Source organism: Pygocentrus nattereri, chromosome 16, assembly GCF_015220715.1.
Source record: "Pygocentrus nattereri isolate fPygNat1 chromosome 16, fPygNat1.pri, whole genome shotgun sequence".
NCBI classification, from domain to species: Eukaryota; Metazoa; Chordata; class Actinopteri; order Characiformes; family Serrasalmidae; genus Pygocentrus; species Pygocentrus nattereri.
The window spans coordinates 40,885,603-40,948,468 of record NC_051226.1 but is presented as its reverse complement, the minus strand read 5'-3'; the positions used below and the strand labels follow the sequence as shown (position 1 = coordinate 40,948,468).

General features: G+C 44.2%; 1 protein-coding gene across 1 annotated transcript; it reads right to left on the bottom strand.

The window, feature by feature from the left end:
• Positions 1 to 42,753: 42,753 nt before the first annotated feature.
• On the bottom strand, positions 42,754 to 62,242 carry LOC108416410 (NACHT, LRR and PYD domains-containing protein 3-like). Its single transcript, XM_037546157.1, has 15 exons — positions 62,034 to 62,242; positions 60,011 to 60,073; positions 56,630 to 56,731; positions 55,728 to 55,802; positions 54,687 to 54,777; positions 54,092 to 54,287; positions 50,591 to 52,292; positions 48,982 to 49,155; positions 46,586 to 46,759; positions 45,889 to 46,059; positions 45,564 to 45,737; positions 45,199 to 45,375; positions 44,248 to 44,421; positions 43,976 to 44,137; positions 42,754 to 43,671 (listed from the first exon to the last, which is right to left on the bottom strand). Exons 1-15 carry the CDS (start codon positions 62,054 to 62,056, stop codon positions 43,584 to 43,586), a joined length of 3,546 nt encoding a protein of 1,181 aa, XP_037402054.1. The 5' UTR covers positions 62,057 to 62,242; the 3' UTR covers positions 42,754 to 43,583.
• Between the last annotated feature and the right edge of the window lie 624 nt (positions 62,243 to 62,866).

Below are 62,866 nucleotides of genomic sequence, written 5' to 3'. Positions count from 1 at the left end.
TGGTGTTCTGGGTGGCTCCTGCCTGTAGCTGGAAGGCTGGACCCCCATACCCCACCCCATAGCTGTGGTAGGACTGAGACGGCATGGCGGTGGGAATTGTTGAAGCTTTGTCACAGGAACAGAGGGTGAGGAAGTGAGTTTATAGGCTGTAAGTTCAATTTATATAGCGCCATTTTCTCAAACCCAAGGACCCTTTATAAAAACACTAAACATTAAAATGCCGTACTGAGGTGTGCTCTCTGTAGAGGATGAGTTCTCATTATCACTGAGAAAACCAACAAAACATCATCTGATCTTCACACTTTAGAACACCATTGTATAACACAAGGGAGTTATAGTCACATGTGCGTGAGAGTGAGAAACGGGGGAGATTGGGGTGTCTGCTGTCAGGAGTGATCTTTATTTGGTGCATATAAAGCCACTGGAATAGCAGGCAAGTCACTCCTAGCCATACACTTCTGTTTTATAGGTAAGAACACACACACACACACACACACACACACACACACACACACACACACAGTGTAAGCAGTGTAGTTTTGTTTATCGTGGTTCTAGAGCCCCTTCTGAACAGGACAGCAAGCAGCAGCTGCCACAGAGCCCCTCAAAGCTCAGCCATCCCCCCGATACAACAGAGCCAAGTCCCTGGAGCGCGAAGCACCCAGCCTGCACAAGCTCCTCTGATAAGGCTGTGAGCTGTATTTAAAGTAGCCACACACTTTCTCACCTCAGCCAGACAAACTGACCAAAGTCCAGCAGTCCTGAGCCGAGAGTTTACGGGGAAATGAATGAACCCGTCTGTCAAACTGAGACAGTAATAAAAACTGTTCCACTTTCTGAATCACCTCTTTCCCTCCAGCCTGGAGTTCATGTTACACAGAATGTGTCACTTTCACAGGTTTAGGGGGAAACATCAGAATAAAATAATTCAGGTCTAATCCAGGAAAGGTAAGACTACCTTTCACTCCTCCTTTCCTCTTTCTCTGATAAACGCACCTCCACATCATGGAGAAACCGATGCTTCTGTGTGCAGATCTCTGCTATGACACTTCATACAAGGGTTATGAACAAGCATAACACAATTATGGTGCCGTTCCAGTGAAAGGCTGACACTGCACTACATGGACTTCACTGCCACCTACTGGCCATCAGTGGATCTTGCCAATTGTTTAAGGAACTGGCACTTTTTAAAATATGTCCATCTTTGCTGTGACCAGATAAATAAAGTAAGTTTAAAAAACAACTTTAAAAAAACTAAAGTGAGCCCACACGATGATGCAGATGTAGGGGTAATAAATCACTTTCACATATTTACAGGACGGCTGTGACTGAAATGGATCTCTGCCATTTCTGGCGCCCCGTCCTGCCTACTAACTCCAACTCCCACAATGCCCGGACTCCTGCGTCACCAATCACACTCACCACATCTCAGTCACCTGAGTTCTAGATTACCTGCACCTGTTTTCTCCAGCGTATGTACTTGATGTGTCTCCAGTCTTTCCTTGCTGAGTGTTGCGGATCATCCCTTCATTATAAGGCGTTCCCTTTTGCCGTGTATGGCGTTCTTGCCCGTTTCTGATTTTTGCCTTGCCTCCTGTGTCGGTCTGCTGTGCCTCGACCCTGGACTGTCTTGCCTCTCTGGTGTGTTTTGCGTTTGGTTCATTGGGTTGAGGTTACGGCTCTGGGCTGTTTTTGACTACCCTATTGGATCTGGCCCTTTTAATAAAGCCTCAGCTGCCTATCCGCCCTCGAGTCCTCCCTGCCCGGTCGTGACACTTGTGTTTTAGGGATTATTGAGGACGTCTGCCAATTTTCTCTTAGTGTTTGAGTCATGTAATGGAATTCCAGAATTCCAGAGTGATTCCAGAATCTCCCACAATGTAATTTCTAGTGAACAATATGGATCACTATCAGCTGAATGTGCAGACTGCACATTCATTTCTCTGGGCTTGAATGCTGGATGTGCCAATGCACCAGTTCACAGGCTCTATTAGGTTTAATTTCTCTGCTCAAACATCAAAACAACTGAGAATAATGTGAAAATTAGACCTGCAGCTCTTGTGATTTGAACATCGTGTGTTTTGTTTCCTGCTGCTCAGTACAGTAGACAGTTCTCCCTGCAGGGGCTGGGCGAATACAAGCTTTCCAAATGATGAAACATTGTTGGATGTGATTCTCGGCTTACTGTCCTGTTATTTACGCTCTGTGTACAGACGACCACAGAGGCCTCTGAGTAACGGGTTTCACAGCGTTTACTGGTGAACTTTAATGGGAACATTATATAATCTTACTGCAGCTATAGGAAAACCCCTTTTACACGCTGCCCTGAAGCATTCTGGGTTCAGTACCATAGAGATTAACATCCAACCCTTGTGTGGCACTGCGTCCAAGCAGCCATAGAAGCATCTCTGACATACATCAGAGCTACAAATGCAAACATTACAATTACTTAAACTGTGCCATTCATTCAACACGTTCCAGAGAAGTTGGGACAGGGGCGTGTTTCCCACTGTGTTACATCACCTTTCCTTTAACACTCAATAAGCGTTTGGGAACTGAGGACACTGATTGTTGAAGCTTTGTAGGTGGAATTCTTTCCCATTCCTGCTTGATGTCCAGCTTCAGCTGCTCAGCAGTCCGGGGTCTCCGCTGTCGTATTTTGAGCTTCATAATGCGCCACACATTTTCAGTGGGAGACGGTCTGGACTGCAGGCAGGCCAGTCTAGTACCCGCACTCTTTTACTACGAAGCCACGCTGTTGTAACACGTGCAGAATGTGGCTTGGCATCGTCTTGCTGAAATAAGCAGGACGTCCCTGAAAAAGACGCTGCTTGGATGGCAGCAGATGTTGCTCCAAAACCTGTATGTACCTTTCAGCATTAATGGGGCCTTCACAGATGTGCAGGTTACCCCTGCCATGGGCACTAACACCCCCCCACACCATCAGAGATGCTGGCTTTTGAACTTTGAGCTGAAAACAATCCGGACAGTCCTTTTCCTCTTTGGCCCGGAGGACTCGACGTCCATGATTTCCAGAAACAGTGTGAAATGTGGACGCGTCAGACCACAGGAAACTTTTCCACTCTGCGTCAGTCCATCTCAGATGAGCTCGGCCCAGAGAAGCCGGCGGCGTTTCTGGGTGGTGTTGATATGTGGCTTCGCTTTGCATGGCAGAGTTTTAACTTGCACTTGTAGACGGAGCGACGAACTGAGTTCACTGCCAGTGGTTTTCCGAAGTGTTCCTGAGCCCATGTGGGAATATCCGTTACAGAATGATGTGGGTTTTTAATGCAGCACCGCCTGAGGGGTCGAAGGTCACGGGCATTCAGTGTTGGTTTTCTGCCTTGCCGCTTACCTGCAGAGATTTCTCCAGATTCACTGAATCTTTTGATGATATTATGGACTGTAGATGATGAATCCCTAAATTCCCTGCAGTTGCACGTTGAGAAACGTTGTTCTTAAACTGTTGGACTATTTGCTCACGCAGTTGTTCTCAAAGTGGTGAACCTCGAAACAGGTCATTTTTGAGCATTCCTCAACTTTCCCAGTCTTTTGTTGCCCCTGTCCCAACTTCTTTGGAACGTGTTTCAGGCATCAAATTCAAAATGAGTGAATATTTGCAAAAAACAATAAAATCTGTTTGAACATTTAATTAAATCTGGTTTTCACCCTGCCTGTAGCCATCCACTCACCTAGGAGAGTTAGGCATCTTCGTCCCAGGCCTGAAGAAACTCCTGGGAGTGAATGAAGACCGGTGGCAGTGGTGGCAGCTGCAGCGGTGCTCCTCTCCACTTTCTCTTTAAGGTGGGCACAGTAGCAGCACTCCTTACCAGCTTATGGATGGTGGGACAGGGCATCAGCAACATTCCGGATCAGGTCCAGCCTGTGATGTCAGCAGATAGCTGTATTCAAGGGAATATAGTTGCATCTATAGCAGATAGTTGTATCCAAGCACAGGAAGAAGCACGAGAGGAACAAAAACCCAATAGACAAACTTCCTGACAGCATGAGAATGAACCACAGAAAGGGACCAGGACTATAAACAATCCACTCTGGATCTGGGTGAAATGTGACTTAACTGAGGGGATTAACTGAGATCATCTGAGGTTTTGGGCCGGACTCACAGTGACTGTAATGGACATCTTTAGGATGTCTTATTAGGATCATTGCTGACGAACTGAACCGATGACTGCCTGCCTTAACACGAACATTGATGTTTATTATGTTTATTAACAAAAACAAATCATAATAGCTTTTGTTCTGAAATGAAGAATAACGTGTAATTTGAACTTCTTTCTTGGTCTCCTCTTTGCACCGTTTCAGAATTAAAGAGATTATAAATTTTCACAGATTCTTAAATTTAATCTTAGTCATTCTCCTTTAAAATACAGTCTAAATTAATTACAAGACTGAAGATATGTTAACGAGTAAATTCCTCCATTTGTTTATGAAATGTCCCTGAGACAAAAACTGATATTTCAAATAAAATCCTTGCTGGAAATCAGTCTAACAGTCTAATGTCTAAGCATATTAATGCATCGGAAAATGAAATTATGAAGAGCAGTGAAGTGGAAGAACTACCGTTCCTGAGGGGCTGACCCCCCTGTGAAGTTTAGAGTTTCTGACATTGACCGATCACTCTTCAAGGGCCCACAGCTGGACACAGGGGAGCCTGATCTGTCCTCAGTTCCACTAAAATCAGAGAAAGCCAGGTTAACAGTTAATCTAATGAAATGGTGTTTTTCTATTGCACGATAATTTCTGAATCTACTCCACTGTCCATCTTTACTATTATACTTATTATACATTGCATACAATAATTATTAGTTTATAAATGTATGAGATTGGAGAATCTAATGCAATACACAATCTTTAATTAAGCATTAAAAATGAAGTAAAAAGCTATATTAAAAATCCATCCATCCATCCATCCATCCATCCATCATCTTCCGCTTGTCTGGGGTTCGGGTCGCGGGGGCAGCATCCTAAGCAATGAAGCCCAGACCTCCCTTTCCCCAGCCACTTCCACCAGCTCTCCAAGGGGGATTCCGAGGCGCTCCCAGGCCAGCTGGGCGATATAGTCGCGCCAGCGTGTTCTGGGTCTTCCCCGGGGTCTCCTCCCAGGTGGACTCGCCTGTGACACCTCCCGAGGGAGGCGTCCAGGAGGCATCCTAACCAGATGCCCGAACCACCTCAGCTGGCTCCTCTCGACGTGAAGAAGCAGCGGCTCTACTCCGAGTCCCTCCCGGATGACTGAACTTCTCACCCTATCTCTAAGGGAGAGTCCAGACACCCTGCGGAGGAAACTCATTTCGGCCGCTTGTATTCGCGATCTTATTCTTTCGGTCATTACCCAAAGCACATGACCATAGGTGAGGGTGGGAACGTAGATCGACCGGTAAATCGAGAGCCTTGCCTTATGGCTCAGCTCTTTCTTTACCACAACAGACCGGTAAAGAGCCCGCATCACTGCTGACCCAGCACCAATCCGCCTGTCAATCTCCCGCTCGCTTGTACCATCACTCGTGAACAAGACCCCGAGATACTTGAACTCCTCCACTTGAGGCAAGAGCCTATCCCCGACCCAGAGAGGGCTCTCCACCCTTTTCCGCCTGAGAACCATGGTCTCGGATTTAGAGGTACTGATTCTCATCCCAGCCGCTTCACACTCGGCTGCAAACCGATCCAGCGAAAGCTGAAGTTCGCGGCCTGATGTCCCCAATAGGACCACATCATCTGCAAACAGCAGTGATGTGACCCTGAGGTCACCAAACCGGACACCCTCCATCCCTTGACTGCGCCTAGAAATGCTATCCATAAAAATTATGAATAGAATCGGTGACAAAGGGCACCCCTGACGGAGTCCAACTCTCACTGGGAACGAGTCTGACTTACTGCCTGCTATGCGAACCAAACTCCAGCTTTGTTTGTACAGGGCCTGAATGGCTCGTAGCGAAGAGCCATGTACCCCGTACTCCCGAAGCAACTCCCACAGAATACCCCAGGGAACACAGTCGAATGCCTTCTCCAGATCCACAAAGCACATGTGGACTGGTTGGGCAAACTCCCATGAACCCTCCAGAATCCTGGAGAGGGTGAAGAGTTGGGCCAGTGTTCCACGACCAGGGCGGAACCCGCACTGTTCCTCCTGGATCCGAGGTTCGACTATAAGCCGGACTCTCTTCTCCAGTACCCCTGCATAGACCTTGCCAGGGAGGCTGAGGAGTGTGATTCCCCTGTAGTTGGAACACACCCTCCGGTCCCCTTTTTTAAAAAGAGGCACCACCACCCCAGTCTGCCAATCCAGTGGCACCGCCCCCGATGTCCACGCAATGTTGAAAAGGCGTGTCAGCCAAGACAGCCCCACAACATCCAGAGCCTTGAGGAACTCAGGGCGGATCTCATCCACCCCTGGAGCCTTGCCACCAAGGAGCTTCTTAACTACCTTAGTGACTTCGGCCTCAGTAATGGGCAAGCCTATTCCCATGTCCCCAGACTCAGCCTCCTCACTGGAGAACGTGTCGGTGGGATTGAGAAGGTCCTCAAAGTATTCCTTCCACCGCCCAATGACGTCTTCAGTCGAAGTCAGCAGCACACCATCTCCACTATATACAGTGCTAGTGGCACACTGCTTTCCCCTTATGAGTCGCCTGACGGTTTGCCAGAATCTTTTCGGAGTCGACTTAAAGTCAGTTTCCAAGGCCTCACCAAACTCCTCCCATACACGGGTTTTTGCCTTGGCAACAACTGAAGCCGCAGATCGCTTGGCCTGTCGATACCTGCCAGCTGCCTCTGGTGTCCCACAGGCCAACCATGCCCGGTAGGACTCCTTCTTCAGCTTGACGGCATCTCTCATGTGGGGTGTCCACCACTGGGTTCGAGGATTACCGCCCCGACAGGCACCAACTACCTTACGGCCACAGCTACAGTCAGCCGCTTCAGCAATGGAGGAACGGAACATGGCCCATTCTGAGTCAATGTCCCCCACCTCCCCCGATATCTGGTCAAAGTTCTGACGGAGGTGTGAGTTGAAGATCAATCTGACAGGTTCTTCTGCTAGACGTTCCCAGCAAACACTCACTATGCGTTTGGGCTTGCCTGGTCTGACCGGCATCTTCCCCCACCACCTGATCCAACTCACCACCAGGTGGTGATCAGTTGACAGCTCAGCTCCTCTCTTTACCCGAGTGTCCAAAACACATGGCCGCAAGTCCGATGACACGACTACAAAGTCAATCATTGAACTGCGGCCTAGGGTGTCCTGGTGCCATGTGCACTTATGGACATCCTTGTGTTCAAACATGGTGTTCGTGATGGACAAACTGTGGTTTGCGCAGAAGTCCAAAAACTGAACACCACTCGGGCTCAGATCAGAGAGGCCATTCCTCCCAATCACACCCCTCCAGGTCTCACTGTCATTGCCCACGTGAGCGTTGAAGTCCCCCAGTAGGACAATAGAGTCTCCAGGAGGAGCACTTTCAAGTACCCTTCCCACGGACTCTAAGAAGGCTGGGTACTCTGAACTGCTGTTCGGTGCATAAGCACAGACAACAGTCAGGACCCGTTCCCCAACCCGAAGGCGTAGGGAAGCTACCCTCTTGTCCACCGGAGAAAACCCCAACATACAGGCACCGAGTCGAGGGGCTATGAGAAAGCCCACACCTGCCCGCCGCCTCTCACCATGGGCAACTCCAGAAAAGAATAAAGTCCAGCCCCTCTCAAGGAGATTGGACCCAGAGCCCAAGCTGTGTGTTGAGGTGAGCCTGACTATATCTAGCCGGTATCTCTCAACCTCCAGGGTGGGGCCCCGGTAACCCTGTTCCGGGCAGGGTACACAAGTCCTGTTTTTGTGTCTTCATAGGGGTTATTATGGATCACACTTGGTCTGACCTGTCACCTAGGACCAGTTTGCCATGGGAGACCCTACCAGGAGCTTTTGCTCCAGACAACATAGCTCCTAAGATCATTCAAGCACGCAAACCCCTCCACCACGATAAGGTGGTGATCCAAGGAGAGGTATATTAAAAATGCAGATTAAATTAGATAATGATGTTGTAACACAGCTAAAAGTAATACTGGCCGTCTTCACTGTCCTGTTTCTGACTTGAGTTAAAAATCGTTTTCTAACATTCAAATCAAATTTCAACCCTCCTGAGGAAAAGGATTGCTATTAAAGGATAAATGGACCCACTTTATATTAGTGTTTCTAATAACTGTGTAGTTACATGTGAACAACATGGAACAACAATGTAACGTCTAATGATATAGTCACTGTTACAGACGGATTACAGAAGTACATCTCATGTAATTACACATGTGTATCTCAATAGTTATAATGGCCTACTCCGTCTGTTGTAATTACACAAGGGTTATAACATACACATCATTACATAGTGTCGGGGCTCAGAGCGCCTCGCCCTCCGACCCCGAGTCCCAGATGATGTGGATGAAAAGCGTTCATTTAATCATTTAATCAGTTAATTCTAAGTTAAGTTGTAGTGCTACTTTATCCTCCTCTCTAATGCACAAAAGGATAATTAAAATCAAAGGATTCTTGCAAAATATTAAAAAGATAATACAGTCAAAAAGATTGAAAAGCATTCTCGCAGAAGATTCAAGAAAAATGAAAAACCAAATGTCAGCCGATGTTCTGCTGAGGAAAGAGAAGGCCCTCTTCATTTATTAAGTAAGACGAGTCTTCTCCTGGATCACCAAAATGCGAAGATTCAACACACTACATCAGTATTTATAATGTTTTTTCAATATGCTCATTGCCCCTCCCTGGGTCTTGGTTGGTTGGTGTAGTGGGTAACACCTCTGCCTTCTACCCTGTAGACTGGGGTTCAATCCCCACCTTGGCAAAGACCCTACACTACACCAATAAGGGTCCTTGGGCAAGACTCCTAACACCACCTTGGCCTCCCTGTGTAAAATGATCAAACTGTAAGTTGCTCTGGATAAGAGCGTCAGCCAAATGCTGTAAATGAAAATGTCTTCACTCCTCCTCTCTGACCATCCTAAGGTTCCCATTGGCTATCATTATATTCACTATGTTAAATTTACTTTTTGATGCCTTGATCTTCGTTTGACAAGGATCATTTTTATGACTTCTCCATAATGGCTTTCTCAACTCTGAGCTGGGCATCTTCGTAACTCCTTAAGAGTTACGCCCCCTTCCTGCTCGCTGCTTATCTGCTTCCTCACTAAAAGCTGGCTTGCTTTTAATAGAAAGGCCGTATTTCTTACAGCTCATATCTGCTCATCTCTCAAGGCTTTCTAGCGCTGCGAGAATGCCTGGTACAGACATCCTCTTGCCTAGAAGCTTGAGGCCTGTTTTCCTACCTAAGACAGCCTGGGCCTTAGTTACAATGACTCTATACTCTATTTTAATAGTTTCTAAACGAATGCAAACCTTTTATTAATGATGACTGAAGGACATATTTTATCAAAGTTTCCTCAATAGTGAAGTTTATGAACCAACTGAACCATGAGCCCTTCGAGCTTCGAGTACAGCTCAGCTTGACCTGCCATCCTTCAAAGCGCGTGGAAGACCAGCGTGGAGAATGTTCTCCGTACTGGAGCCCAGGTGGGGGAATGAACTCCCACTGGCTGTCCGAACAGCAGAGTCTCTCACGGTCTTCAAACGCAGACTGAAGACCGTCTCTTTACACAGCTCTGAGTAAAGTATTGATTGTAGCGTAATTTATTGTGTTGTATTGTACTCAAGTGCATTGTAATGCATTGTACTCTAGTGTATTGATTGTAATGTGTTGTATTGGACGTTTGTGTATTGGATTGTATTGTAATGTATTGTATTGTATTGTACTCTGGTGTATTGTAATGTATTGTGTTGTAGTGTACTCTAGTGTATTGTAATGTGTTGTATTGGACGTTCGTGTATTGGATTGTATGGATTGGTATTGTCAATGACCCTCCCTGCCACAGTAATGACAGTTCCCTGGTTTTCTATCAGGGGCTGGCCTGTCCGGCCTGCGGTTAGATCTGACCTGACCTGAACCTGGATTTCCCTGATATTGCAACAGAACTGTGTTAGGGGCCATATCAAACAACCCATCTGATTCCATCATACGAAGCTTCCTCCCTACATCCTGTATTCTCAAGTTACTCCGATCAGTTAGCTGCATTTTCAGCATCTGCTGACAATCAGCACGACAGTGCCGGCGGCGCTTGTGCCCGCCCAATTGTTGACATCTAACTAGTTTGATGAGAGTAGACACCCATCGGACAGGTTCAACGTTAATGTCCGGCAGCAATTTCACAATATTGGTTAAGGTTGTAACATCAGGCGGTTTCACCTCGACCCCTTCCGGTCCGGACTGCCAAGCCATGGCAACAGCCAGGGAACTCCGTTCCGATCCCGGGGTCCACGGACCCGGTGGGGGATCGGGGCGTGTTCCAGGGTCTCTTTCCCCATCCAAGTCCGAATCATCATCATCATCATCATCGGGCTTGGGGACTTTAACTACAGCCAGAGACAGGGACGGGTCTGAGGTGTTCGGTCTGGCCTTGGGCTTTGCAGCAGAATCAGAAGCTTTAAGATCAGCTTTAAGAGCAGTAAGATCTGGGCATAACCCCGGAGCGGCAGGCGGCGGAGGCTGATAAGGGGGTGGCAAGACGGGATTATTTGTTACCAGAGGAGCCATTGGGCTAGTAGGGGATACGGTGTTCATACTACAACATGATGCCTGGTTTGAGGGCAGGGACAATTTAGGGCCTTGCCTTTTGGCCTTAACAGGCTTCGGAATTGTTTTCAGCACGCTTTTTGGAGTAAAAATCTTTTTAAAACCATCCCACACCTGTTTCATGTCATACCACGACGTATAACCCTCTTTCATGTAGGGGAGGTCCCATTGCGGATCCCCAATACCTTCATAAATCATTCTATGAGCAGAACTCAAATACCCTGCGTCAAAAGTCCCATTCCTAGGGTATGGCGGAATCTGAGGATTACTCTCAGTCCATCCTGCTAGGTTAGAGAGAAACGGGTCAACATAGTAGGCCAGATTACATCGCCTCATCCAATCAGCAGGTTTCTCATCCGGCTCTGGTTTGGGAAACGACGTACCCATATCAACAAACACAATACAAATACAAACAACACAAATCTTGGGAGTCAGAGGGATTGTGAGCATAAAACCACTAGGCGCCTAGGTTTGTACCCTCGTTACAGGGGCAAAAATCCTGCTTCATCTCATACTCCCGCCCACCAGACAGGGCTGGGTAGGTTAGCTGAGCCAAAAAGGAGCGCGATATCGTCAACCAGGCAGAGGTCCAAAGGAAGGAAACGGACTTACCAGGTGAGGATATCACGTCGGGTCACCAAGACTGTTAGGAAGGGTCTCCTAGAACAGTGCTCTCCCTCAGAAACCAGAGAATGAAGCGATAAACCTGCTCGGCAATCCTACTAAGTCCCAAGACAGAGAGAGCTCTCGATGCAATAATGAACAACACTCTCGTAGAGAGATGAGAGTTTTATTCATAAAGCACACAGAAGAAGGGGCAGTCCCCTCTTTATAAACACAGAGAGCCCGTCCCACGTGCACGCAGGCAGCCAGGAAGGGCCCGACCACATTCTAACATATGTCGTAACCTGCTGGTCCATACATGGAGTTGTTTTTCTCCATCTCTGGATGTGCTCAGTTCAACATCAAAATCCAGTAAGTCAAACGTGCAAGTGGTTTGCAGAATAAAAGAGGAACAATAGTTATTAACAGCCTGTAAGTATGCACAAAGGGCAGACACCCTTGCACCCTCAGCAGTGTCTGATTTTATTAATACATGTTAGTCACCGGGGAAGAGACAGGCCAAAGGAAAGTTAACCCTTTCAGTATTGTAATGTATTGTATTGTATTGTACTCTGGTGTATTGTAATGTATTGTGTTGTATTGTACTCTAGTGTATTGTAGTGTATTGTACTGTACTCCAGTGTATTGATTGTAATGTGTTGTAGTGTACTCTAGTGTATTGTAATGTGTTGTACTGGACGTTCGTGTATTGGATTGCATTGTACTCTAGTGTATTGTAATGTAATGTATTGTATTGTATTGTAATGTATTGTACTCTAGTGGATTGTATTGTATTGTAGTGTAGTTTATTGTATTGTACTCTAGTGTATTGATTGTAATGTGTTGTATTGTACTCTAGTGTATTGTAGTGTAGTGTATTGTGTTGTATTGTACTCTAGTGTATTGTGTTGTTCTCTAGTGTATTGATTGTAATATGTTGTAGTGCACTCTAGTGTATTTTATTGTATTGTATTGTACTTTAGTGTATTGTAGTGTATTGTACTCTAGTGTATTGATTGTAATGTGTTGTAGTGTACTCTAGTGTATTGTACTCTAGTATATTGTATTGTATTGTACTCTAGTGTATTTTATTGTATTCTAGTGTATTGTATTGTACTCTAGTGTATTTTATTGTATTGTAGTGTATTGTATTGTACTCTAGTGTATTGTATTGTACTCTAGTGTATGGATTGTATTGTATTGTACTCTAGTGTATTGTAATGTGTTGTACTCTAGTGGATTGTAATGTGCTGTAGTGTATTGTATTGTAGTGTATTGTACTGTACTCCAGTGTATTGATTGTATTGTGTTGTATTGTACTCTAGTGTATTGTAATGTGCTGTAGTGTACTGCACTGTATTTAACTCCTTTCCAGATAGATGCTGCCATCGCGGCAGTTGGACAGAAAATTCTGTTTGATCATCTTGTTTCTGGCAGTGGCTACACACTAAGGCTTGTTAGGAAAAAGATAAAACACTCTCTGTTTATCAGTCATCACCAGTCTTATTCACAAAAAGCTACGTTTTCATTCCAATTAGGCAGAAGAACACATGATTCTACTTCTTTAATCACTTGGCTTCAGGTGTTAAACCTCTGGAGGTCCTCCTGCTTGGTTAGGTTGCAAGTGCCCAAAGATTTTATTCCACCAAAGGTATTTTTCTGACTTTCCACCCCAGTTTACAAGCCCAAATCTTAAGGATTATTGTTCAGTAAGTGCTAGAAAGAAAGAAAATCTTAGTGTTTTTTTTTGTAAAAGCATCTTCAAATTAGGATAGAATGTAAGAAGAAGTCCATGTAGTTTTGCTGCTCAATGCCAAAACCTCATTCTGCAGATGAATATATACTTTCATCATCCTAAGAATCAGCCATTTTATTTGACTCATGATTCGTGATGAATCAAATCTGATGAATTCTTTATTTAGACCATTTTAGCTAAATTCTCTTTACATCTTCATAGTGATGATTAAAATGCTCTGAGGAAAAACATCTCTGTGACTGATCTGGTCTCTGAAACTAAAAATTCATCTAGTGTAACAAACCAATCAGGAGGACTTGGTCTATAAGGACTTGGTCCTCCCTGCCTGTCAATCACTTTCCAAGTACAGGAGCAGCCCACAGAAGAAGTGCAGAGGAATCAAAACGCTGGACTCATTCACCAGATTCAGAGGCAGGTTTGGATTAAACTGTAAGTGCTGTATTTTAGAAGCAGAATTACTGATATTTGACCAGGATTCCAGCTCAGTGCGGGATAAAGAAAAGCCCAGAAATAAGCAATGGGACTGACCAGGGCAGGAAAGAAACGTGAACATCGGTGTGTTTTTCAGAGCTGGCGATGTGCTTCTACAACACCAGGCTATATTACTGAATAAAAAACTCCAAACAGGCAGAAACATTCTGCTGTAGTGTTTGCAGAGAGATGGTTCTCAGGAACCAACAGCGCTGGGACACATTTCCTACCTGCTTGGCTTTGGTTCAGCAGGAACAATTACACAAACTTTGTTTGGCTTGTAGGTGAGCCTGATTGATTAACAGAGCTGCAGTAGCACATTCTGTTGTACACTGCTTGTGCTGTAAGGGAACGAGTGTAGTTCTGTATTTAAAGTCAATGCCCCAGTCAGAAGTTGGCACAATGGGGCCTCAGTACAGCCCGTTTTTCCCTGTATTTCAAAAGACATCTGTACATGAACAGTTAATGGGAATATTGACTGGAAATTGGTGGAGCACTTCTCCTCTTTGTTAGAAGCTTGTCCTTTTTTCTTAATTTAAAAACAATTCTTAATATTCTGTAAACAGTTATGAGGATTATTGAATTAGCTGCAAACTATGTGTACAGATATATACTGTAATGCTGTCTGGAGTTTGCTATGTAAGCGTTCAGGAATGTGCATCTTCTTAAAGTCTTATGCGGCTGAGCTGCTTCAGGAGACCTGATAAGAAATACATAGATTCATGAATAACTTGCACCTTCTACATTATTTGTGGTTTGTATTAATTAGCAGGACAGCAGTAATATTACAAAAACACCAGTTTTATTGAAATACACAATGAGAATGTGTAACATTGGGGAGTGAGAGGCAGTAGCCTTACTTTGGCTCTTCCATGAAACATAGTCAACACAAGCAGGAAAGCTCAGCTAGTCAAGTTAAAGACTAGAGGCCAATTCACAAATCAAAATGCAGACAACTGCATGACTGGTGAACTGGTGAATCTCAGTCACATGCCCAGAATCCAAGATTAACACATTTGGCTTCAATCCAGTTGGGAAACGGTGGGTTTGACGTGGCTTCAGTCAGTCAGTCCAACACAGACAAATATTGAAAGAGTAGCACTGTGCTAAGTATTAATAATAGCTGTTTCATCGGCTCCGGTCACTAAAAGAGCAGTAGCTTTGGCTGAATTCACCCTGAATCTCCAACAGCCCAGGACTTTTAAAAATCATCTCTCTGTAAATCATCTCTAACGTTTACTCGCTGAGGGATTGGACTGAAGTTGTTCTGAAACAGTTGTGGTTATCCGGTAACACTTTATTTTAAGGAACACACATTGGTGGCTTATTAAGGTCTTATTATTTGTTCAATAAAGCCTGAATTAGGCACTTCTAAATAGTTTATTCACTATGTATTAATCTTTATTCATTATGATCTGTATTAGCACATAATTAGAGATCTGTTACATGAAAATCATAAATAATTGCCTTATTAGTCATTATAACTCACAATAAGCACTTTCTTCATGCCTTGTTATGCTGAATTACTGAGCATGAATTATCACCTATATTATCATCTTATTAGTGTACAATTGGCAGAATGTGATTTCTACAGGTTCTGGATAGCATCAATGCATCATTGGAGTTTATTGCTTCTTTAGAGCTAATAAGAGTTTAATAAGTCACTAATGCTTCAGGATGTGTTCCATATTCTAAAGTGGAGTTATGATCAGCTCTAATGAAAGGCTAAAAAGTGCTCAATAGAGTTTCAATAAGTCAATTTGTGTACAATACATAAAGTGAAGATAATTTCATGACTTTCTAGTAGCCAAAAAATCTGAATACTTTACCTGTGTTCCATTCACAGATCTTAAATGGATGTTATGTTGTAAAAATGCATGTTGTCATTTCTCAGGGTGATATAATGAAAAAAACAATCTTACAGATATTAGAATACCCTCCCCATGTCCCGCTCACACACACACAAACAAACGCACACACATACGCACACACGCACACAGACACGCACACACACACATACGCACACACACATGCACGCACACACGCGCACACACACGCACACACACACACACGCACGCACACACATGCACACAGAACAAAACAATTATTATGCAGAGGTCAGCGACTTTCTGCAGAGTCAATCACTACAGACCTCCAAACTTCATGTGGCCTTCAGATCAGCTCAAGAACAGCGTACAGAGCTTCATGGAATGGGTTTCCATGGCCGAGCAGCTGCATCCAAGCCTTACATCACCAAGCGCAATGCAAAGCGTGGAATGCAGTGGAGTAAAGCGCCGCCACTGGACTCTAGAGCAGTGGAGACGAGTTCTCTGGGGTGACCAAGGAACACCTTTGGGATGAATTAGAGTGAGCCAGGCCTTCTCGTCCAACATCAGTGTCTGACCTCGCAAATGCTCTTCTGGAAGAACGGTCACAAATTCCCATAAACACTCCTATGAATGAACCAGCCTGTCACCACTGCGGGAGGTAGATGGATTTATATGGTAAGATAATTTAGCCCTATGTAAAAACAGGACTTGGGTGGAGCTGGAAAGTTATGGTGCTCGTATTAATACAGTCTTTTCTTTTAAGGATGTGTCGAAGGAAAACTCACCACAACATTACACTGTCCAATCGGGCTGGATCTCTGTTCAGTAAATCCAGGGTACCTTTGTGCAAGTGGATGGAGTACATTTACAGGTATCTAAAGTTTTCTACCAATCAGCTAAACTTACAAACTGTATATAAACACCACAAATAAACAAACAGTAGTATCATTAAAATAAAACGCTGTTGATGCTTTTGACCCCTTAACATCCCAGTCTTATTACACATTACGGCTTATTATTCAGTATCTACACAGACTACAGTGCAAACTGGCTGAGCTGTCCTAACATTATAGAAATGTGTAGTAAGACTAATTAAAGTGTTTAGCCCATGTTAAACACAGAAGGATGTTATGTGGTTAGACTTCCACTAATGTTGCTGACTTTTCATAAGGTCTTCTTGAGGACTTCAGCTGAGACAGATAGATTTCAGTGAAGATGGAGTTGCCCAGAGCTCAACGACATTATCCCAAATGAGTGCACTGCTCAGAAAGGAATGACATGGCAAAAATGATTGACAGTACATGCTACATGACGCGCTCATGATGTTTTCATGAACAGTAGAGTAACGCATCAAAGCTTTTGGTTAACTTACTATCAAAGTTAACTTCCTGTTCTTCTCATTCTTATTCTTAGGTGAAAAATGTGTAATATTTCTCCGGGCGCAGTTTTTCTTTGCTCGTTGTTCGTTTAATGAATGAACATAAAATTACAATACAGCACTTCTGATGTAGTTAATGTAAAGTTATAGACGTAGAATACAGTCATTAACACTTGATTCCACTGAACCTAGCCTTCAGCCTTCAGCCTTCAGCCTTCACTAAGCCTTCAGCCTTCAGCCTTCACTAAACCTTCAGCCTTCAGCCTTCACTAAGCCTTCAGCCTTCACTAAGCCTTCAGCCTTCAGCCTTCACTAAACCTTCAGCCTTCAGCCTTCACTAAGCCTTCAGCCTTCAGCCTTCACTAAGCCTTCAGCCTTCAGCCTTCACTAAGCCTTCAGCCCTCACTAAGCCTTCAGCATTCAGCCTTCAGCCTTCACTAAGCCTTCAGCCTTCAGCCTTCACTAAGCCTTCAGCCTTCAGCCTTCACTAAGCCTTCAGCCTTCACTAAGCCTTCAGCCTTCAGCCTTCACTAAGCCTTCAGCCTTCACTAAGCCTTCAGCCTTCAGCCTTCACTAAGCCTTCAGCCTTCAGCCTTCACTAAGCCTTCAGCCTTCAGCCTCACTAACCTTCAGCCTTCAGCCTTCACTAAACCTTCAGCCTTCAGCCTTCACTAAGCCTTCAGCCTTCACTAAGCATTCAGCATTCAGCCTTCAGCCTTCACTAAGCCTTCAGCCTTCAGCCTTCACTAAGCCTTCAGCCTTCACTAAGCCTTCAGCCTTCAGCCTTCACTAAGCCTTCAGCCTTCACTAAGCCTTCAGCCTTGAGCCTTCACTAAGCCTTCAGCCTTGAGCCTTCACTAAGCTTTCAGCCTTCAGCCTTCAATAAGCCTTCAGCCTTCAGCCTTCACTAAGCCTTCAGCCTTCAGCCTTCACTAAGCCTTCAGCCTTCAGCCTTCACTAAGCCTTCAGCCTTCAGCCTTCACTAAGCCTTCAGCCTTCACTAAGCCTTCAGCCTTCAGCCTTCACTAAGCCTTCAGCCTTCAGCCTTCACTAAGCCTTCAGCCTTCACTAAGCCTTCAGCCTTCAGCCTTCACTAAGCCTTCAGCCTTCAGCCTTCACTAAGCCTTCAGCCTTCACTAAACCTTCAGCCTTCAGCCTTCACTAAACCTTCAGCCTTCAGCCTTCACTAAGCCTTCAGCCTTCAGCCTTCACTAAGCCTTCAGCCTTCACTAAGCATTCAGCATTCAGCCTTCAGCCTTCACTAAGCCTTCAGCCTTCAGCCTTCACTAAGCCTTCAGCCTTCAGCCTTCACTCAGCCTTCAGTAAGCCTTCAGCCTTCAGCCTTCACTAAGCCTTCAGCCTTCAGCCTTCACTAAGCCTTCAGCCTTCACTAAGCCTTCAGCCTTCACTAAGCCTTCAGCCTTCAGCCTTCACTAAGCCTTCAGCCTTCACTAAGCCTTCAGCCTTGAGCCTTCACTAAGCCTTCAGCCTTGAGCCTTCACTAAGCCTTCAGCCTTCAGCCTTCACTAAGCCTTCAGCCTTCACTAAGCCTTCAGCCTTCAGCCTTCACTAAGCCTTCAGCCTTCACTAAGCCTTCAGCCTTGAGCCTTCACTAAGCCTTCAGCCTTCAGCCTTCACTAAGCCTTCAGCCTTCACTAAGCCTTCAGCCTTCAGCCTTCACTAAGCCTTCAGCCTTCACTAAACCTTCAGCCTTCAGCCTTCACTAAGCCTTCAGCCTTCACTAAACCTTCAGCCTTCAGCCTTCACTAAGCCTTCAGCCTTCAGCCTTCACTAAGCCTTCAGCCTTCACTAAGCCTTCAGCATTCAGCCTTCACTAAGCCTTCAGCCTTCACTAAGCCTTCAGCCTTCACTAAGCCTTCAGCATTCAGCCTTCACTAAGCCTTCAGCCTTCACTAAGCCTTCAGCCTTCACTAAGCCTTCAGCATTCAGCCTTCAGCCTTCACTAAGCCTTCAGCCTTCAGCCTTCACTAAGCCTTCAGCCTTCAGCCTTCACTAAGCCTTCAGCCTTCACTAAGCCTTCAGCCTTGAGCCTTCACTAAGCCTTCAGCCTTCACTAAGCCTTCAGCCTTCAGCCTTCACTAAGCCTTCAGCCTTCAGCCTTCACTAAGCCTTCAGCCTTCAGCCTTCACTAAGTCTTCAGCCTTCACTAAGCCTTCAGCCTTGAGCCTTCACTAAGCCTTCAGCCTTCAGCCTTCACTAAGCCTTCAGCATTCAGCCTTCAGCCTTCACTAAGCCTTCAGCCTTCACTAAGCCTTCAGCCTTCAGCCTTCACTAAGCCTTCAGCCTTCAGCCTTCACTAAGCCTTCAGCCTTCACTAAGCCTTCAGCCTTCAGCCTTCACTAAGCCTTCAGCCTTCACTAAGCCTTCAGCCTTGAGCCTTCACTAAGCCTTCAGCCCTTGAGCCTTCACTAAGCCTTCAGCCTTCACTAAGCCTTCAGCCTTCAGCCTCACTAAGCCTTCAGCCTTCACTAAGCCTTCAGCCTTCAGCCTTCAGCCTTCACTAAGCCTTCAGCCTTCAGCCTTCACTAAGCCTTCAGCCTTCAGCCTTCACTAAGCCTTCAGCCTTCAGCCTTCACCTTAAGCCTTCAGCCTTCACTAAGCCTTCAGCCTCAGCCTTCAAGCCTAAGCCTTCAGCCTTCACTAAGCCTTCAGCCTTCACTAAGCCTTCAGCCTTCAAGCCTTCAGCCTTCAGCCTCACTAAGCCTTCAGCCTTCACTAACCTCAGCCTTCAGCCTTCACTAAGCCTTCAGCCTTCACTAAGCCTTCAGCCTTCACTAAGCCTTCAGCCTTCAGCCTTCACTAAGCCTTCAGCCTTCACTAAGCCTTCAGCATTCAGCCTTCAGCCTTCACTAAGCCTTCAGCCTTCAGCCTTCACTAAGCCTTCAGCATTCAGCCTTCAGCCTTCACTAAGCCTTCAGCCTTCACTAAGCTTTCAGCCTTCACTAAGCCTTCAGCATTCAGCCTTCAGCCTTCACTAAGCCTTCAGCCTTCAGCCTTCACTAAGCCTTCAGCCTTCACTAAGCCTTCAGCCTTCAGCATTCACTAAGCCTTCAGCCTTCAGCCTTCACTAAGCCTTCAACCTTCACTAAGCCTTCAGCCTTCAGCCTTCACTAAGCCTTCAGCCTTCACTAAGCCTTCAGCCTTGAGCCTTCACTAAGCCTTCAGCCTTGAGCCTTCACTAAGCCTTCAGCCTTGAGCCTTCACTAAGCCTTCAGCCTTGAGCCTTCACTAAGCCTTCAGCCTTCAGCCTTCACTAAGCCTTCAGCCTTCACTAAGCCTTCAGCCTTCACTAAGCCTTCAGCCTTCAGCCTTCACTAAGCCTTCAGCATTCAGCCTTCAGCCTTCACTAAGCCTTCAGCCTTCACTAAGTCTTCAGCCTTCACTAAGCCTTCAGCATTCAGCCTTCAGCCTTCACTAAGCCTTCAGCCTTCAGCCCTCACTAAGCCTTGAGCCTTCACTAAGCCTTCAGCCTTGAGCCTTTACTAAGCCTTCAGCCTTCAGCCTTCACTAAGCCTTCAGCCTTCAGCCTTCACTAAGCCTTCAGCCTTCACTAAGCCTTCAGCCTTGAGCCTTCACTAAGCCTTCAGCCTTCAGCCTTCACTAAGCCTTCAGCATTCAGCCTTCAGCTTTCACTAAGCCTTCAGCCTTCACTAAGCCTTCAGCCTTCAGCCTTCACTAAGCCTTCAGCCTTCAGCCTTCACTAAGCCTTCAGCCTTCACTAAGCCTTCAGCCTTCAGCCTTCACTAAGCCTTCAGCCTTCACTAAGCCTTCAGCCTTGAGCCTTCACTAAGCCTTCAGCCTTGAGCCTTCACTAAGCCTTCAGCCTTCAGCCTTCACTAAGCCTTCAGCCTTCACTAAGCCTTCAGCCTTCAGCCTTCACTAAGCCTTCAGCCTTCAGCCTTCACTAAGCCTTCAGCCTTCACTAAGCCTTCAGCCTTCAGCCTTCACTAAGCCTTCAGCCTTCACTAAGCCTTCAGCCTTGAGCCTTCACTAAGCCTTCAGCCTTCAGCCTTCACTAAGCCTTCAGCCTTCACTAAGCCTTCAGCCTTCAGCCTTCACTAAGCCTTCAGCCTTCACTAAACCTTCAGCCTTCAGCCTTCACTAAGCCTTCAGCCTTCACTAAACCTTCAGCCTTCAGCCTTCACTAAGCCTTCAGCCTTCAGCCTTCACTAAGCCTTCAGCCTTCACTAAGCCTTCAGCATTCAGCCTTCAGCCTTCACTAAGCCTTCAGCCTTCAGCCTTCACTAAGCCTTCAGCATTCAGCCTTCAGCCTTCACTAAGCCTTCAGCCTTCAGCCTTCACTAAGCCTTCAGCCTTCACTAAGCCTTCAGCATTCAGCCTTCAGCCTTCACTAAGCCTTCAGCCTTCAGCCTTCACTAAGCCTTCAGCCTTCACTAAGCCTTCAGCCTTCAGCCTTCACTAAGCCTTCAGCCTTCAGCCTTCACTAAGCCTTCAGCCTTCAGCCTTCACTAAGCCTTCAGCCTTGAGCCTTCACTAAGCCTTCAGCCTTCAGCCTTCACTAAGCCTTCAGCCTTCACTAAGCCTTCAGCCTTCACTAAGCCTTCAGCCTTCAGCCTTCACTAAGCCTTCAGCATTCAGCCTTCAGCCTTCACTAAGCCTTCAGCCTTCACTAAGTTTTCAGCCTTCACTAAGCCTTCAGCATTCAGCCTTCAGCCTTCACTAAGCCTTCAGCCTTCACTAAGCCTTCAGCCTTCACTAAGCCTTCAGCCTTCAGCATTCACTAAGCCTTCAGCCTTCAGCCTTCACTAAGCCTTCAACCTTCACTAAGCCTTCAGCCTTCAGCCTTCACTAAGCCTTCAGCCTTCACTAAGCCTTCAGCCTTGAGCCTTCACTAAGCCTTCAGCCTTGAGCCTTCACTAAGCCTTCAGCCTTGAGCCTTCACTAAGCCTTCAGCCTTCAGCCTTCACTAAGCCTTCAGCCTTCACTAAGCCTTCAGCCTTCACTAAGCCTTCAGCCTTCAGCCTTCACTAAGCCTTCAGCATTCAGCCTTCAGCCTTCACTAAGCCTTCAGCCTTCAGCCTTCACTAAGCCTTCAGCCTTCACTAAGCCTTCAGCATTCAGCCTTCAGCCTTCACTAAGCCTTCAGCCTTCAGCCTTCACTAAGCCTTGAGCCTTCACTAAGCCTTCAGCCTTGAGCCTTCACTAAGCCTTCAGCCTTCAGCCTTCACTAAGCCTTCAGCCTTCAGCCTTCACTAAGCCTTCAGCCTTCACTAAGCCTTCAGCCTTGAGCCTTCACTAAGCCTTCAGCCTTCAGCCTTCACTAAGCCTTCAGCATTCAGCCTTCAGCCTTCACTAAGCCTTCAGCCTTCACTAAGCCTTCAGCCTTCAGCCTTCACTAAGCCTTCAGCCTTCACTAAGCCTTCAGCCTTCACTAAGCCTTCAGCCTTCAGCCTTCACTAAGCCTTCAGCCTTCAGCCTTCAGCCTTCACTAAGCCTTCAGCCTTCAGCCTTCACTAAGCCTTCAGCCTTCACTAAGCCTTCAGCATTCAGCCTTCAGCCTTCACTAAGCCTTCAGCCTTCAGCCTTCACTAAGCCTTGAGCCTTCACTAAGCCTTCAGCCTTGAGCCTTTACTAAGCCTTCAGCCTTGAGCCTTCACTAAGCCTTCAGCCTTCAGCCTTCACTAAGCCTTCAGCCTTCAGCCTTCACTAAGCCTTCAGCCTTCAGCCTTCACTAAGCCTTCAGCATTCAGCCTTCAGCCTTCACTAAGCCTTCAGCCTTCACTAAGCCTTCAGCCTTCAGCCTTCACTAAGCCTTCAGCCTTCAGCCTTCACTAAGCCTTCAGCCTTCACTAAGCCTTCAGCCTTCAGCCTTCACTAAGCCTTCAGCCTTCACTAAGCCTTCAGCCTTGAGCCTTCACTAAGCCTTCAGCCTTGAGCCTTCACTAAGCCTTCAGCCTTCAGCCTTCACTAAGCCTTCAGCCTTCACTAAGCCTTCAGCCTTCAGCCTTCACTAAGCCTTCAGCCTTCAGCCTTCACTAAGCCTTCAGCCTTCACTAAGCCTTCAGCCTTCAGCCTTCACTAAGCCTTCAGCCTTCACTAAGCCTTCAGCCTTGAGCCTTCACTAAGCCTTCAGCCTTCAGCCTTCACTAAGCCTTCAGCCTTCACTAAGCCTTCAGCCTTCAGCCTTCACTAAGCCTTCAGCCTTCACTAAACCTTCAGCCTTCAGCCTTCACTAAGCCTTCAGCCTTCACTAAACCTTCAGCCTTCAGCCTTCACTAAGCCTTCAGCCTTCAGCCTTCACTAAGCCTTCAGCCTTCACTAAGCCTTCAGCATTCAGCCTTCAGCCTTCACTAAGCCTTCAGCCTTCAGCCTTCACTAAGCCTTCAGCATTCAGCCTTCAGCCTTCACTAAGCCTTCAGCCTTCAGCCTTCACTAAGCCTTCAGCCTTCACTAAGCCTTCAGCATTCAGCCTTCAGCCTTCACTAAGCCTTCAGCCTTCAGCCTTCACTAAGCCTTCAGCCTTCACTAAGCCTTCAGCCTTCAGCCTTCACTAAGCCTTCAGCCTTCAGCCTTCACTAAGCCTTCAGCCTTCACTAAGCCTTCAGCCTTCAGCCTTCACTAAGCCTTCAGCCTTCACTAAGCCTTCAGCCTTGAGCCTTCACTAAGCCTTCAGCCTTGAGCCTTCACTAAGCCTTCAGCCTTCAGCCTTCACTAAGCCTTCACTAAGCCTTCAGCCTTCAGCCTTCACTAAGCCTTCAGCCTTCACTAAGCCTTCAGCCTTCACTAAGCCTTCAGCCTTCAGCCTTCACTAAGCCTTCAGCATTCAGCCTTCAGCCTTCACTAAGCCTTCAGCCTTCAGCCTTCACTAAGCCTTCAGCCTTCACTAAGCCTTCAGCATTCAGCCTTCAGCCTTCACTAAGCCTTCAGCCTTCAGCCTTCACTAAGCCTTCAGCCTTCACTAAGCCTTCAGCCTTGAGCCTTCACTAAGCCTTCAGCCTTGAGCCTTCACTAAGCCTTCAGCCTTGAGCCTTCACTAAGCCTTCAGCCTCAGCCTTCACTAAGCCTTCAGCATTCAGCCTTCAGCCTTCACTAAGCCTTCAGCATTCAGCCTTCACTAAGCCTTAAGCCTTCACTAAGCCTTCAGCCTTCAGCCTTCACTAAGCCTTCAGCCTTCACTAAGCCTTCAGCCTTGAGCCTTCACTAGCCTTCAGCCTTCAGCCTTCACTAAGCCTCAGCCTTCACTAAGCCTTCAGCCTTCAGCCTTCACTAAGCCTCAGCCTTCAGCCTTCACTAAGCTAGCCTCACTAAGCCTTCAGCCTTAGCCTCACTAAGCCTTCAGCCTTCAGCCTTCACTAAGCCTTCAGCCTTCAGCCTTCACTAAGCCTTCAGCCTTGAGCCTTCACTAAGCCTTCAGCCTTCACTAAGCCTTCAGCATTCAGCCTTCAGCCTTCACTAAGCCTTCAGCCTTCAGCCTTCACTAAGCCTTCAGCATTCAGCCTTCAGCCTTCACTAAGCCTTCAGCCTTCAGCCTTCACTAAGCCTTCAGCCTTCACTAAGCCTTCAGCATTCAGCCTTCAGCCTTCACTAAGCCTTCAGCCTTCAGCCTTCACTAAGCCTTCAGCCTTCACTAAGCCTTCAGCCTTCAGCCTTCACTAAGCCTTCAGCCTTCAGCCTTCACTAAGCCTTCAGCCTTGAGCCTTCACTAAGCCTTCAGCCTTCAGCCTTCACTAAGCCTTCAGCCTTCACTAAGCCTTCAGCCTTCACTAAGCCTTCAGCCTTCAGCCTTCACTAAGCCTTCAGCATTCAGCCTTCAGCCTTCACTAAGCCTTCAGCCTTCACTAAGCTTTCAGCCTTCACTAAGCCTTCAGCATTCAGCCTTCAGCCTTCACTAAGCCTTCAGCCTTCACTAAGCCTTCAGCCTTCACTAAGCCTTCAGCCTTCAGCATTCACTAAGCCTTCAGCCTTCAGCCTTCACTAAGCCTTCAACCTTCACTAAGCCTTCAGCCTTCAGCCTTCACTAAGCCTTCAGCCTTCACTAAGCCTTCAGCCTTGAGCCTTCACTAAGCCTTCAGCCTTGAGCCTTCACTAAGCCTTCAGCCTTGAGCCTTCACTAAGCCTTCAGCCTTCAGCCTTCACTAAGCCTTCAGCCTTCACTAAGCCTTCAGCCTTCACTAAGCCTTCAGCCTTCAGCCTTCACTAAGCCTTCAGCATTCAGCCTTCAGCCTTCACTAAGCCTTCAGCCTTCAGCCTTCACTAAGCCTTCAGCCTTCACTAAGCCTTCAGCATTCAGCCTTCAGCCTTCACTAAGCCTTCAGCCTTCAGCCTTCACTAAGCCTTGAGCCTTCACTAAGCCTTCAGCCTTGAGCCTTTACTAAGCCTTCAGCCTTCAGCCTTCACTAAGCCTTCAGCCTTCAGCCTTCACTAAGCCTTCAGCCTTCACTAAGCCTTCAGCCTTGAGCCTTCACTAAGCCTTCAGCCTTCAGCCTTCACTAAGCCTTCAGCATTCAGCCTTCAGCCTTCACTAAGCCTTCAGCCTTCACTAAGCCTTCAGCCTTCAGCCTTCACTAAGCCTTCAGCCTTCACTAAGCCTTCAGCCTTCACTAAGCCTTCAGCCTTCAGCCTTCACTAAGCCTTCAGCATTCAGCCTTCAGCCTTCACTAAGCCTTCAGCCTTCAGCCTTCACTAAGCCTTCAGCCTTCACTAAGCCTTCAGCATTCAGCCTTCAGCCTTCACTAAGCCTTCAGCCTTCAGCCTTCACTAAGCCTTGAGCCTTCACTAAGCCTTCAGCCTTGAGCCTTTACTAAGCCTTCAGCCTTCAGCCTTCACTAAGCCTTCAGCCTTCAGCCTTCACTAAGCCTTCAGCCTTGAGCCTTCACTAAGCCTTCAGCCTTCAGCCTTCACTAAGCCTTCAGCATTCAGCCTTCAGCCTTCACTAAGCCTTCAGCCTTCACTAAGCCTTCAGCCTTCAGCCTTCACTAAGCCTTCAGCCTTCAGCCTTCACTAAGCCTTCAGCCTTCACTAAGCCTTCAGCCTTCAGCCTTCACTAAGCCTTCAGCCTTCACTAAGCCTTCAGCCTTGAGCCTTCACTAAGCCTTCAGCCTTGAGCCTTCACTAAGCCTTCAGCCTTCAGCCTTCACTAAGCCTTCAGCCTTCACTAAGCCTTCAGCCTTCAGCCTTCACTAAGCCTTCAGCCTTCAGCCTTCACTAAGCCTTCAGCCTTCACTAAGCCTTCAGCCTTCAGCCTTCACTAAGCCTTCAGCCTTCACTAAGCCTTCAGCCTTGAGCCTTCACTAAGCCTTCAGCCTTCAGCCTTCACTAAGCCTTCAGCCTTCACTAAGCCTTCAGCCTTCAGCCTTCACTAAGCCTTCAGCCTTCACTAAACCTTCAGCCTTCAGCCTTCACTAAGCCTTCAGCCTTCACTAAACCTTCAGCCTTCAGCCTTCACTAAGCCTTCAGCCTTCAGCCTTCACTAAGCCTTCAGCCTTCACTAAGCCTTCAGCATTCAGCCTTCAGCCTTCACTAAGCCTTCAGCCTTCAGCCTTCACTAAGCCTTCAGCATTCAGCCTTCAGCCTTCACTAAGCCTTCAGCCTTCAGCCTTCACTAAGCCTTCAGCCTTCACTAAGCCTTCAGCATTCAGCCTTCAGCCTTCACTAAGCCTTCAGCCTTCAGCCTTCACTAAGCCTTCAGCCTTCACTAAGCCTTCAGCCTTCAGCCTTCACTAAGCCTTCAGCCTTCAGCCTTCACTAAGCCTTCAACCTTCACTAAGCCTTCAGCCTTCACTAAGCCTTCAGCCTTCACTAAGCCTTCAGCCTTGAGCCTTCACTAAGCCTTCAGCCTTGAGCCTTCACTAAGCCTTCAGCCTTCAGCCTTCACTAAGCCTTCAGCCTTCACTAAGCCTTCAGCCTTCACTAAGCCTTCAGCCTTCAGCCTTCACTAAGCCTTCAGCATTCAGCCTTCAGCCTTCACTAAGCCTTCAGCCTTCAGCCTTCACTAAGCCTTCAGCCTTCACTAAGCCTTCAGCATTCAGCCTTCAGCCTTCACTAAGCCTTCAGCCTTCAGCCTTCACTAAGCCTTGAGCCTTCACTAAGCCTTCAGCCTTGAGCCTTTACTAAGCCTTCAGCCTTGAGCCTTCACTAAGCCTTCAGCCTTGAGCCTTCACTAAGCCTTCAGCCTTGAGCCTTCACTAAGCCTTCAGCCTTGAGCCTTCACTAAGCCTTCAGCCTTGAGCCTTCACTAAGCCTTCAGCCTTCAGCCTTCACTAAGCCTTCAGCCTTCAGCCTTCACTAAGCCTTCAGCCTTCACTAAGCCTTCAGCCTTCAGCCTTCAGCCTTCACTAAGCCTTCAGCCTTCACTAAACCTTCAGCCTTCACTAAGCCTTCAGCCTTCAGCCTTCACTAAGCCTTCAGCCTTCACTAAGCCTTCAGCCTTCAGCCTTCACTAAGCCTTCAGCCTTCACTAAACCTTCAGCCTTCACTAAGCCTTCAGCCTTCAGCCTTCACTAAGCCTTCAGCCTTCACTAAGCCTTCAGCCTTCAGCCTTCACTAAGCCTTCAGCCTTCACTAAGCCTTCAGCCTTCACTAAGCCTTCAGCCTTCAGCCTTCACTAAGCCTTCAGCCTTCACTAAGCCTTCAGCCTTCACTAAACCTTCAGCCTTCAGCCTTCACTAAGCCTTCAGCCTTCACTAAACCTTCAGCCTTCACTAAACCTTCAGCCTTCAGCCCTCACTAAGCCTTCAGCATTCAGCCTTCAGCCTTCACTAAGCCTTCAGCCTTCAGCCTTCACTAAGCCTTCAGCCTTCACTAAGCCTTCAGCCTTCACTAAGCCTTCACTAAGCCTTCAGCCTTCAGCCTTCACTAAGCCTTCAGCCTTCAGCCTTCACTAAGCCTTCAGCCTTCAGCCTTCACTAAGCCTTCAGCCTTCACTAAGCCTTCAGCATTCAGCCTTCAGCCTTCACTAAGCCTTCAGCCTTCAGCCTTCACTAAGCCTTCAGCCTTCACTAAGCCTTCAGCCTTCAGCCTTCACTAAGCCTTCAGCCTTCACTAAGCCTTCAGCCTTGAGCCTTCACTAAGCCTTCAGCCTTGAGCCTTCACTAAGCCTTCAGCCTTCAGCCTTCACTAAGCCTTCAGCCTTCACTAAGCCTTCAGCCTTCACTAAGCCTTCAGCCTTCAGCCTTCACTAAGCCTTCAGCCTTCAGCCTTCACTAAACCTTCAGCCTTCAGCCTTCACTAAGCCTTCAGCCTTCACTAAACCTTCAGCCTTCAGCCTTCACTAAGCCTTCAGCCTTCAGCCTTCACTAAGCCTTCAGCCTTCAGCCTTCACTAAGCCTTCAGCCTTGAGCCTTCACTAAGCCTTCAGCCTTGAGCCTTCACTAAGCCTTCAGCCTTGAGCCTTCACTAAGCCTTCAGCCTTGAGCCTTCACTAAGCCTTCAGCCTTGAGCCTTCACTAAGCCTTCAGCCTTCAGCCTTCACTAAGCCTTCAGCCTTCACTAAACCTTCAGCCTTTAGCCTTCACTAAGCCTTCAGCCTTCAGCCTTCACTAAGCCTTCAGCCTTCACTAAGCCTTCAGCCTTCACTAATCCTTCAGCCTTCACTAAGCCTTCAGCCTTCACTAAGCCTTCAGCCTTCAGCCTTCACTAAGCCTTCAGCCTTCACTAAGCCTTCAGCCTTCACTAAGCCTTCAGCCTTCAGCCTTCACTAAGCCTTCAGCCTTCAGCCTTCACTAAGCCTTCAGCCTTGAGCCTTCACTAAGCCTTCAGCCTTGAGCCTTCACTAAGCCTTCAGCCTTCAGCCTTCACTAAACCTTCAGCCTTCAGCCTTCAGCCTTCACTAAGCCTTCAGTAAAACACTGTTACCACAGGAATGCAATAGACTAAAGAGCTCTTATGACCACATTTACAAACACTTTAAATAACAAGGGATTTAATTTGGATCTCTACAGTACACTTACTGTGTGCTTAATATCATATGCTATTTATGCCCTGTATAACATTTAATTTATGAACACATAATTGATTGTGTAAGTACCAGTAAATGTATATTTAATCCATTGTGTATGATAATGTACTTGTAATGAAGTAGACGACACTTTACATGAAGGCTTTCTGCATAGCATAAAATTCATACAATGTTTACAGATCTCACAATATGTCACGATTGGCCCCTCCCAGTCTTGTACGTGTTTGTGCTTTGATGTTCCATGTGTGTTTGTTTTGATATCCGTAGTCCTGCCCCTTGTTTTGTAGCTCCGCCCATTATTGTTTTCACCTGTCCCTCGTTATCTCTGTGTATTTCAGCCCTGTGTTTGCACGTTGTGTTTGCTGGTCTTTGCTGGTCTTTGTTGGATGTCTTGGTCTTTGTAAATAAATAAGAATTTATTTATAAAGCACTCTAAACACAACCTGAGTTGACCAAAGTGCTGTACATAAAACAAATCAGGACACTCTGGGTTAGGAACAATAAAACAAATAAAATACATAACGAAAGTAACAAATAAAAAGAGCTTAGAAAAGGAGAGAAAGAAAAACTAGCAGCACCTCACATCACTACAATCTCCTGCTATTCAAATGCAAGTGTGTAAAAGTGTGTTTTTAGACCTGATTTAAACACGGAGATAGAAGTGGCTTGGCGAATATCGGGCCGGAAGACTGTTCCAAAGTCTCGGAGCAGAAACCGCAAATGCGCGATCCCCTTTAAATTTCAGCCGAGTCAGCAAGTTCAGAGAAGATGATCTAAGAGAACGTTGACAGGTTGAGGGTGTTGGCAGGTCTGTAATATGAGAGGGAGCAAAGCTTATTTAGTGCCTTAAAAACAAATAACAGCACTTTAAACTGTATTCTGTGCTGGACAGGTAGCCAATGTAGAGAAGTGAGAACTGGAGTAATGTGGTCTCTTTTCTTAGTGCTAGTCAGTAGCCTGGCAGCAGAATTCTGGACTAGTTGCAGCCGTTGCAATAGAGACTGATTAATCCCTGTATATAACGAATTACAATAATCAAGTCGGGAAGAAATGAAGGCATGAATAACTTTCTCCAGGTCAGAGAAACAGAGAAAAGGTTTAAGCTTTGCGATGCTTCTGAGCTGGAAGAAACTACTCCTTACCACAGAGTTGATGTGTTTATCAAATCTGAGATCTGAGTCAAAAACAACACCAAGATTTCTCACAGAGGACTTGACACATGTCGACAGACGACCCAGGTTATTAGAGACATTGGTAATGAAATGGGGAGCACCAAAAACAATGACCTCTGTCTTGCTTACATTCAGCTGAAGGAAATTGACAGCCATCCATCTCTTAATGTTCTCAAGACAATTTGTGAGGGACATTTGTGAGCCATGGTCATTAGGTTTAATCAGAAGATATAACTGTATATTATCCGCATAACAGTGAAAGCTAACATTGTGCTTCCTAATACTTTGGCCCAATGGTAGCATGTACAATGAAAAGAGGATGGGCCCTAATATGGACCCTTGAGGAACACCCCAAGACATGTCTGCAGAGGAGGAGATATAGTTGCCCATGTTCACAGAAAATGTTCTATGTTCCAGGTAAGACCTAAACCAACTCAGGACCACTCCATGTATCCCCACCCACTCGTCTAAGCGCCCAATAAGTATGTTATGGTCAACTGTGTTGAAAGCAGAACATAGGTCCAAAACTATAAGGATGGCACAATTTCCTGAATCAGCAATAAGCAAGCGGTCATTTGTCACTTTAAGGAGGGCAGATTCCGTGCTGTGCATAGCCTTAAAACCCGACTGAAAAATCTCAAAACTGTGGTTATTACTTAAAAATGGTAAAAGCTGATGATACACCACCTTTTCCAGTAATTTAGCTAAAAAGGCAATTTAGAAATCGGTCGATAGTTACTGACCATTGTGACATCAAGGTTCTGCTTTTTAAGCAGAGGAGTAACTACAGCTTGTTTGAACAAGGCAGGAACCGTACCAGTACTTAAGGAAGTATTGATGATGTTCTGGATAGATGGTCCCAAAACACCCAATGACTCCTTAATCAACCGAGGTGGCATGATATCAAGAGGGGTAGTTGCAGGCTTAGTGTTCATCACTAAGTCTGGAAGTTCCATCATTGACACAGTATCAAATTCTCTAAAAACAGCGAGATGTCTGCATGTCTGAGGAAGAGGAACATGTGGTCCCAAAAATGTAATATGAGATTGAATATTCTCAGCCTTCCCAATAAAAAAGTTTAAAAAGTCTTCACATAAGCCAGGGGACGGATTTAGCCCAAATCCAGGTACAGGTTTAAGTAAAGTGTTAATTGTCCTGAACAAAATATTAGGTCTGTTACAATTTTTAGCAATAATACTGGAAAAATAAGCTTCCCTTCCCTTCCACAGCTAGCTGATAGTCAACTAAGCAACTTTTGAATATGTCAAAGTTTATTTGTATTCTATGTTTTTTCCATTTCCTCTCTGTTTTCCTACAACCAGGGTTGCTTTCTAGGTTTTATGCGTTTAAATCTCATGGGGGCCACAATATTATATATGACAATAATCGTCAACATTAGGGTGGGCCAACTCATGAGCAGGCAGCATTAAAGTGTCTAAGAAGGCTCTTGAGAAATCACTAGCTGTGGAAGAGCTGACATATCTCTATATCAACTCCTCCCCCTCCACCCGTATTCCGGGGTACACTGAAGAAACCGCAGTCTATTGGAGAAAGTTCCAGGAAGGAGGCGGAGTCACATGCAGCAGTAACCCATGTCTCAGTTAAAAACAACATGTCCCGGCCATGAGAACAGAAGAAATCATTTCAAAATAAACGTCTTATTATGAACAGAGCGAGCGTTGGCCAATGCCATATAAATGGACACAGACTGAGACTGCAGTAACGGTGTGTGTTCCAGCGCTCTGAGATTACGAGGGTTCATTCCTCTGTTTTTGGCACGGACTCTCAGAAGAGGTTGAAGGTGTGCAGTGGGCTGCTCCGAAAACTCAGGTATCAGCCACTTGTAGACCGGTACGAGGGGACGAGGGTACGAGGGGACACTGCTCGAGAAGAAGCGTGTTGGGTAAAATCCGAGCAGCTCCTTATTCTCACTAGGACCCCTCCTCGTTTCCCCCTTTTCCTACAGCGCTTCCCTCCATGGATAAAGCAGGGATAGCGGCAAACCTCCCTGGGCCAGGGGGGCAGACACCGGGAGTGAAGGCTACTCTGACCCTCCGGATTCCGGTTCCCGAAATCCTCCATATAGGTATGAATGTTGAGAAGCGTTTGACGATCATAAACAACTGATATTGGAGCACCAAGAGCGCAATCACACAGCAGTGAGACACACAAAACAACAAAACACAAAGTAGAAAGAGAGCCGACAAACACACTGGCGCCATTTTTGAGACTCAGTAGGTTGAACTACACCAGGAGAAAGAGAGAGAGCGAGGGAGGGAGAGAGGGAGAGACATAGAAAGAGAGAGAGGAGAGAGAGACAGAGAGAGAGAGAGAGACAGAGAGAGAGAGAGAAAGAGGAGAGAGAGACTGAGAGAGAGAGAGAGAGAAAGACAGAGAGACGGAGAGAGAGAGAGATAGAGAGAAGAGAGAGAGAGGGAGAGAGAGAGAGACAGAGGGAGACAGAGAGACAGAGTGACAGAGAGAGAGACAGAAAGAGAGAGGGAGAGAGAGAGAGAGGGAGAGAGACAGAGAGAGAGAGAGAGGGAGAGAGAGAGAGAGAGAGAGAGAGAGACAGTTTGACTGTGCATTAGTAGAGGCAGATCAGGATTATGTACAACACATGACTCCGTGAGTAGATGAACAGCTGATGGAGATGTTGTAGTGCTTTGGCTGGGAGATTAAAGATCACATGCAGAGCAGAAACGTCTCATCACTGCCTACAGAACGAGATCAGTATCCATACATTACTGTTCACACCATTGATCATCCTAGTGATCTAAATATGATGAAGTCTGTAAGTAAATCACTGAAAAGCCTAAAACCCAGACCATAACTCAAGATTTGACCTCCACACTGCAGAGAAATGATCTTCTCCAGGTCCAGAACTGGGACCCCATGAACGTAAAATATCGAAATTTAGCACCTCTCAGCAAGGCATCTTCAACTCCTCAAGGTTATGAGGGTCCCTCTGATGGACTCACAGTTTCAAAATCCTCCTTAAATTTTCAAAGGGGGTTAGCAGTTTGGCTCGGCCATTCAAGCACATTCACCTCCTTTAGAAACCAGTCTTCAGTTATCTTGGCTGTATGTTTGGGGTTGTTGCCATGGAAACATCCATCTCCCCCTAGTTTCCCCCTCTCTACTAGTTTCTTGGCAGATGAGAAGGTCTCCATTAGTATCTCACAGTACATCACTCGATTTATTCATGTGCAGCTCCACATCATGACACTCACAACTTCATGCTCCACTGTTGAAGTGCTACACTGTTAGGGTCCAACCTGCAATGCCATCTGACAGCAAAGGACGATGGCAGCAAAGTGCGCCACCTGCTGCCAGCAGAGGGCAATGGCGGCATGGGGCCATAAATTCAGAGAACTCCAATTCCCAGAAGCCCTCTGGCTGGTTAGGTTCAACTCAACACACCAGTGGACTGCTCTACTTAAGGCTGTGGCAAACAGTGGCATTTGCCACACCTTTGTAGAGGGGTGACCTATACGGTACGCAGCCCAGGGGGGCATTTGAACAAAAAGAACAGAGGGCTGAAAAAAGAAACTGCCCCAAAACTACAGAAAGAAGAAAAATAGGGCTAAAAGGAAGAAACTGCCCCAAAACTGCAGAACGAAAGGGTGTAGACATATAACAAGAATAAATAAACCAGTTCCTCTACAGGCAGATATACAAATAGAACAAAATACCACAGTCTGTGATAATATCTATAACCTGAGATATGAGATGCAGTACATTAATGACTGTACAAGAATTTACAGATGACGGCGTATAAAGACCACAGAATGAAAAAATAAATATGTGCATGTATTATACCCAATAAAGTGTCTAATGTCCAGATGTGCAAGATGCACAATGAGCTACGCAGAAAGTGCAATATGCGCAGCTCACCGTCTAAACGTGCAGCTCACCGTCTATACGTGCAGCTCACCGTCTATACGTGCAGCTCGCCGTCTATACATGCAGCATGCTGTCTATACGTGCAGCTCGTCGTCTATATGTGCAGCTCGCCGTCTATACGTGCAGTGTGCTGTCTATACACGCAGATGAATAGATAAACACAGGATAAGTATGAGATTCAGATTCAGCCCCCCCCCCCCCCCCCCCCCCCCCCTTCTCTGCTGGTCCCCCTGGGAAGAGTTGAAGAGCCTGATGGCTCTGGGGACAAAGGATCTCCTGAATCTGTGGGTTGAGCAGCTCTGTGACAGCAACCTGCCACTAAACCTGCTATAGCGGTGCTGCAGATGTGTGAAGAGGGGGTAGAGGGGGTCATAATGTCTGTGTCGTCACCATCTGGGAGGGTGGCAATGTATGCATCCTTCACATTGGCGTAAAGGAGATCAATTGTCCTGTTCTTCCTGGTGGGACAGTCTACATACTGGTAAAAGATGTGAGCATTGAGTCCAATGTAATGTGGTTGGAATCACCAGAGATGGCGATGAAAGCCTCAGGGTGCTGGGTTTGTAGTCTCGCAATGGTAGCATGTATGACGTCACATGCCATCTCAGCGTCCGCATGAGGGGGAATGTAAACACAAACAGCAATGGCATGTGACGGCTCCCTGGGCACATAATAGGGACGAAGACTCACTGCCATCAGTTCAATATCCCGACTGCAGATTATCTCCTTCACTGTCACATGTCCTGGGTTACACCATCTGATGTTAACAAAAAGCATGAGTCCTCCACCTTCACTCAGTTTAGCGCCCCTGTCCGCTCTCACGGTGGTGAAGCCGGGAATGTCTACGTTAGCATCGGGAATGTTGCCAGTTGCCACGTTTCCGTGAGGCATAGAACACTACATTCCCGGTATAAACGCTGGCTACGAACCAGTGCCGCTAGTTCATCTGTCTTGTTGGCCAGAGAGTTCAAATTCCCCATCACCACCGAAGGAATAGATGGTTTGTACCTCCAGCGTTTCTCCATGCGCTTTACCTTTAGCTTGGCGCCGCCTCTGCACCACTGATAAGTCCTCCACAGCTCACCCGGAATGGGGTGCGTTGTGCCAGCGTGACCTTTTGTTCGCAGCGCTAGCAGCTCTTCATGGGTGTAAACAAAGCTATTCCTATGCATATGCATGAAAACCGGCTCCATGTCTTTCGTACAAACAAAACTGCCGCTAAAGAGTAATATACGCAAACAGAAAAGAGGAAAAAGTAAGAAAAAAGTGCAAAAACACGGAGCTACTGGAAAGGCTGCCACCCACAGCGGCGCCAGAAGTTGTAAGAGGACTAAAAGGAAGAAACTGCCCCAAAACTACAGAAAATACCAAAAGAGGCGTGAGCTACAAACGACTCTGGGCCATGTGAAGGTGTTGCTCCACCCAAAGCAAACAACTGAAACATGTAGTCTTCCCTCCCTTCATGCTGACAAGCTTACAGGCTGACAGGCTTAGAGGCTGACAGGCTTACAGGCCTACAGGCTGACAGGTTTACAGGCCTACAGGCTGACAGGCCTACAGGCTGACAGGCCTACAGGCTTACAGGCTGACAGGCCAACAGGCTTACAGGCCTACAGGCTGACAGGTTTACAGGCTAACCGGCTGACAGGCTTACAGGCTGACCGGCTTACAGGATTACAGGCTGACAGGTTGACAGGCTTACAGGCCTACAGGCTGACAGGTTTACAGGCCTACAGGCTGACAGGTTTACAGGCCTACAGGCTGACAGGCCAACAGGCTTACAGGCTTACAGGCCTACAGGCTTACAGGCCTACAGGCTGACAGGTTTACAGGCTAACCGGCTGACAGGCTTACAGGATTACAGGATTACAGGCTTATAGGCTTACAGGATTACAGGCTGACAGGCCTACAGGCTTACAGGCTGACCGGCTTACAGGATTACAGGTTGACAGGCTGACAGGCTGACAGGCCAACAGGCTGACAGGCTGACAGGCCAACAGGCTTACAGGCTTACAGGCCTACAGGCTTACAGGCTGACAGGTTTACAGGCTAACCGGCTGACAGGCTTACAGGATTACAGGATTACAGGTTTATAGGCTTACAGGATTAAAGGCTGACAGGCCTACAGGTTTACAGGCTGACCATCTTACAGGATTACAGGCTTATAGGCCTACAGGATTACAGGCTGACAGGCCTACAGGCCTACAGGCTTATAGGCTGACAGGCTGACCATCTTACAGGATTACAGGCCTACAGGATTACAGGCTGACAGGCCTACAGGATTACAGGCCTACAGGCCTACAGGCTTATAGGCTTATAGACTTATAGGCTTACAGGATTAAAGGCTGACAGGCCTACAAGCCTACATGTTTATAGGCTTATAGTCTTATAGGTTTACAGGCTAACCGGCTGACAGGCTTACAAGATTACAGGATTACAGGATTACAGGCTTATAGGCTTATAGGCTTACAGGATTACAGGCCTACAGGTTTACAGGCTGACCATCTTACAGGATTACAGGCTGACAGGCCTACAGGATTACAGGATTACAGGCCTACAGACCTACAGGTCTATAGGCTTATAGGCTTATAGGCTTACAGGATTACAGGCTGACAGGCCTACAGGCCTACAGGCTTATAGGCTGACTGGCTGACAGGCTTACAGGCCTACAGGCCTACAGGCTTATAGGCTTATAGACTTATAGGCTTACAGGCTTAAAGGCTGACAGGCCTACAAGCCTACAGGTTTATAGGCTTATAGTCTTATAGGTTTACAGGCTAACCGGCTGACAGGCTTACAAGATTACAGGATTACAGGCTTATAGGCTTATAGGCTTACAGGATTACAGGCTGACAGGCTTACATGCTGACCATCTTACAGGATTACAGGCCTACAGGATTACAGGCTGACAGGCCTACAGGATTACAGGCCTACAGGCCTACAGGCTTATAGGCTTATAGACTTATAGGCTTACAGGATTAAAGGCTGACAGGCCTACAAGCCTACATGTTTATAGGCTTATAGTCTTATAGGTTTACAGGCTAACCGGCTGACAGGCTTACAAGATTACAGGATTACAGGCTTATAGGCTTATAGGCTTACAGGATTACAGGCCTACAGGCCTACAGGCTTACATGCTGACCATCTTACAGGATTACAGGCCTACAGGATTACAGGCTGACAGGCCTACAGGATTACAGGCCTACAGGCCTATAGGCTTATAGGCTTATAGGCTTAAAGGCTTACAGGATTACAGGCTGACAGGCCTACAGGCCTACAGGCTTATAGGCTGACAGGCCTACAGGCTCACAGGATTACAGGCCTACAGGTTTACAGGATTACAGGCCTACAGGCCTACAGGCTTATAGGCTTATAGTCTTATAGACTTACAGGATTACAGGCTGACAGGCCTACATGCCTACAGGTTTATAGGCTTACAGGCTGACAGGCCTAAAGGTTTACAGGCCTACAGGCCGATAGCGGAGTAAATTTCACTTGTTTTTCTTTGTTTCACATTTCTAGTTCAGACTTTGTTTGAGCTGCTTTCAGTGTTTCTTTTGTTTGCTGTTTTCCCGCCTCTTCTTTTTCCTTCCTTGAGATGTTCTTCCCATTGTCACCTGAAATTCCAGTGCAGTGGGACCTCCACGGACCTCCAATCAGTACATCGGCGGTTCGAGCCTGACATCCCAAACTCACACTCCATTCCCACAATAAACTTATCTAACACTCTTTCGCACTGGTTTTCATTTCTGCTCTTGGGTCCGCCTATATATATATATATATATATATATATATATATATATATAAAATGTGGAGGAGTGGAGGAGGGATGATGATATGGGGCTGTTTTTCAGGGGTTGGTCTAGAACCCTTAGTTCAAGTGAAGGGGAATCTTAAAGCTCCAGCACCAAGACATTCTGGTGAATTCTATGCTTTCCACTTTATGGGAACAGTTTGGGGAAGAACCTTTTCTGTTCCAGCCTGACTGAGCCCCAGTGACCAAAGCAGCTCCATAAAGGCCGGACTGGGTGAGTTTGGTGTGGAAGAACTTGACTGACCCTCATAGAGCCCTGACCTCAACTCCATCACACACCATTGGGATGATCTAGAACAGAGACTATGAGCCAGACCCTCTCATCCAACATCCACATCTGACCTCACTAATGCTCTTCTGGACGAATGGGCACAAATGGCCACAGACAGACTCCGGAATCTTGTAGAATCTTCCTAGAAGAATGGAAGCCGTTGTAGCTGCAAAGGGGGACCAACTCCATATTGATGCCTATGGGTTTAGAATGGGGAGTCATAAAAGCTCCTGTAGGTGTGACGTGGAGGTGTCCCAACACTTTTGTTCATATGTCTATGTATCATGTTTTCAATATACACTGCTCAAAAAAATAAAGGGAGCACTTTATAACACAATATAACTCCAAGTAAATCAAACTTCTGTGAAATCAAACTGTCCACTTAGGAAGCAACACTGACAATCAATTTCACAGCTGTTGTTCAAATGGAACAGACAACAGGTGGAAATTATTGGCGATTAGCAAGACACACTCAATAAAGGAGTGGTTCTGCAGGTGGGACCACAGACCACTTCTCAGGACCTTTCTGCTTTCTGGCTGATGTTTTGGTCACTTTTGAATGTTGGTGGTCTTTCACACTCGTGGTAGCAGGAGACGGTCTCTACAACCCACACAAGTGGCTCAGGTAGTGCAGCTCATCCAGGATGGCACATCAATGCGAGCTGTGGCAAGAAGGTTTGCTGTGTCTGTCAGCGTAGTGTCCAGAGGCAGGAGGCGCTACCAGGACACAGGCCAGTACACCAGGAGACATGGAGGAGGCCGCAGGAGGGCAACAACCCAGCAGCAGGGCCGCTACCTCCACCTTTGTGCAAGGAGGAACAGGAGGAGCACTGCCAGAGCCCTGCAGAATGACCTCCAGCAGGCCACAAATGTGCACGTGTCTGCACAAACGGTTAGAATCCGACTCCATGAGGATGGTATGAGGGCCCGACGTCCGCTGATGGGGGTTGTGCTCACAGCCCAACACCATGCAGGACGCTTGGCATTTGCCAGAGAACACCAGGATTGGCAAATTCACCACTGGCGCCCTGTGATCTTCACAGATGAAAGCAGGTTCACACTGAGCACATGTGACAGACGTGACAGAGTCTGGAGACGCCGTGGAGAGCGATCTGCTGCCTGCAACATCCTTCAGCATGACCGGTCTGGCAGTGGGTCAGTAATGGTGTGGGGTGGCATTTCTTTGGAGGGCCGCTCAGCCCTCCATGTGCTCGCCAGAGGTAGCCTGACTGCCATTAGGTACCGAGATGAGATCCTCAGACCCCTTGTGAGACCATATGCTGGTGCGGTTGGCCCTGGGTTCCTCCTAATGCAGGACAATGCTAGACCTCATGTGGCTAGAGTGTGTCAGCAGTTCCTGCAAGATGAAGGCATTGAAGCTATGGACCGGCCCGCCCGTTCCCCAGACCTGAATCCGATTGAGCACATCCGGGACATCATGTCTCGCTCCATCCACCAACGCCACGTTGCACCACAGACTGTCCAGGAGTTGGCGGATGCTTTAGTCCAGGTCTGGGAGGAGATCCCTCAGGAGACCATCCGCCACCTCATCAGGAGCATGCCCAGGCGTTGTAGGGAGGTCATACAGGCACGTGGAGGCCACACACAACACTGAGCCTCATTTTGACTTGTTTTAAGGACATCAAAGTTGGATCAGCCTGTCGTGTGTTTTTCCACTTTAATTTTGCGTGTGACTCCAAATCCAGGCCTCCACTGGTTCATAAATTTGATTTCCATTGATGATTTTTGTGATTTTGTTGTCAGCACATTCAACTTTGTGCAGAACAAAGTATTCAATGAGAATATTTCATTCATTCAGATCTAGGATGTGTTATTTGAGTGTTCCCTTTATTTTTTTTAGCAGTGTAGTTATACATAAATGTAAATTGAAAAGTTCTGTATATACTCATTTCCCTTAATCTTTTGTGTCTTATTTAAAGTAGCATACTTTACTGTATAATTATTGGGTGATTTCTGGTGTCAATGTTTTAAACATGCTCTACAATTACATGACAAACACAGCGGATGCAGTGGAGGCGGGTGCTCCAGTTGTTGTTTTGGAAACCGTCTCATTAAGGTGATGATTGAATTACAGGTGTGTGGGACTGAATCTTCTAAATATCATTCAGTTCACTATTAGTTTTTCATGAATGTTATTGAAAATCAAACGATCTTATTATTAAAACTCCAGATTTAATGAATGAGTTTATAAATCATTTCAGAGTTTAACATCAAATACTGCAGGACTGCTTACACCACACACACACACACTACACTACACACTTTCACACTATACACTCACACTCACTCACTCGCACTCTCACTCGCGCACACACACAAACACACACTCGCTCACACTCATTTGCGCACACACACTCGCACAAACACGCGCACACACACACACAAAGACTGTAGAACGGACTCGGTTTATATCACAATACCTACATTTAGAGTCGGTTATTCATTCAGCCGAATGAGAAACTGTAGAACAGACTCGGTTTATATCACAATACTTACATTTAGAGTCGGTTATTCATTCAGTCTAACGAGAAACTGTAGAACGGACTCGGTTTATATCACAATACCTACATTTAGAGCGGGTTATTCATTCAGCCTAATGAGAAACTGTAGAACGGACTCGGTTTATATCACAATACCAACATTTACAGCCGGTTATTCATTCAGTCTAACGAGAAACTGTAGAACGGACTCGGTTTATATCACAATACCTACATTTAGAGTCGGTTATTCATTCAGCCTAATGAGAAACTGTAGAACGGACTCGGTTTATATCACAATACCTACATTTACAGCCGGTTATTCATTCAGTCTAACGAGAAACTGTAGAACGGACTCGGTTTATATCACAATATCTACATTTAGAGCGGGTTATCCATTCAGTCTAACGAGAAACTGTAGAACGGACTCGGTTTATATCACAATACCTACATTTAGAGCCGGTTATTCATTCAGTCTAATGAGAAACTGTAGAACGGACTCGGTTTATATCACAATACCTACATTTAGAGCCGGTTATTCATTCAGTCTAAAGAGAAACTGTAGAACGGACTCGGTTTATATCACAATACCTACATTTAGACTCGGTTATTCATTCAGTCTAAAGAGAAACTGTAGAACGGACCGGTTTATATCACAATACCTTCATTTAGAGTCGGTTATTCATTCAGTCTAATGAGAAACTGTAGAACGGACTCGGTTTATATCACAATACCTTCATTTAGAGTCGGTTATTCATTCAGTCTAATGAGAAACTGTAGAACGGACTCGGTTTATATCACAATACCTACATTTAGAGCCGGTTATTCATTCAGCCTAACGAGAAACTGTAGAACAGACTCGGTTTATATCACAATACCTACATTTAGAGCCGGTTATTCATTCAGTCTAACGAGAAACTGTAGAACGGACTCAGTTTATATCACAATACCTACATTTAGAGCCGGTTATTCATTCAGCCTAACGAGAAACTGTAGAACGGACTCGGTTTATATCACAATACCTACATTTAGAGCCGGTTATTCATTCAGTCTAACGAGAAACTGTAGAACGGACTCGGTTTATATCACAATACCTACATTTAGAGCCGGTCATTCATTCAGTCTAACGAGAAACTGTAGAACGGACTCGGTTTATATCACAATACCTACATTTAGAGACGGTTATTCATTCAGTCTAATGAGAAACTGTAGAACAGACTCGGTTTATATCACAATACCTACAGTTAGAGCCGGTTATTCATTCAGCCTAACGAGAAACTGTAGAACGGACTCGGTTTATATCACAATACCTACATTTAGAGTCGGTCATTCATTCAGTCTAACGAGAAACTGTAGAACGGACTCGGTTTATTTCACAATACCTACATTTAGAGCCGGTCATTCATTCAGTCTAACGAGAAACTGTAGAACGGACTCGGTTTATATCACAATACCTACATTTAGAGCCGGTCATTCATTCAGCCTAATGAGAAACTGTAGAACGGACTCGGTTTATATCACATGTGTATATATATATATATACATGTGATATACATGAACAGACTCGGTTTATATCACAATACCTACATTTAGAGCCGGTTATTCATTCAGCCTAACGAGAAACTGTAGAACAGACTCGGTTTATATCACAATACCTACATTTAGAGCCGGTTATTCATTCAGCCTAACGAGAAACTGTAGAACAGACTCGGTTTATATCACAATACCTACATTTAGAGCCGGTTATTCATTCAGTCTAATGAGAAACTGTAGAACAGACTCGGTTTATATCACAATACCTACATTTAGAGCCGGTTATTCATTCAGCCTAACAAGAAACTGTAGAACGGACTCGGTTTATATCACAATACCTACATTTAGAGCCGGTTATTCATTCAGTCTAACGAGAAACTGTAGAACGGACTCGGTTTATATCATAATACCTACATTTAGAGTCGGTTATTCATTCAGCCTAATGAGAAACTGTAGAACGGACTCGGTTTATATCACAATACCTACATTTAAAGCCGGTTATTCATTCATTCTAATGAAAAACTGTAGAACAGACTCGGTTTATATCACAATACCTACATTTAGAGTCGGTTATTCATTCAGCCTAATGAGAAACTGTAGAACAGACTCGGTTTATATCACAATACCTACATTTAGAGTCGGTTATTCATTCAGCCTAATGAGAACCTGTAGATTGGACTAATAATCTCTTCTGGTAAGGGTAGATTCTTTGCTGTGGCCAAATAACTCCAGGAATCAAACTCTCAGATGCTTCAGTCTGAACAGGCTAAAGTAAATGAGTAATGTTCTAATCAAATGATGAATATTAAAGCTCACATAATAGAAAGCAACTTATTACTCAAGACTTTTAGCAAGACTGGTGAAAGAAATGCTTCCAGACAGAGAAGTTAAAACATTTTATTTATTTAAGTAGAAGAATATGTATCACTGTGGTTCCGTTCATATTTTTTAGCCTCTGCTAGGACAGCAGCTCACACCCAGACATACTGTGCATCAAATGTTGTGGCTCCCAAGGTCGTTTGACTTTGTTGAAAGGACAAAATGTCTCTTCTTAACATTTGGGCTTTGATGCCTGATCTAATCTGGCTTTAACACAAAGTTGGATTTCTCGCTCATCCACTGGTGTTCCTGTTCTGTGCCACCACAGACAGTCTGGGCACTGCACTTCCGCACTTCCAAGTTCAACATTACGTTCTAAATAAAAATTTACGAAAGTGATTTCTGACATTTGTGAATCGGTTCAGAATGTTTCACGTCCGCATCACGATGCACCTAAGAATCGAGTTTTCCCACCCCATATGAGTGGAATATGTGATTCATTTATCAAATTTTTGTTTTATTAATTTCACACATTAATTTATTTGTCCTGTATGTTTTTGGAGGAGATTTGTGAGGATCTTTTGTAAGACCTGTTGCTGAACTTCTTAGTGCCCTGCACCCCTGTACCACAGTTACCCCCCTTCTCTGAAGGCTGCTCTGCTAGGCTATGTGTAGTTCTGGCTTCTTTAGACATGTCAGCTCCACCCGACGCTGGCGCCGATCTTTCCCCGTACACGCCACTCGACGCTGGCGCCAGTCTTTCCCCGTACACGCCGCTCGACGCTGGTGCCGGTCTTTCCCCGTACAAGCCGCTCGACGCTGGTGCCGATCTTTCCCCGTACACGCCGCTCGACGCTGGCGCCGGTCTTTCCTCATCCACTCCACTCGGATCTTATGCTTTGTTCTTCCCTCCAAAGAACCAAGAAAGTGACTCACTAAACCCTAACTCTTTAAAAAGTTTCTTTAAATCGCCATCCAATCTGAAAGGAAAAACAAATGAAAGAGTTATTACATGTATTACTCACCAACCATCTGACTCTGTATGTGGCACCCGCACAGCTTTAAGGCTGAACTGATGTCCATAGTTACAATAAATATGTTTAGTCACTGAAATTTATCATAGTACCTTTTAATATTTAAAACTATTCATATCCATACTACCTACAAAAGTAACCAGTGGATTACCAGTAATTTGTACCAATGATTTACTGCAGAAATATAGAAATACTCTATCCAAAATCCAAAGTTATACATCTCTGGTCTTTTCTATCTGCGTTTACTTACTGTATATGGCATCCGGAATCCTTCAGCACTTCAGCAAGGTCTTTCACTGAATTTCCTAGACTGTTTTCACGCAGGTCCAGAACTTTCAAGTGTGAGGAGTTTGATTTCAGAGCTACAACCAGAGCAGCACAGCCTTCCTCTTTTATACCACAGTTCATTAACCTACAAATGAAGACAATCAGGTTAGACAAAAGTTTTAGTGAAGACAAAGTTTTTCTCTTGCTTTGTCACTTTAAAGCTCAGTTTTATCACATAATGGTTAAATTACTTACAGTAGTTTTTCTAGTTTACACTCCTGAGTCTTCAGTACAGCACAAAAATGCTTCAATCCTGAATCTTGAATTTCATTTTCACTCAGATCCAGCTCTCTTAGGTGTGAAAGACTTGAAGAAAGAGCTGATGCCAGATCAGCACAGTCTTTGCTTGTGACATTGCTCTTATTTAGCCTGCAGAAAGAGTTCACATAAAATTACTTAAGTTCAACTAAAATAAAATTCTGTACAAACTCAAGTGTATGATATTCCACACTTAATATAAATGTAATATAATGAATTTAACAAAGTAATTTACTATAATAAAGGCAATGCTTATCATTAAATGAAAATTAGGGTTATAAAAATGCACCAGTGCTTCATGAAGCATACATTTAAAGGACACAACTCAACTGGCTCAATTCTATAATGAAATATCAACTAGTAAATAAAATAAATTTAAATTTTATTATTATTTTTTTTTTATAGATTCAGTTGTTGTATGGAGAACCATGAACACAGAGAACCATTTTATACATGAATGGTTGTTTGCCCAGTCAAATGGTTCTTCTCTATGATGAAAACTCTTTTAAAAATGTTAAACAGAACCCCAAAAAGGCTTCAACTGTTTTATAGTCATAGAGCCCTTTTTCTGTATTACATAGAACCCTTTTTGTTAAGAGTGTAGATCCCTCGCCGTAATCTAATTTAGCATGATTCAGTTCATTGATAGACAGAGCAGTACTGTCTGTTCTCCACTACTGTATAAGTATCTTATCAAGACATGTTTGTCCAGTGTATTAAAAACATGCCAAAATAAATCGTTATTGAATCAGTGATTCCCTCCCATTTGACATCTCTTGCCATGCATTGAATTGTTTCCTATATAACTGTAATTGTATCAGATCACTGAGTCCAGAGGTCTACACTACTAGTGAACAGTGGGATATAATGCTGAGGGTTTTTACTCACATCAGTTTCTCCAATTTACAGTGAGGATTCTTCAGTAAATTGCAGAGCTTCTGCACTCCTGACTTATCCAATTTATTCTCATTCAGATCCAGCTCTCTCAGGTTTGAGAGGTTTACGATCAGAGCAGAAACCAGAGCAGCACAGTCTCTCTCTGTAATACTGCCTGATTTATACAGTCTGCAGAAGAGAAGCATAAGAGAGTGAACATCCATCACATTTATGATGTAAAACAAAATGGAAATTAAATGGCAATAAATCCTCCAAATAATATAATATAGAGAATGTTTAGCCACTCGGTTCACTTGATGTGTAATAGATTTATTAATAATGAATAAATTAATTTAACGTTACTTTAAACCACTTACTTAAGGGTCTTCAATCTGCAGTGGGAATCCTCCAGTACTCCACAGATCTGCTCTACTCCTGCATGCCTTGGTTCATACTTCTTTAGATCCAGCTCAGACAGCAGTAAAGGATCTTTTCCAAAAGCTTTGGTCAGAGAGTCATGGGCTTCATCTGCAGCATGGTTTTTCAACAGCCTGCACAGAGGCAGAATTGAACAGATGATATTAAGTTAATGAAATGAATGAAATGAAGATGAAAGAATGTATTAATGCTAGATAAAACACAGAATGCCACTATTTATTGCATAGTTATGATGTAAAGAGGCTTGACTTCTAAACTACTCACCTTATTTTCCTTGACTTATATTTTGAAGATGTGCTGCTGATCAGCTCCACTCCTTTATCTCCAGGATTGTTCCCTCTGAGATCCAGCTCTTTCAGGACTGATGAGTTATTTGATTTCAGATCTGAAGCCAGAGCAGCATATCCTTCCTCACATACACGACACTCTGAAAGCCTGGAACAAGTACACATCCATTTAGTGTTTGGCATTATAACTTAATACACAGTTAACAAAGTTATTAAGACATACATTTTATAGATAGATAAACATTCATTTTCATCTATTTAAGCCACTAAAATAAAACATAATTTGCCTAAACCATTCTGTCAGCCCAGATTAAGCCTTATCCTGGTCTAAATGGAATTTATAATGGTGAAACACCAATGACATTGCAATTCCAAAACTAATCCATGTCCATGATACTGGCTCATTATGTTCTGATTGACAGGCAAATGGTCTTTTATAACTAACAGTTTGGAGCCATTTTAGTTGTCCTTTTGTTTTAGAATTAAACATACAAACATCAGTTTTATAGCAAATCTTCCCAGTTGATGATTTTCCAATAATCAAGAGAGATGACATCATTAACATTATTATGAAGAACAATTTTAATTTGCCCAAAATGCTTTAACTTTTCAGTGATGTACTGTTCTTATTGCCTTGCAATCAAAACACATTTTATTGTGACAGAAGATTTCACCTCAGGGTTTCCAGTTTACAGTGTGAATTCTTCAGTGCAGTTGAGAGTTCCTTCACTCCTGGATCCCCTAGGTGATTGTTACTGAGGTCCAACTCAGTCAGTTTGGAATCCTTTGAACTGAGAACTTTGGCCAGATGTTTACAGCTTTTCTCTGTTAGATCACATTTGTTGAGCCTGAAAGTAAAATAACATTTCCATGTATGGCTGTGACAAGAGAGACATAACATGTGCTTGGCTGTTTCATTTTATGTGTGATATCTTACAGTGATGTTGGATTACTCATACTCATAATCTTTGGTTCTGGGAATGTCAATCTGTCACTTTAGTTTAATTAACTCAGTATGAAGCAAACACAGTACAGTTGTAGAAATAATAAACTTTTCTCAATATACTTTCTTCATAGAATTAAAGTTATGATTGTTACATTTTCCAATTAGATTTCACTGTAGTACTCTGGATTAAGATACGCAAAATACAATTTTTAAATATTTTTAAAGTACAACCCCAATTCCAATGAAGTTAAGACATTGTGTGAAACAAATAAAAACAGAATACGATGATTTGCAAATCCTTTTCATCCTATATTCAATTGAATCCACTACAAAGACGAGATATTTAATCTTGAAACAGATAAACTTTATTGTTTTTTGCAAATATTCACTCATTTTGAATTTGATGCCTGCAACACGTTCCAGAGAAGTTGGGACAGGGGCGTGTTTCCCACTGTGTTACATCACCTTTCCTTTAACACTCAATAAGTGTTTGGGAACTGAGGACACTGATTGTTGAAGCTTTGTAGGTGGAATTCTTTCCCATTCCTGCTTGATGTCCAGCTTCAGCTGCTCAGCAGTCCGGGGTCTCCGCTGTCGTATTTTGAGCTTCATAATGCGCCACACATTTTCAATGGGAGACGGTCTGGACTGCAGGCAGGTCAGTCTAGTACCCGCACTCTTTTACTACGAAGCCACGCTGTTGTAACACGCGCAGAATGTGGCTTGGCATCGTCTCGCTGAAATAAGCAGGACGTCCCTGAAAAAGACGCTGCTTGGATGGCAGCAGATGTTGCTCCAAAACCTGTATGTACCTTTCAGCATTAATGGGGCCTTCACAGATGTGCCAGTTACCCCTGCCATGGGCACAAACACCCCCCCACACCGTCAGAGATGCTGGCTTTTGAACTTTGTGCTGATAACAATCCAGACAGTCCTTTTCCTCTTTGGCCCGGAGGACACGACGTCCAGGATTTCCAGAAACAGTGTGAAATGTGGACGCGTCAGACCACAGGACACTTTCCCACTCTGCGTCAGTCCATCTCAGATGAGCTCGGCCCAGAGAAGCCGGCGGCGTTTCTGGGTGGTGTTGATATGCGGCTTCGCTTTGCATGGCAGAGTTTTAACCTGCACTTGTAGATAGAGCGACGAACTGAGTTCACTGACAGTGGTTTTCCGAAGTGTTCCTGAGCCCATGTGGGAATATCCGTTACAGAATGATGTGGGTTTTTAATGCAGCACCGCCTGAGGGGTCGAAGGTCACGGGGATTCAGTGTTGGTTTTCTGCCTTGCTGCTTACCTGCAGAGATTTCTCCAGATTCTCTGACTCTTTTGATGATATTATGGACTGTAGATGATGAAATCCCTAAATTCCTGCAGTTGCATGTTGAGAAACGTTGTTCTTAAACTGTTGGACTATTTGCTCACGCAGTTGTTCACAAAGTGGTGACCTTCGCCCGTCCTTGCTTGTGAACGACTGAGCCTTTCAGGGATGCTCCCTTTATCCCCAATCATGACACTCACCTGTTTCCAGTTAACCTGTTCACCTGTGGAATGTTCCAAACAGGAGTTTTTTGAGCATTCCTCAACTTTCCCAGTCTTTTGTTGCCCCTGTCCCAACTTCTTTGGAACGTGTTGCAGGCATCAAATTCAAAATGAGTGAATATTTGCAAAAAACAATAAAGTTTATCCGTTTGAACATTAAATATCTCGTCTTTGTAGTGGATTCAGTTGAATATAGTTTGAAAAGGATTTGCAAATCATCGTATTCTGTTTTACACAACCTCCCAACTTCACTGGAATTGGGGTTGTAAGTCAGACTTGTTTCAGTATTGTAGTATTAATATGCGTCACATGCACACATTTCTAAGCTGTGAGTTATTTATTCAATGAACATAAAGGTTATTAACACTAGCTGAACCCTTATAAAAGTAATGTCTTTAAAGACATTAGAAGAATCAGCTGATTGAACACAGCCTGATTAAAATAAACCTCACAGATTGTGATCCTTTTCATTCAAGGTCAAGTTGCCAGCATAAAAATTCAACAAGCAAATTATGACACAATCCTAAAGAGACGTTGTTTATAAGCGCTTGTTTCTGTACTTCATATTAGACAGTAACTCACCTCAGTTCCTCCAGTTTACAGTTTTTGCTACTCAGTCCAGCAGAGAGCAGCTTTAGTCCTGAGTCCTGTAGAGCATTGTCACTCAGATCCAGCTTAATCAGCTTTGAGGATTCTGAGCTTAGAGGTTTGACTAAAGCTGAGCAGCTGGTCTCTGTCAATTTACATTCATTGAGCCTGGAAGAAAAATAATGTTAGAATTTATTTTTGTCCTAAAGTTTAAACCAACTTGTGTTCACTGTTCTATAAAAGAAACTTCAACTAAAGTCATGAAACATGGTTTTGCTGAGGCATATATAAAAAAAAGAAAGCTAACCACATTAATTCATTTCCTCATTTATTTTGCTTTTAACACTGGTTGCAAAAATGTTAATCTAACTTTATACTTGTTTTTTTTAGCAATTATATTTCTTACAGTGGTTGTAATATTTCTTCTGTGTGCTTGGTGCAGCCGTTTTCTCTGTGTTTCTCTTTTTATGTCTATTTTGCAATATGTGCAGGTCTGTGATTGGCCATATGGGGCGCTCACCCATATGTAAAAGCCTGGCAAGGCAATCCCTAGGCACATTCAGGGCTCTTTCCCCTCTGATTTGAGTACACCTCAATGAGTATGCAATAGAGTATGGAAGTTTTATTTAGACTTTGTGAAACTGAATTTTGGGAAATTAGGGGATGAGCACCACTAAGTAGGCAGAATGAAATCTTATATCTCAAATGGTAACTGTTCTAGAGAAATACTGCTAAACTTTTTCCCCCAACATTTAATGTAACTGTTTTTAGAGTGATGGTACTAGTTCATAAATACCATGATTATGTTCATATAATTTAACATTAAATAATTAACAGCTGTCAACATTCCTTCTTATCTAAGATTTGGGAGAAAGTTGTTGGCCAACAGTCATGTTCTTTTTATTATAGTCAAGCTTTTAAAAACATCATAGAACAGAGCCATCCCTGGCTTTGGTGGACAGTGATTTACTGGCAGCCTTTTTACTGTAGCCTTTACAAATTTGTCAGAGGGTTTTCTGAACAGTATGGTGTCCTACAAGGCTCTGTTTTAGGGCCTTTACTATTCTGCCTTTATTCTTCCTAGAATACATATTATGTAAACACAATATTGCCCTTCACTTATGTGCTGTTGATAGTAAATCATACATGTCAGCTTAGCCTGCAACACACATTTTCACATAGTGGAAGACTGTGTTAAAGACATTAAAGCCTGGATGACATGGGCAGGAAACCAGGTTCTCATCAGGGAAAGTTTGCACTGGCTTTCTGTTCTGTTCCACAATGACTGTTCTGTTTTGATGTCTAGGCAAACTCCTTGGATCTCTTACAGCTTATTTAGAGGAAAATAATTTACTTATAGAGCTCCTAAAGACTAGAATAGCTCTTAGAGATTAATAATCATTATTTTTTTCTTTCCAATGTTTTTTTCTTTTCTGTGTAAAGCATGCATGTGTAAACTGTTATGTTAATAAAGGTTTTATTATTTATTATTATTATTATTATTATTATTATTATTACATGCATTGTAATTTCTAAAGAACATAATAATATAACTACTGTATTATTAAAATGTATTCATTAGCAGGAAAACTGTTTCACTTACAAAGCTATTTTAGCAGTTTCGACCACTGGAAGCAGTTTCTTAAGACACTCATCTGATCCAATGAACTTCTTCAGGTCAAAGACTTCAAGCTCCTCCTCTGATGTCAGCAACACAAAGACCAGAGCTGACCACTCTGCAGGTGAGAGTTCACTCATGGAAAGTGTTCCGTCTTTCATTCGCTTCTGCATTTCCTGCACTAGAGAACGGTCATTCAGTTCATTCAGACAGTAGAAGAGATTGATTGATCTCTCTGGAGATGGATTTTCTCCAAACTTATCCTTAATGTACTGAATTATTTCCTTGTTGCTGTCTGAGCTGCTTCCTGTCTGGGTCAACAGACCTCGAATGAGCACCTGATTGGTCTCCAGTGAGAGGCCTAGAAGGAAACGAAGGAAGAGGTCCAGGTGGCCTTTGTCACTCTCTAAAGCCTTGTCTACTGCAGTCTTCAGCAAACTAACAATGGTCTCATTTCCATTTTCCTGTGATGTGTTCTGGGGGGAAAAGACATTCTTCTTGTCATTGTTGAGACAAACATATGCATACAAAGCAGCAATAAACTCCTGAATGCTCAGATGCACAAAGCTGTACACTGTGCCCAGAAACATCCCAGTCTCTTGTGTGCACACTCCAGAGTACACGGAAGTTTCACTGATCTCAATACCGCACTCTCTTAGGTCCTCGCTGTCGAAGATCAGATTGTTCTTCTCCAAGTGCTGAAAAGCCAGTTTTCCTAAGGCCAATATGCCCTCTTTATCCCAGGGTACATCCGATGCAGTCTGCTCACCAGACTTCTGATTTTTCTGTACGGTCTGGAAGATCAGAAATCGTGTGTACATTTGTGTCAGTGTTTTTGGAGTGTCTTCATTCTGTGTTCCTTTCAAAAGCTGCTCAAGTACAGTGGCTGAGATCCAGCAGAAGTAGGGGATGTGGCACATGATGTGGAGGCTTCTTGACTCTTTGATGTGATCAATTATTTTGTTGGCCAGGTCCTGATCACTGATTTTCTTTCTGAAATATTCCTCTTTCTGCTCATCATTGAAGCCGCGCACCTCTGTGACTCGGTCGATAAACTCAGCAGGGATCATACTGGCAGCTGCTGGTGTAGTGGTTATCCAGATCAGAGCAGAGGGCAGCAGATTCCCCTTGATGAGGTTTGTCAGCAGAACATCTAACGATGCTTTCTGTGTTTCGTCAGCGCAGTGCTCATTTTTCTTGAAATTAAGAGGGAGTCGGCATTCGTCTAGACCATCAAAGATGAACATGACTTTGTACTTTTCCCGAAATCTCAGACCTTTCGTCTCTGGGAAAAACCGGTTGAGAATATCCATCAGACTGTGTTTTCCTTCCTTCAAATTCAGCTCTCTGAATCGAAGTGGGAAGATAAACTTAATTCTCTGATTTTTAGTTCCATTCGCCCATTCCAGAATGAACTTCTGCACAGAGACTGATTTTCCAATGCCAGCAATGCCCTGTGTCATCACAGTTCTGATGGGTTTGTCTTCTTCGCTTAGTGCTTCGAACATGTCATTGCACTGAATTGATTTCTCTATGGTTTTCTGAACACCCTCTGTGATGTAGAGATCTGTGTAGATTTTGTTTAGGAGAGTAGAACCACCTTTCTGTGCTATTCCTTCAAATATACGTGTATATTTATTTTTCATATTGGACTTGAGTTCACACTGACGAATGACAACCAGCTCATCTAAGCAACAAAAGGCAAGAACATTAAGAATGATGAGCAAAATAATGACAAGCACATTTTTTAAAATATGTAAGTATGTATGGTGTATTTCATAAGTGCTGAGAATTCTTGCTGTTTTGGTTCTGTACTCCATCACATTGGGTAATAAACATCTTAGTCCAGAAGCAGCGCTTACTTGGGTGGGCTGTGTTTCAATGGTTGCCTCAGATTGCAGAAAAGTCTCTCTATGGGTGCTGCTGGATTTGAGTGCAGCTTTTGATGTATTTGCATATTTACTAATGATATTTTTATAGAAAAGCTTGAAAACCCTGTTGATGTAGACAGAAGCCTTGCCTGGTTATACTGGATAGAGCGCTACCAATTTGTCAGCATAAAAGGGAAATTTTCTGAACACAAATTACACAATTTTCAGTTTTTCGTTTTATGGTATTAATAGTTAACAATGCATTAAGGCATTACCAGGTCCAGTGAAAATTATGTATATAACCAAAGCTTGTTTCAAAGACACAAAAGCATGGATTCCTGTTAAACTGCAACTTACGAATGCAGACCACACCTTGGTTAATGAGATAATGAGAGGAGGGGAAGTCAGGCTTTAAGGTAGAGGAGAAGGGGGAGGAGGTGGGGTGTGAAATTTCATCACAAGAAGGAGGAGTGAAGGACTGGAATTCAGAAGGAGGAGTTTTAGGTGTGGTCTTTCCTCAAACTTCAGCTAACTTCAGTCATAACTCCATTAAACTCTCAATTGTCTCCAGCAAGCTCAGAATGCAGCAGCCTATGTGCTTTTCCAGGAAAATGTTTGAGCATTTAACTCCAGTTAAGTCCTACATTGACTACAAGTTCTTGTTTATAACATTTAAACCTCTTAATGTTCAACCTTCAGCAGATCTTACTGCTCTATTGGAACAGCTTTGCTGGTGAAAGATCATTTCCTTGTCTAGAACTTTAAGGGTCCAGCCTGCGCTGCGGGCCACCAGCAGAGGGGGATGGTGGCAAGGTGCCATAACTTCAGGGAACTCCAATTCCCAGAAGCCCTCAGGCTGATTAGGCCCAACCTGGAACACCTGTGGACTCCTCTATTTAAGGCCGTAGCAAACAGCAGCCCTTTGTCACATCTTTGTAGAGGGGTGACCGGTACAGTACTCGGTCCAGATGGGTATTTAAACAAAAAGAATACAACAAAGAGCTGGAAAAAACCAAAAGAGAGTAGTTGCCCCAAAATTACTCAAAAGGCTTGAGCTACAAACAGCTCCAAGCCATGCTAAAGGTGTTTGATCCACTAACAGCAAACAAGTGAACCATAGCCTGTCTTCCTGTCATACTTGGAGGAAGCGTCTTTTGTTTTCTCGTCATCTTTTACTTCACGTTTCTAGTTCAGCCTTTGTTTGAGCAGCGTTTCCTTTGTTTGCCCTTTTTCCTGCCTTTTGATTTCCTGCTCATCGTGATGTTTTTCACGTTGTTGCCTATGCTTCCCATTGGAGCAGCGGAAACACCATGATAACTAGCGGTAACTCCACGAGCCCGGCTCCAGATCACCTCGGCTCGAATGTACTAAATCCATACTCGATTTCGATCACACACTTTCTCACTGGTCTGCCTCCCTGCCATCCCGTTCCTTTTTAATTTAATACCTGCTTTTAATTTCTTTGAAACAAGCTCTTAAAGTCTGTGGCCCACCAGATATTACTATTATTTTGCATTTTCAAAACTAGTGTTGAGTACAGGGCCAAAACAAAACATTCAGTTCAAATGCAATCTGTGCTGAATCGATACACAAACCACTATCAAAGAACTCTTACTTGTCTCCAGTGCATCAGCAATGTTATCGTGCTTCATCTTCTTCAGAAAGTGCAGAGCAAGATTAAGAGCTCCCTCTTTAGCGCTGCACCAGTCATCTGTCAGCTTTTCATAGTGTTTTGTGTTTTCTTTTGTCAGAATCTTCCTGAACCGCTCCAGCTCATTCTTGATGAAAACAATTATTTTGTTCTCCAGATCCTTGAAATGAATGATGAGAATGAGAATAAAAATCTGGTCTGATTAAAGTTTTTTTTAATGAAACAAAGTGTGTCTACTACATATAGCAGAAAATTATCTGTAGAAGATTATTTCACTTAGAAAATTGACACACAGCTGTATTTCATAAATCTTCATTAAATTACTAGTCCCGATATTGTTTCTTCCATGCCTGTCAGGTTAGGAATGTTTTTAATGTCCACATTTGTGACCTTGGTATGGATTTTGTTTTGGCTACATTGAAAGCAAGCTTGGTCTTGTCTAAACAAATCAATGTGATAAGTGTAACTTCTGAGCAAGCAAATTACATAATGAGAGATTTTTTTCCTGCCAATTCAAAATATAAAAAAAATTAACAAAAGAAAAAAATATTGGTCCTACAGAGAAGATGCGACAGAGATCCGGGGTCTTCTTGAAACTTTGCTGGTCAGTGAAATTCTGTAAGTTAGGCTCCATTTTTTCGGGGGAACCCCTGCAGTCAGAAATAATAGCATTTACAATTAAAAACACTGTCAGTTAAAGACAAGCAACTCAATTAGAAAGATCACTCAACATGCATCCACTTTAGTAAAAGCTTTTAGCCTTTTAACGTTAAAGCGCTCAATGTCAAAGTAGCACCAAGTAATTTTATTAGTCTTTGTTCTGTTTTACAAATAGCAGGTTCTTCTGTATACGTCCTTGTCCTTACATCGAATTTTCTACATGAACCCCAAAAGATTTATAACTACTCCTGTGGGAAACAGGAAAATTAATAGGAATATACACTGACCGGCCACTTCATCAAGTCCACCTCCACTGACCGTTCAGTTCCACTCTGTAGTTCTACAGTTACAGACTGTAGTCCATCTGTTTCTCTGATACTCTGTTACCCTGTTCTTCAGTGGTCAGGACCCCCATGGACCCTCACAGAGCAGGTACTATTTGGGTGGTGGGTCATTCTCAGCACTGCAGAAACACTGACGTGGTGGTGGTGGTGGTGTGTTAGTGTGTGTTGTGCTGGTACAAGTGGATCAGACACAGCAGTGCTGCTGGAAGGGGGGCTAACAGGGTAACAGAGTATCAGAGAAACAGATGGACTACAGTCTGTAACTATAGATCTACAGAGGGGAACTATACGGTCAATGGAGCTGATAAAGTGGACAGAGAACGTAGAAACGAGGAGGTGGACTTAAGGATGAAAGAACAGTATGAATTTAATCTGTGACTGTATTTTCAAACCAGCCCAATTTTTGCAGGAAAACCACAAGTGTGTCAACACTCATCATCACATGCAGCTAATACAGTGAGGTGTCTTTGTTTTATGTATTTTTGTGTTAATTATGTATTTGTGATTATTTTTATAAATGTTTCCTGATGGCAACTTATGCGATGGATTTTGTCCCATTGTAATCATAAATAAATTATAAAGTAAACCTCACGTACATTTTTATAGACCCCGATCCGTCTTTGGAGTTTAGATCGTCATCTTTTGATTGTCTTCTTTCCATGGATGCACATCTGAGTGAATGAACCAAAGCATCAGTTAAGAAGGGAGAGGAGATAAAACTTCAGATCACTTGCTCATTTATAACACATTATTTTTAAATATATGCAATCAGAAAGACTGTAGCTGATCTGTCTTTCAACAGAGACAGTATTCAGTCCTGTTTCTGACAATGCACATACATTTATATCTTTATGTAGTTTTTTATGAACATTTGTGTCAAAATAATTATTTCAGGAGGGCATCATATTTCTTTCAGTCACGTATCACAAATGACATCCAATGGTATCCAGAAGATGCAAGTCTACTGCACTTTAAGTCAAATACTGCTTGAAATATAGAACCAGTCGTAACTGTTTGCATGTGAATTGCTGTCATTGACAGCTGAGTAAAGTAGTTCCTGTTAGATTCACTGAAGGAGAATTCCAGGGGAGATTTGAAAACTTCTCCCGTCTGTAAGATGTAAACAAAGTAATTCATAATGATTTGGCATGAAATGCTCAGTTCTACAGTCAGAACTGCTCACAGTGCTGGTGATAGGAAAGTGTCTATATCTGTGTTGTAGTCATGGCAACGCCTGGTTCCCATCACCACCACTGTAAAGACGTCTGGACCGTTTCACACCGAACCCTCTGAACCTCTGATTACACCTCACACTCTGAGTTACGCACACATTTTGAAAACCGCTGAAATTAACCTTCAAGAAACCTGAATGAACTAAATGTAAACACCATGAATGTATTTAAATAACTGTCAGTCTTCTGCTGGTCTGTTATTTAGCATCAGGATTTTTTTCATTATGTAAATAAATGCTGATCCAAAGAGAGAAAGTGTGACCTACTGTTCCTCTGTGGGTAATTCATCTCTGAAGTTGTGAGGGGGGTCTTTAGACTGGTCACTCTTCATGGACAAACAACTGGGTCTGGATGAGCCTGGTCTCTTCCTGTAGAGCATTTATCACATGGATAACTTTTCATAGTCGATGTAAAAAATCTATTAATTTTAATTTATAACGTGATGTTGAAGGAACGCAAAAGGCAGAACTTGGAAGCGTGGAAGTTCAGCGCCCGGATACCCACACATAACGAAAACACAACTGGATGAACAAGAAATCTGACCGGCTCCTTCTGCATTAAAGCCAGTATGTCCAGTATGTCTCAGTGCGCTGATGTTCTAGTATAAAGCTCTGCTTTAAGCTTTAGCTCATCGCATTTTATCGCAGATGAGTGGCAGCAGCGTCTCATGTGTTCCAAACAAGAGCAGCGAATGACTGTCGTCCAGTTCACTCACCACATCGCTTTCATTTGATTTATAAGATTAATAAGATATTGAAAGTAAATTTATTTTGGATCATTACAAATACTTCACACTTTTATAGGGTTAGGGTTAGGGTTACACACAGTGAGAAAGATGCAGTGATAACTTTTATAACTACATCGCAGCCTCTGAATCGTAATCAAATCAAATCGGGAGGTGCCTAGAGATTCACACTTCTAATCTCCAGGCCCTACTGATCCTGGGTGAGCACTCTACCGCTGAGAACAATCCGGACAGTCCTTTTCCTCTTTGGCCCGGAGGACTCGACGTCCATGATTTCCAGAAACAGTGTGAAATGTGGACGCGTCAGACCACAGGACACTTTTCCACTCTGCGTCAGTCCATCTCAGATGAGCTTGGCCCAGAGAAGCCGGCGGCGTTTCTGGGTGGTGTTGATATGTGGCTTCGCTTTGCATGGCAGAGTTTTAACTTGCACTTGTAGATGGAGCGACGAACTGAGTTCACTGACAGTGGTTTTCCGAAGTGTTCCTGAGCCCATGTGGGAATATCCGTTACAGAATGATGTGGGTTTTTAATGCAGCACCGCCTGAGGGGTCGAAGGTCACGGGCATTCAGTGCTGGTTTTCTGCCTTGCTGCTTACCTGCAGAGATTTCTCCAGATTCTCTGAATCTTTTGATGATATTATGGACTGTAGATGATGAAATCCCTAAATTCCTGCAGTTGCATGTTGAGAAACGTTGTTCTTAAACTGTTGGACTATTTGCTCACGCAGTTGTTCACTAAGTGGTGAACCTCGCCCGTCCTTGCTTGTGAACGACTGAGCCTTTCAGGGATGCTCCCTTTATACCCAATCATGACACTCACCTGTTTCCAATTAACCTGTTCACCTGTGGAATGTTCCAAACAGGTGTTTTTGGAGCATTCCTCAACTTTCCCAGTCTTTTGTTGCCCCTGTCCCAACTTCTTTGGAACGTGTCGCAGGCATCAAATTCAAAATGAGTGAATATTTGCAAAAAACAATAAAGTTTATCCGTTTGAACATTAAATATCTCGTCTTTGTAGTGGATTCAATTGAATAGAGGTTGAAAATCATCGTATTCTGTTTTTATTTGTTTTACACAACGTCCCAACTTCACTGGAATTGGGGTTACATATCATGTTATATTAACATGCAAATAGAAGGCAAACTGATCCGATTCTGAAGCATTTTGATTGTTAAGTGAATGAGATTTCATGAACAATGCAAAATTTATATTGATTACAACAGTTGATTTGACTAATTTTGTGACCAGCTAAGTTACCAAGCAGTTTTGCCCCCTGGCTGCATGGACGCAGTTTTGTTTGTAAACAGGAAAACCATCTATTTCCCAACTCCAGTCCATTATTCCCATCTGACTCAGTCAACCTCCATAACCAGTATTACATTCTCCGGCCACAACATTCCACTCTCCTCATCAGTCTCCAATCTTGGTGTGAGGTTTGACCCTCAGCTCACTTTCGAGGCCCATATAAAACATCTCCTTTCACCACCTCAGAAACATCGCCAAACCTCGCCCCACTCTGACTGTATCTGATGCTGAAAAACTGGTTCATGCTGTCATGTCCTCCAGACTCGACTACTGCAATGCACTTCTCATTGGGATTCCTGGCAAGAGTCTCCAGAGACTACGATTCATTGAGAACAGCGCTGCTAGGATGAATATGAACACATCACACCCATCCTCTGTTCTCTTCTGCAATGCTCCTACATATCTGAAAGAACTCCTCACCCAACTTACTTCATCATGGTCCCTCTGTTCTGATACAATAATGTATTAATATTTATCCTTTGTCAGTGAAAAGGCCCCCATCTGGCTTTTTAACCTCATTGACCTGCCAGTGCTTTACATTCTTATTACATTCACTATCTAAGTTACCAAGGAAGTTCAAGTCAGGCTGGAATGAAATTAAGGGAAACCAAATATATGATGCCGAATAAGACACACACACACAAAACAAAGATTTCAGAAATTACACTGGAATCTTGATTTTTTTTCAATTTTTTTTGTATTTTGTATGTAAATTATACATCATATAAAGAGCCTAAACATATACCCTCAAACACTCTGCTGCTATTAAAGAAGGACATTCAGAAGGCTACATATATGTACATGTATTACGTGTGTGTGTGTGTGTGTGTGTGTGTGTGTGTGTGTGTGTGTGGTATTTTTATTTCCTTTACTTAATATAATACCCTGACAATATGAAATTCATCATGAACTGTGACAGTTCAATATTTTGTATAGAACACTGCAGAAGATTTGTAGATACTTGCATTTAATTTACATTTAATTAAACATCCATTAAATTCAACTTATTTTCCTAACCTTAAACTTAATTCTCCATCCTTGTCAGTAAAGGTCTAGTCAACAGCAAGTGAGAAGTAATGTTGATGTTTTTAAAATGCACATTCATATTATATCCAAAAATGACTTCCTGCCAGGTGGAGCTCTATACATAAATGTGTGTTTCATTGTTTCAGATCTGGTGTCCCCACCCTAACGGCCCAGAATCGTTGGTGCGGAGCTTTTTCCATTCTTAAAGAAATGACCTGAGGTAATAACTAAATTAATTTTAGAAATCTCTCTAAATCTTCATGCACTCTAGAAATGAAAGGCTTTGGCTGTTTCTCCATGGTGGTACCCTGAGACATTCGTTGAACACGCCACTGTTTCCCAGAGATGGTCTGTGTTTAGAATAAATCGTATTTTTGATTTCACTGCATTGGATTGAAGTTCCTGATCAGTTTTAGTGGGTTTATGTAAGTTGCTGAAACTAATAAACGAGTGCATAAAACCACAATAAAACCACAGCTGTGGCTAAAATCTGCGTAGTCCAGCTATTCGTTTTGTTAGTAACATTTAGACACTGGGATTATAGCTGTGGATATTTTGCAGCTCTTACCTGTTCTTCTCTTGTCTCAGCATCACTCCTGGTTCTGTGTGGACCACATCACGTCTGAAGGTTCTGTAGATGTTGATAAAATCAGTGTAGAATAATGTTTTGGGTTCCTGCACCAGATAAGATTAACAGCCATGCGATGAAGGCAAAAATCTACACAGCTTTTCTTTTACTTTCGTTTTCTCTTCAAGCTCAGACCACACCTCATCTCTCTCTCTCTCTCTCTCTCTCTCTCTCTCTCTCTCTCTCTCTCTCTCTCTCTCTCTCTCTCTCTCTCTGTCTGTGTCTCTTTCTCTCTCTCTTTCTTTCTCTCTCTCTCTGTCTGTCTGTCTGTCTGTCTCTCTCTCTCTCTCTCTCTCTCTCTCTCTCTCTCTCTCTCTCTCTCTCTCTCTCTCTGTGTCTGTCTATCTCTCTGTCTTTCTCTCTCTCTCTCTCTCTCTCTCTCTCTCTCTCTCTCTCTCTCTCTCTCTCTCTCTGTCTGTCTGTCTGTCTGTCTCTCTCTCTCTTTCTTTCTTTCTTTCTTTCTCTCTCTCTCTCTCTCTCTCTCTCTCTCTCTCTCTCTCTCTCTCTCTCTCTCTCTCTCTCTCTCTCTCTCTCTCTCTCTCTCCCTCCCTCTACCCCCCCCCCACTGGTAATTTCTAGTGAACACTGTGGGTCACTACATCAGCTGAATGAGCACCAAAGTGCGTTGTGAATCCCTTCTAACGAAAGAACAGTGAGGGGTATGTTATGTTAATGGAGGCCATTGAGCCAAAAACTTCTCCGACGTTCTCAATTCTCTGGAGAAACACTACAAACAGCTGACAAAGAGCCTAACTCTTCTCATCACACACCACCTGACGGGTCACTACAGCCCACTGCAGTCATGGACCAACAACTAACCTTTTACTCTAGTCAGGTTTTTACTTGTTGCTCATCCTCTGCGCTCTTCACAACTTGTCCACGGCTATGAAAGTCAACATCAACCTCGAAAGCAGTTTGCGTTGGTTTGTTTATGCCACTGTTAGAATACTGACCCAGGCTGATGATGAGAACGTGTCCAAATTCGTTTATTGATTCATACGTTTTTACTGCTATTAAGTAAATTGTTCTCCTGGACTCTGGAAGATTAGGATGATTACAAGTTCCAGATTGCACCATTTGTTGCTTATGATTTTTGGCTTACATAAAGATGAATTCATTAAAGGATAATTAATTAATTAATTAATTGTGGTTGCAGTCGTGGGCTGGAGGTCAGGGAACCAGCCTCGTGACTGGAAGGTTGCCGGTTGACAGTCCATGACTGAAGTGCCCTTGAACAAGACATCTAACTCCCTACTGCTCCCTGGGTGCCGTGGATGGGGCTGCCCACCACTCCGGGCAAGTGTGCTCACCGCCCCCTAGTGTGTGTGTGTGTGTGTGTGTGTGTGTGTGTGTGTGCTCACTAGTGTGTATGTGGTGTTTCACTGCACAGATGGGTTAAATGCGGAGCTGAAATTTATTCTGCATTCTACCAGCACCTCCACCCCCACATAGCACAATACTAATAAGGGTGTAGGGGTCCATTTGAGCCACAGTCTTTCAGTCTGACCTGGTTCTGCTCAAACACTGGAACATGTTTCAGGCATCAAATTCAAAACGAAAACCAACAAAGTTTATCCGTTTGAACATTAAATATCTCGTCTTTGTAGTGTATTCAGTTGAATATCAGTTGAAAAGGATTTGCAAATCATCTTCTGTTTTTATTCATGTTTTACACAACGTCCCAACTTCATTATAACATTTAATATTACACATTTCATCATAACACAAATTATCACTATGAGAGCTGCGATTTTTAGAGTAAAACACAGACATTAGTTGAGAAAGCCATGTTTTTTTCAGGAAAAGCTTCGCTGCAACTTCTGTCTCTCTTTTGGTTTGTTTATGTGAGCTGAAGGCGTGAAATCACAGCTTTATGGCTACGATCCACTCAGCCTCTTCATTTTGTTACGTTAGTAATATTTAGACCCTCTGATCATCGCTGAGGATAATTTACCAGTCGTACCTTTTCTTCTTCTGTCTCAGCATCACTTCTGGTTCTGCGTGGAACACATGGTGTCTGAAGGTTCTCCAGATGTTGATAAAGCGAGCTGCAGATGCTGAAATCAGTGCAGACCAGTGTTCTCTGTCTGTCTGTAGGTTCTAGATAAGATTGTAACACGTGGAATAGAGCTGAATATCTGCGCAGCTTTTCTTCATTTGGCTTTCGGTTTTCTTCTCGAGCCGCACGTTACAGGTATTTCCTGTTCACCCCCCACTTCCTGCCCATTTCTGTGCTGCATCATAGGCCTAGAAAATTCCCCTCAGAGTTCAGTCTGGCCTCTAATGAGCCGAACTCTGGACTGCTTTGTTCTTGTTCAGTGTGCCAGTGAGGAGCTGAAGGTTAATTATTGAAAAGATTGAGGAGCATCTTCAACTTTAAAATGTAAGCAGGTCAGATTCCAGTGAATCCAGTGAAATATTCTAATACTGTTAATAACAATACATACTAATAAATACTGAGTGTAAACACATCCCCTGCAGAGAACACACCTCTGCACATATTAACACACAATTACTGTTTATTGACTTCCATTTATCAGAGGAAACAAGACACAAAATCTGGTCTCTGCAAAAGTTATGCCACATTAATTTTTCCTCTGTATGTTAAAGTTTATTTGCAGGTTTGGACCATTTTGGGCATTTTGTGGTGGTATGATGGAAGACTGATTGAGGGAGGTGGAGAACCCATAGAACTGGGCCTGGTGTTCTGGGTGGCTCCTGCCTGTAGCTGGAAGGCTGGACCCCCATACCCCACCCCATAGCTGTGGTAGGACTGAGACGGCATGGCGGTGGGAA

What these genes read in the sequence shown, in the direction of transcription:
- LOC108416410 (XM_037546157.1), bottom strand. Translation starts at nt 62,056, where the DNA reads ATGCTGAGACAGAAGAAGAAAAG. An exon ending in GGATCGGGGTCTATAAAAAT is followed by an intron (nt 54,778 to 55,727) that starts GTACGTGAGGTT and finishes TTCTGACTGCAG; the next exon opens with GGGTTCCCCCGAAAAAATGG. An exon ending in TGCAGATTGAAGACCCTTAA is followed by an intron (nt 45,376 to 45,563) that starts GTAAGTGGTTTA and finishes TCTCTTCTGCAG; the next exon opens with ACTGTATAAATCAGGCAGTA.